The 72,089-nt window shown below is 44.9% G+C and overlaps 2 protein-coding genes across 2 annotated transcripts; one reads left to right on the plus strand and one right to left on the minus strand.

Moving 5' to 3' along the window:
• The first annotated feature begins 2,520 nt into the window (after nt 1–2,520).
• LOC137332786 (amine oxidase [flavin-containing]-like) lies at nt 2,521–50,364 on the plus strand. Its single transcript, XM_067996723.1, has 15 exons — nt 2,521–2,569; nt 11,957–12,051; nt 13,948–14,085; nt 22,763–22,867; nt 24,409–24,500; nt 25,199–25,340; nt 26,612–26,761; nt 27,378–27,537; nt 29,758–29,854; nt 32,416–32,469; nt 34,753–34,810; nt 36,529–36,626; nt 40,011–40,122; nt 43,211–43,273; nt 44,924–50,364. Exons 1-15 carry the CDS (start codon nt 2,521–2,523, stop codon nt 45,068–45,070), a joined length of 1,560 nt encoding a protein of 519 aa, XP_067852824.1. The 3' UTR covers nt 45,071–50,364.
• An 8,356-nt stretch (nt 50,365–58,720) lies between these two features.
• Nucleotides 58,721–62,967, minus strand: LOC137332707 (probable G-protein coupled receptor 34). The gene is made up of 2 exons (XM_067996650.1): nt 62,833–62,967; nt 58,721–60,995 (listed from the first exon to the last, which is right to left on the minus strand). The coding sequence occupies exon 2, from the start codon at nt 60,984–60,986 to the stop codon at nt 59,943–59,945; it is 1,044 nt and encodes a 347-aa protein (XP_067852751.1). The 5' UTR covers nt 60,987–60,995; nt 62,833–62,967; the 3' UTR covers nt 58,721–59,942.
• Between the last annotated feature and the right edge of the window lie 9,122 nt (nt 62,968–72,089).

The raw sequence follows: 72,089 nt of genomic DNA on the forward strand, positions 1-72,089 counted from the left end.
TGGGGCATCCTTTCCTGCAACGTATGAGGTAGACAACGTTGGCCGAGTCACAGGAGTATGAACCATGCACCTGGTGGGTGGTGTCCTCTCGTGTGATGGTGGTATCTGTGTTGATGATCTGGCATGTCTTGCAGAGGTTACCGTGGCAGGGTTGTGTGGTGTCATGGACACTGTTCTCCTGAAAGCTGGGTAATTTGCTGCGAACGATAGTCTGAGGTTGGGTGGCTGTTTAAAGGCGAGTAGTGGAGGTGTGGGGATGGCCCTAGTGAGGTGTTCTTAAATAATGCCAAGGGATCTTTAATAGCCAGCTGAGAGAGGCCTCGATTTAATGTCTCATCTGAAAGACAGCACCTCTGACAATGCAACATTCCCTCACTGCTGCACTGAAGTGTCTGCCTAGATTATGTACTCATGTCTCTGAAATGGGGCATGAACCTACAACCTTCTGACTCAGAGGCGAAAATGCTACTAACTGAGCCAAGGCTAACATTTAGCTCTAGGTATGAGGAAAACACAATGGGGTTGAATTTCCATCAGAGTTCTACTGATCATCTGCCATAACTTTTGCGGAAAATCTGCAGAAACACTGGAAAAACGACGTAAATACTATGTTATGCCGTTCCTCCAGGGTTTCTATGGATCTTCTGCTGAAATTATGGTGGACGATTCTGAGAATCCCGGCAGAAATTCAAGTCCTATATATTTGATTTTTTTTTTACTTTTTATTCATGACCAATAAAATGGGAGATCCCTACATATAAAATCTTCTATCTAGTGTGTGTTTGTCACACAAAAAATCCTGATTGGCACAAATTTCCCTGGAGCAAATAAAGAAAAGCAACTTACTTCACTGCTGCTGACCAAATCTTTCTCACATTTAGTTTCAAATCTTTTCAGCGGCCATGTGCTCACTCCCCCACACTAGAACCACCCTCTTACAACAGGATGACCTATAGTTCATCATCAACAACACCCTGGTAGATCTGCTCATGTATAAAATTTTGAGTCCATCACACTTCAAAGTGTGAAAAGTATTGGAGAAAAAAGAGAAGTAGTCATTTCATGCTTCTTCTGACCTTGAGCTGGACATTTACAAGCATCTGCCAATCTGCCGACTTGGCTCATAAACAGCAATTTACCTCTAATTGATCGCAGATCTACTACTTACAAGAATTAGACTGGGGATGAAATTGGTCTGTGGTGGTACCGCAAAACGAACAATAATGAATTGGCAGCCCGCTTTCCACCCTGACTCTTTTATTTTCCTCAGGCTATATAAATGTAACTTTTTTTATTATTTGAAGAAAAGCAGGAAGTTCCCTGAGTGTCCTGGCAACATTCCTCCCAACCAAAAACAGATTGTCTGGTCGTTTATCTCATTTGCTATTAGTAGGTTCTTATTTTGTCCAAATTGGCTGCTATGTTTGCCTACAGCACAACAGTGACTGCACTTAAAAAAAAAAAGTAGTTAGTTGGTTGTGAAGTACTTTGGGATGACTTGAGGGCATGAATATAAATTAATTAATTCATTTTCTTTGCTTTGCTTTTCTTTCCCTCTCAAAGTGCTCATCTCAAGGGTATTTTTGATTCCCAGTTGGACACAGCAATTAATAAAAAATGCAGGTCATTAATTTTTACTTCAGTGTCTGTGAATGCTCTTCATTGCACCTGAGTCACATACTGCTAACTCACAACCTCTGAAGTTCTACCTATGTATAATCAACTGTCTCAAATCATAATATGAACTGGTAAAACTGCAACCTAACACTTTGATGTTTGTTGGATCTACATGGAGGTTCACTCTAGCCAGGAAAATGAAATGTTTTACAACTGCTAATTCCTTATCCCCAGAAAAATAGAATCATCCTGAGGGAACTCGTCAAGCTCCTTGAGAAGTTAAAATGGTACCATTACTATGCCTTGTCCAAGCAATGCTCCCAGAATACAGCTATTATAAGCTATCGACAATATAACTTTTGAGGCATTGGCTGATTCTTACCAGCAAATTTTAAATCTGTCTTGTTCCTGTCTCTTGTCCCTATAAGACGACAATTAGCTTAGACAGTAATAATAAAACATTGATTTGCTCAAAACTGTGACCTGAAATGCAGCCCTTTTTAGAAGCCTAAAGATATGGCTTAATTAACAGATCTGAGCAAGGTAATTTAATATTTGTGTTTAGTGTCTGGTTTTAGCCTTTCTCCTTTTTTAAATGTAATGCTATTATTTGTATATATCCAAATTAGATTCCCAGCTTTGGTTTGTCACTTGAAGCATCAAATGTATAGCCTATAACAATCTTGTCAATTGTCCCTCCTCTTGAACAGGAAGCTATTCATAAAGCAATCATACACGCTCCCTGGCTGGCAGTCAAAGGGATACACAGGTGCAGCCCAGAGCACACTAGTGATCATTGGTTGATTTAGTTGCAGCCTGGAACCAAACGGCAATAAATTGTCCAAAAACCATCACATTCAAGACAGCCCACAGAGAAGGCAAGTATAAACGGACACGGTGAAAATGTCCAGTGGAAAACAAGATGTGATAATCATTGGAGGGGGCTTGTCGGGTGAGTTTCTTTGCTCTTCTTCCTTTTCAGTTTTATGCACTTCTTCCACTACATCGTCCAGCACGAAGGGCTAAGAGCTCGATTCATTCAAATGAAGACAGTTCTGGGAGCAATTTATGCTTTATGAATGAAAGGGTATTTTGAATCAATAATTATGCTTTAGGACAATAAATCAGGAAACAATAGTCTGAATTGCTGTCACCCCATATTTGTAAGTGAAGGGGATTAATACTTTTATGGATATGATAGAATTTATGCATAATTTCTGAACGATGTAATTTTTTCCCAATTTATCCGAAGAATATTAAAGCAGCAAAATGTTTTGGATTTCAATTAACTTTAATTTAGTTTATTTAAAATGCAGACTCCATGTCTGTGGGCGCTGCACAAAACATATTGTAGTGAGCTATCTGTTACACAGAAAGCATTTAAATGCTGTCCTCTGTTAAAAGCCGAGCTGCAAACAACGCGTGTGATTTCAGAGCTGTTATAAATGTGGGACGCATTTTAAAGATGGCATTCTATATGGTTGCATTATTAGTCATGAAGCCAGTAACAATGTGTATTATCACTGAGAGTACAGACCTTCAGGTTAATCCTTCCTCTGAGCCAATTCCCCTTCTACCGCCCCAGCAATGTAATCAGCTCTCACTGTTCAAACAGGAAGATTTTTTTTTAGTTCAACAGGTAACTGAAAATAAACAAAAGGATGTAAAATATAATATGTTTTAATAATGCTTTTATTTTTTTAATGTATTATGTTGCTGTTTAAAAAGGATCCTTGTAGAGTAGAGATTAGAGGACTAATTTTGTGATCCCCTGAGCAAGGCTACCTGTCCAAGCTGCTTGCCTGGCCTAACTGGGCGGGGAGGGGCCACAAATGCCTTTGTGGAGACTGGTGCACCCCCACTCACTCGGCACCCCAGACATCACATAAAGCCCCAATTGAGACTTGCGGAGTCCTCACCCCTGGTTCCGCCCCAGCACATCATCTGCCTTGTAAGGGGCAGATGGAGCTGCTGCCTCTTACAAAGCAGCCATGAAACACCTGCAAATGGTAGAGTTCCGGTGTAATTGACTCTCTGCTGTTCTCCTGGGGGTTTCACAGGTCTCCCACTGGAATTACAATGGGCGGTCGGCAGATTCCCCACAGAATTTCAGGGCTCGGTGTCTATTGTTGAGGCTCCAGCTACTTAACTGCCATTATGATGGTGGGATAATAAAAACTGTTAGAGATTATGCTTAGGGGACGTGTTATGATCTTCCTTTTAGTAAACAAAGTCTTAGTGGGGGGTAATTCTAACCTATCCTATCTGACGGGAAACTGACAGGATTGGGATGGGCGCCCATTTTACACATGTCCATTGAAGTCAATGGAAAGTAATATCTGGTGGCTGTGTAAAATGGGCACCCAATCCAATCCTGTCAGTTCCACGTCCGGCAAGTTAGTTTAAATTACCCCTGGTGTGTGACTTGAGTAAGCCTTTGATTGATGACCTCAGTCTTCAGGGGACTATCGGTGCGCTAATTGTGTCAGTGCACTACTGCCCTTACTCCATACCCAACTCGCAATGAAAGATTGACGTTTGTGCAATGTAAAGAATGTAGTCCTCACAGCAATACTTCAAGGAGATCCAAATCCAGGTCTCCTTCAAAAAAAAATACAGATTGCAGAGACTTTGGGGTAGATTTTCAATTTAAGCCTGAGCATAAAACTGGCATTATGGATTGACTGCCGATTATAGAAACCGCCTGATTTTCATTTCCCTTGTACGGTTTCTATTATTAGTGGCCAATCCACAATGCCAGTTTTATGCCCTGGCGGTAAGTTCAAAATCTATTGTCGTGTTTCTTTTCCTGTTGAAAATTGAGTCCAATGATGCGTGCACATTGCATCCATAATGTCAGCAACACGGCATGCAACGTGCATTCTGACATCACAGATACAATGTACACTAATGCTCGGTCCTGATTTTTGGTAAGAAAACAATGGGAAATTTTGTGGGGGTTTCATTCACATTTGAGAGGAAACCATATTTTACCAATTTACTACAGAAAAAAATCTGGAAATTTATTGGTGGAAATCGGTAAAAACTGATTTTAATGATCCCTACATATATAAGAATTTGAATTTACATAGTGCCCTTTGTGATCTCAGGATATCCCAAACAGCTTCACAGCCAATGAATTACTTTTTGAGATGTAGTCACTGTTGTCATGCATAGAGTCACAGTAGTCAAATTGCACACAGCAAGATCCCACAAAAAACGATGAGAAAATGATCAGATAATCAGTTGGTTGAGGGATAAATTGTGGTCCTGACATCCCCCCTGCTCTTCTGTGAATAGAGCCATGGGATCTTTTAGACCTCCTGAGATAGTAGAGAGGGCCTCTGTTTAATGTCTCATCTGAAAGACTGTTCCTCTGACAGTGCAGCACCCTATCAGTATTGTACTGAAGTGTCAGCCTAGATTATAGGCTCAAGTCTCTGGAGCGGGGTTTGAATCCACAGCCTTCTGAGCACTAAGCCAAGGCTGACACCATATATTATCTTTCCTTTTGATTGGTCTGCCATGATATCATTGTATAAGAAACCACAGGAAATAATTTTCAGACGTCCTTCGACTTGAATGGGAAATGTGCCAGTAAAGTCAAAATTGTAGTAATGAATTTTTTTTTTTATTATTCATTCATGGGATGGGGGCGTCGCTGGCAAGGCCAGCACTTATTGCCCATCCCTAATTGCCCTTGAGAAGATGGTGGTGGTGAGCCACCTTCTTGAACCACTGCAGTCCTTGTTAGGTAGGGAGTTCCAGGATTTTGACCCAGTGACAATGAAGGAACAACGATATATTTCCAAGTCGGGATGGTGTGTGACTTGGAGAGGAACATTCAGGTGGTGTTGTTCCCATGCACCTGTTGCCCTTGTCCTTCTAGGTGGTAGAGGTTGCAGGTTTGGGAGATGCTGTCGAAGAAGCCTTGGCAAGTTGCTGCAGTGCATCTTGTAGATGGTACACACCGCAGCCACGGTGTGCCGGTGGTGGAGGGAGTGAATGTTTAAGGTGGCAATAAAGCTGCTTTGTCCCGGATGGTGTTGAGCTTCTTCAGTGTTGTTGAAGCTGCACTCATCCAGGGCAAGTGGAGAGTATTCTATCACACTCCTGACTTGCGCCTTGTGGACGGTGGAAAGGCTTTGGGGAGTCAGGAGGTGAGTCATTCGGCACAGTGTACCCAACCTCTGATCTGCCGTTGTAGCCACAGTATTTATATGGCTGGTCCAGTTAAGTTTCTGATCAGTGGTGACTCCCAGGATGTTGATGGTGGGGGATTCGGCGATGGTAATGCCGTTGAATGTCAAGTGGTTAGACTCTCTTGTTGGAGATGGTCATTGCCTGGCACTTTTTTGGTGCGAATGTTACTTGGCACTTATCAGCCCAAGTCTGGATGTTGTCCAGGTCTCGCTGCATGCGGGCATGAACTATTTTGTTATCTGAGGGGTTGCAAATGAAACTGAACACTGCAATCATCAGCGAGCATCCCCATTTCTGACCTTATGACTGAGGGAAGGTCATTGATGAAGCAGCTGAAGATGGTTGGGCCTAGGACACTGCCCTGAGGAACTCCTGCAGTGATGTCCTGTGGCTGAGATGATTGGCCTCCAACAACCACTACCATCTTCCTTTATGCCAGGTATGACTCCAGCCACTGGCGATTTTTCCCTCCAATTCCCATTGACTTTAATTTTACTAGGGCTCCTTGATGCCACACTTCGTCAAATGCTGCATTGATGTCAAGGGCAGTCAGCTCTTTTGTCCATGTTTGGACCAAGGCTGTACTGAGGTCTGGAGCCGAGTGGTCCTGGCGGATCCCACCTGAGCATGGATGAGCAGGTTATTGGTGAGTAAGTGCCACTTGATAGCACTGTCGATGACACCTTCCATCACTTTGCTGATAATTGTTAGTAGACTGATGGGGCGGTAATTGGCTGGATTGGGTTTGTCCTGCTTTTTGTGGACAGGACATACCAGGGCAATTTTTGACTTTGTCGGGTAGCTGCCAGTGTTGTAGCTGTACTGAAACAGCATGGTTACAGGTGTGGCTAGTTCTGGAGCACAAGTCTTCAGCACTACAGCTGGGATGTTGACGGGGGCCATAGCCTTTGCTGTATCCAGTGCACTCAGCCGTTTCCTGATGTCACGTGGAGTGAATCGAATTGGCTGAAGATTGGCTTCTGTGATGGTGGGGATCTCGCGAGGAGGCTGAGATGGATCATCTGCTTGGCACTTCTGGCTGTAGATGGTTGCAAACGCTTCAGCCTTGATTTTTGCACTCATGTGCTGGGCTCCACCATCATTGAGGATGGGGATGTTCATGGGAGCCTCCTCCTCCCGTTAGTTGTTTAATTGTCTACTACCATTCACTGTGGTCACCCTTTAAGTCACCTTTTAAAGTCCTAACTGTGCATTATATTTATTATTCGTGGGGTTTTGTTAGGTTGGTTATATTGGCTTTGCCTTGGAATTTGAAGATTTTTGGCTTCAGATTGTAGATTCTTGTGTAAAAATAAATGCCATGAGTGTACTGGAACAGCACACATTCCAGGAGGGCTGATAGTGGAGAGCTGCCACTGTTATCGCCCTAGCCAGGATCATGTGAGTATACAGAAATGTACATGGCATGTAGAAAATACCATCGCTTGTACTGGGCCACAATGGGTAGACTGATTTACAATTCATAACTTTATTGTATATGTGTCAAAGTTTAAAGAGTTTGTCATGTATCTGTCAGTACCTTTCTACCTTTTGCTTCTTTAATTGATGACTTAGAACAAAATGTTATCTTGACGTGGAGAAGAGGGAGATCCAATGTTATGGCTTTCAGGTGTTTAGGGTATAGCCCAGATTACCTCTAAAAGGAACCAACTTGTTTTACTGTACAGTGCTAGAGAATACATCTGGAGTATCCCAATTGATGTTGAGATCAAGATGTTTTTTGGTATAGAGTTATCCAAGGTTACTCTGGTTTCTGATGAGCTGTGATGTGCCACATTTTTCCTTAATGTTTGGTTTTAAACAATTCCACAAACCTGTGTGAAGATCTCAGATGAGATTTTTAAGAGCATTGTCCCAATGAAGTATTTCAAAGACGATGAAGGCATTTCCAGGGCAAGAGATTGGTCATTGTAACAATGCCCTTTTTAAGCTAGAAACTAAGGAGTGCACAAGAGTGACACTAAATGATTTGCTTGCCAGTCTTCCTTCAACCTTTTGAATGAGCACTTTGCCCGATGACCAGCCCAACACTGAGAACTCGCATGTGGGAAAACATATGGGTAAAGACACATATCCTGTAATCTGTAGCATAGCCAACCATCTTCAGCTGCTTCATCAATGACCTTCCCTCCATCATAAGGTCAGAAATGGGGATGTTCGCTGATGATTGCACAGTGTTCAGTTCCATTCGCAACCCCTCAAATAATGAAGCAGTCCGAGCCCGCATGCAGCAAGACCTGGATAACATCCAGGCTTGGGCTGATAAGTGGCAAGTAACATTCGTGCCAGACAAGTGCCAGGCAATGACCATCTCCAACAAGAGAGAGTCTAACCACCTCCCCTTGACATTCAACAGCATTACCATCGCCGAATCCCCCACCATCAACATCCTGGGGGTCACCATTGACCAGAAACTTAACTGGACCAGCCAAATAAATACTGTGGCTACAAGAGCAGGTCAGAGGCTGGGTATTCTGTGGCGAGTGACTCACCTCCTGACTCCCCAAAGCCTTTCCACCATCTACAAGGCACAAGTCAGGAGTGTGATGGAATACTCTCCACTTGCCTGGATGAGTGCAGCTCCAACAACACTCAAGAAGCTCAACATCATCCAGGACAAAGCAGCCCGCTTGACCGGTACCCCATCCACCACCCTAAACATTCACTCCCTTCACCACCGGCGCACAGTGGCTGCAGTGTGTACCATACACAGGATGCACTGCGGCAACTCGCCAAGGCTTCTTCGACAGCACCTCCCAAACCCGCGACCTCTACCACCTAGAAGGACAAGAGCAGCAGGTACATTGGAACAACACGACCTGCACATTCCCCTCCAAGTCACACACCATCCCGACTTGGAAATACATCGCCGTTCCTTCATCGTTGCTGGGTCAAAATCCTGGAACTCCCTTCCTAACAGCACTGTGGGAGAACCTTCACCACACGGACTGCAGCAGTTCAAGAAGGCGGCTCACCACCACCTTCTCAAGGGCAATTAGGGATGGGCAATAAATGCCGGCCTCGCCAGCGACGCCCACATCCCATGAACGAATAAAAAAAAATTACATCACCCTGTACATAGAGGAGACTGAGGAAATCCTGGAGGCAATTTTTTGTTTGAGCGTATATCGGGCGGGCGGTGGGCAGGGCATGCGATGTGCCTGCCTAAAGGCGTCAGCATAGGGTCCATATCATTATCATGGCCAGGCGTCATTTACATTCAGTTGGATAACCGCCAGTGCAAAATGCATTCCCTAATGTGGCTCGCGATCTGGAGGTGAGAAATCCAGCAGGGCGGCAAATTTTGAAGGGTCTACAACAACACCTTAAAGGGGAGGGGTGGAAGCATTGGAAGTAAAAGGAAGCACCAGTTTTGAAGAGCAAGCAACATTTTTGCAGCACGTACACCAGCAAGGAGGTTAAATGTGGAAGCCTTTAAACCTCAAAACCCACAAGTGACTGGCGTAAAAAAGTGTGCCAAATCTGCGTCTAGCTTTCCCTGACTACAGCTGAGGATCCCTTTAATGGACGCTGAAAATGGCGCTACCTGACTTCTATAGCTCCTATTTGGTGGACAAGAGCAGGGAACTGGTGGTAATCTGGCAGGTGAAGACAAAAATGGCATTGGGGGTCGTAACTGTATAATCTGACCCTGATTAACATATATAGTCATGAGTCTCTGCCTGTTTCTGGTGAGAGCACTGGCCGCCTAGATCACGGTCTGCTTGAAAAGCGGAACTGGTGGAAACCAAGCAGTAAGTCAGCGCTTCAACCAACTGGGTTATTTTGGTCCCACTACAGTTTTGAAACACAAACAGGGCTCTCTATCTCTGGTTTTCCCTCATTCTCTGAGAGAAGTACCTGCACAGTGATAATGCTGAGATTATAAGATGAGTGTGTGGCACAGTTCAGGGCCACTAACCAATATCTCACCACCCAGTGGCCAGTGTGTCTATGCTTCATCACCACACTTGCCCCATATAGAGAACTTTCTATGTAAAGGTTATAGTCCAGCAATTTTATTTGAAATTCACAAGCTTTCGGAGGCTTCCTCCTTCCTCAGGTGAATGTGGAAGGAGGAAGCCTGAGGAAGGAGGAAGCCTCCGAAAGCTTGTGAATTTCAAATAAAATTGCTGGACTATAACTTGGTGTTGTAAAATTGTTTACAATTGTCAACTCCAGTCCATCACCGGCATTTCCACATTATGTAAAGGTTGTGTGTGATCAAAGGGTTTAAATAACAATGGTAAAATAGCACTTCACTGAAACTATGTACAGAGGATGCATCATGTCCTGTTCACCTATCACCTTTGTGCTCGCTGATCTACATTGGTTCCCAGACTACCAACACCTCAATTTTAAAATTCTTATCCTCTATGGTGTCGCCCCTCCCTATCTTTGTAACCTCCTTCGTCTCTGCAACCCTCCAAGAACTGTGCATTCCACCATCTCTGGCCTTTTGTGCAACCCCCACTTCCTTCACCCCACGATTGGCAACTGTGCCTTCAGCCGTCTAGACTCTAAGCTCTGAAATTCCTTCCTCAAACTTCGTCTCCTCTCCGCCTCTCCCCTTCAAGAGGCTGCTTAAAACCTACCTCTTTAACCAAGTGTTTGATCACCTGTTCTAATGTCTCCTTCTTTGGCTAATTTTTGTCAATTTTTGTCTGATTACGCTCCTGTGAAGCACCTTGGAACATCTTACAACGTAAAAGGCGCTTTCTAAATGCAAGTTGTTGTTGTTGACTGTAGTGACACATTAAGAGTGCTTGTCTCTGGAGCTAAAAAAAATTGTAGTTTCATCAGAAATGCAAAAAAAAAGATTGCCAAAGATCAGTCTCATGCCATGATCATCCTTCTGTAGATATAGCTACTACAGTGGGAATGTTTCCTTGCAATAAACGTGGCAGTATGGACCTGTGGAGGAGCATGTTTCGGTATCTGAGCATGGTTCACAACTCTACAACAGAGCAGCATTTCCTTTAAATAAATTGGCCACTGAAATTGCTTACAAGGGTAGAATTTATGTACAAAATATATTTGATCATATTTTACATTTTTGTTAGCTTCATCGCTTACATTTTACCAGATGGCAACTCTACAACAGTCACTTTTGACAAAGCAAAATAGTGGAGACTTACTTTTTGACATTTTTAAATTATAGTTGAGCTACTGTGACAGGATATTGTGTCCTTAAAATGAATCAAATTAAGCAAGTTGTATGGTGTATGTGCCCAGTAACAACAGCTGGTGTTTGAGATCATTCTCATTTAGTTGTTTACAGCCCCCTTGCCGAGGCGTGTAATTTCCTGCTCTGATGCCGTACTCTGACGTGTATTGATTTACACCTCGATTGCTTGAAGAAATCGTCTCGGAAACCTTTATTGTACTGTCAGAGCTTCGGAAATGAGTGGGAGGCAAGCACTGTACTGAATGCAGATGGATGACTTCGAATTGATTTATATCAGCGAAAGATCATTATACTTTAAGCTTTACTGGTAGTGGAAGTAAAAGGTTCCTGCAGTGCAGACAGATTTATTTTGTCATTTTTGGAACTGAATTTGGTTGAGTTTTGAAAGAGAAACGTTTTAACATGCAGCTTTTCAAAAGGAGGGATGGTTAGCAGGACCAACAGGTGAAACCAAAGAATGGGGGACATACACACTCATTTCTTCATCTCAACTATACATCTAAGCTGTCCCATTTTAATCAGAATGTCACGACATTACTGATTCAAGGCTACTGCAGACCAACTTCCACCAGCTAGCCTCAACAGTATATGCTTCCGAGATGACATCTATTGACCAGAATTTCCCAGTCAGTTTTCACACAAAATGCTTCTTCAGTGGTCCTAGGCTTGCTACAAAGAATCACAAATGCCCTGACCCTGATTTTAAGTGTGCCCATCTTCAATTGATCAGTAGCATTTTATTTTGTTGCGATTATATCAACATCATGCAGAACTGTTAATGGAATCTGATGAATTAACATGGAATAGCTTTTTAATACAAAATTGTTTGCATTTGATGCAGCTTGGTTTTCCGGACTAGGTCTAGATTTGTCCTTGGCATAAAGACCCCACTAGTTCCTATATAATCCTATTGTCTTTATTCTCTAGGTCTGTCAGCTGCCAAGCTGCTGACAGAGGTGGGCCTGAAGGTAATAGTTTTGGAGGCTAGAGATCGTGTTGGAGGAAGAACATACACTGTTCAAGTAAGTAATGAAAATGACTCTGACTTCTACATTGCAGGAGTTGCATAGGTTCCAGAAATGCCAATTTGGGAGTTAGGTTATCATCAGGATTTAAAAGGATTTGGGCCATGTTCTGTGGAGGAGCAGTTCAGGGTCTGGGCCATGTTCTGTGGAGGAGCAGTTCAGGGTCCGGGCCATGTTCTGTGGAGGAGCAGTTCAGGGTCCGGGCCATGTTCTGTGGAGGAGCAGTTCAGGGTCTGGGCCATGTTCTGTGGAGGAGCAGTTCAGGGTCTGGGCCATGTTCTGTGGAGGAGCAGTTCAGGGTCCGGGCCATGTTCTGTGGAGGAGCAATTCGGGGTCTGGGCCATGTTCTGTGGAGGAGCAGTTTGGGGTCTGGGCCATGTTCTGTGGAGGAGCAGTTTGGGGTCTGGGCCATGTTCTGTGGAGGAGCAGTTTGGGGTCCGGGCCATGTTCTGTGGAGGAGCAGTTCAGGGTCAGGGCCATGTTCTGTGGAGGAGCAGTTCAGGGTCTGGGACATGTTCAGTGGAGGAGCAGTTCAGGGTCTGGGCCATGTTCAGTGGAGGAGCAGTTCGGGGTCTGGGACATGTTCTGTGGAGGAGCAGTTCAGGGTCTGGGACATGTTCAGTGGAGGAGTAGGTTATACCCTGGCATGAGTGAAGGATGTTTGGTCAGCAACATGTGACCCATGAGGAGTACTCATGACACATGCTCCACAAGGAGTGCTGCAAACTCTGACATGGTTATACAAAGTTTGAGCTGGAGGGAAGTGAGTATTCCAACACCTATGAGTGCAATCATTTTCATGTATGAAGTATAGTGCAGCTTATTTGCCCAGGTTGTCAGCATACAGGCAGTAACTAAGCTTTTTTTTAAACCATATTCCAAAGTTATATGTGAGTCCCCTAGTGACTCAATGGGACTGATAATGTGATCAGTGACTCCTGAAGTAGTGTTGTGCTTTGTATGCCAGAGCCTCACATTATAGGGCATTGGGCCTTATTCAGCACCCAATGCGCTTGGTGCCCCACGATGTGTACTGACCATGAGCCTGTGCATGAAAGGCTCATGAATGCACCGTTTGCATTGCAAGTGAGGCCTGATCCCCATAATGCAGCAGAAACCACCTGTTGCAAACAAGTGCTGGAGGAAGGGGCCACTGAGTAAATTGGAATTCTTTTCCTGGGTGGTCCAGTCCTTCCACTAGGGCTACTCAGCTTACTATGCCCTGAAGATTTTGGCCTCAAAGGGCCAACGTACTGCTGGTGCCTAAAAAGGTGCATTCAATTGCTGGAAATCTCTCCCCCATGACCTCAGAGCTCTCCCAGCATGTTATGCTCAATGTGCTTGGACCACCACAATGTTCCTGTACTCTGGAGCTCCCTCCCTTGATTTATTTTTTGTCATCTCCCTCTCTGCTTTCAAAAACCCTTCCGAGCACGCCTTTTCACCTAAACTCTCTCTATTTTGCCTTTCTCCCTCCTGCTGAGGCCCACTATTTTTTTCCCTCCTCAATGTAAAGAGATTTTTCTGTACACGAGGAGAGCAATAGTAATGTAAATTATTGTTGTTGCATTAGCAGTTTTCTACTGAGATGCAGGTGGCAGAATTAACCTCAGTGTCATTGAGCTGGAGAAGATTCCTGTTCCCAATCTCTATCAGTTGATCCCTCCTGGAAAGCGTGCACACGAATTTGTCTTGCCTGTGGTGCCCACACTGTTGAATAGCTTGTCAACAACCATTGTCAAGACTCACACATGAAGAATAGCAATTCGGTATAGCAGAAGGATGCTGGCACCCAGAGAAATGTAAACCAGCAGGAGTCATTGCCATCAGGAGAGCAGGCAAGAAATTAAGAAAAAAAATTATACAGTCTATTGATATAATTATTTCTCATAGGGTCCAGAGTTCCAGTATGTTGACTTAGGAGGAGCATACGTTGGACCCACTCAAAATCGAATTTTGCGATTAGCAAAGGAGCTGGGGATAAATACATACCAAGTAAATGAGAAAGAACAACTGATTCACTATGTGAAGGTAAAATATTCTATTTCATACTTAATTTATAGACATGATGATGTTTAAGGGAAATGTAATCCTGGAGAATGAAATTGTTTTACACCTTTTTTAACACTGATGCTATTACGTATGGACGTTAAGTTTGACAGATTGTGGACATTAGGTATGGCAGATTGTGAGCATTGGCTATGGCAAATTGTGGGCATTGGCTATGGCAAATTGTGGGCATTGCTAGGCTCTCCTTGCAATATCCTAAAAATGCACCTTCAGCCTGCCTCAGAGGAATAACTTCCATTGAACTAAGATGACATTTCTTAGTTGTGTGCTGCATGGCAACAGTCTTCAAGTACAGCAAGCAATTAGGAAGGCTATTGGTATGTTGGCTTTTATTGCAAGGGGGTTGAAGTACAAGAAAAAGGAAGTCTTGCTTCAATTGTACAGGGCTTTGGTGAGACCACATCTGGCATACTGTGTGCAGTTTTGGTCTCCTTACCTAAGGAAGGATATATTTGCCTTAGAGGTGACGCAACAAAGGTTCACTAGATTGATTCCTGGGATGAGAGGGTTGTCCAATAAGGAAAGATTGAGTAGAATGGGCCTATACTCGCTGGAGTTTAGAAGAATGAGAGGTGATCTCATTGAAACATATAAGATTCAAAGAGGGCTTGACAGGATGGAAGCTGGAGAGTCTAGAACTAGGAGACATAGGGCCCGATGTTACCAGGGCTGCGGGTTCTCAGCGGGGGGGCTATCGGGCGCGTGGGTAACGCGCCCGGTGAAATTAGTCAGCTCCCTGCGTGATTGTAGCATACAATCCACTAATTCGATCCACTTACCTGCTCCTCCGGGTTTCCCACTGCTGATCTGCGCGTCGGGCGGGCTGCGCATGCACAGTAAGATCTGCCAGCTGGAGGAGCTCTATTTAAAGGGGCAGTCCTCCACTGACAGATACTGCAACAAACAGAAAAAATCACAGCATGGAGCAGCCCAGGGGAAAGGCTGCTCCCAGTTTAATGATGCCTCACTCCAGGTATCAATACATGGGGTGAGGAGGAGGGGGAGGACAGAGATCTTCCCCCCGGCGGGCGGGAGGAAGTGGCCTGCCTCTGCCACCAGGAAGGCCTGGCTCGAGGTGGCAGAGGAGGTCACCTGCACCACCGACATATCGCCCACCTGCATACAGTGCAGGAGGCGCTCCAATGACCTCAGTAGGTCAGCCAAAGTGAGTACACTTCCTCTTTCCCCGTCTGCCACATCACCGCCCCCAACCCACATCTCCTTCTGCACTGCCAACACTACTCTGTCACATCACCCCTCATACCCACTCAAACCTCATCCTCATCGTACCTGCACCTACTCACCTCGCCAGTACTCATCCCGCCACTACCACTCAACCCAATCCTCATACAATCTCATGGCTCTATCTCGTACTCACCCTCTCATGCATCTCTTTCACGGCCCGCCTCACTCAACCTGCCACTACCTGTGCTGCAGCCACAGGGCATGCATCACATATGTGCAGTAGGCAGCGTAAGGCAAACGTGTCGTGAGCATGAAGGGGATGCACAAGGGTGTTTGAGGGTTTGTCATGGTTGTTACTTATATTGAATTTCTGACCAACTCACATTACATATTATATTGGCACCACTACTGCCATGTCTTCGTGAATCTTGTCTGGTCTGTGCAATAATGCCCTTTCCTGAGGATCACTATGAAGACCCACCCATTGTGTCACTGCATGTGGCATGAAGGAGGCTGCAGATGTCCACGACTACATGTCGAGTGATTCTGAGCCTCCGTGTGCACTGCTGCTCAGAGAGGTCCAGGAAGCTGAGCCTCAGTCTGTGGACCCTGTGGTGAGGGTAGTGCTCTCTGCGACGCATCTCTCTCTGCGGTAGCCCTCCCTCCTGCTGTGCAGGTGGATGTGTCACAGTACTCTGTTGTGGAGCTCCACGTGTCAGAGGTGGACGGCGTGGATGGCGAGGCTGGTGATGCTGTTCGCCCTCCGAGGAGGTCATGACTGCAGCTACGGCGGCCCCCATCCGGAAGATGTACATCTGAGGGGGTCCGCAAGGTAGGTACATGTCTCTGGACACCGGGGTAAGTGTGCAAGTTGGTGACTTTGATTGTCAGGAGGAGGGTGGTGGAGGCCAAACTTTGTCCCAAGTGACAGAGTGGCCTCCTGCAATGAGTGAGGGTCTCTCCCCCACCCACCTGTCAAATGGACCTTTGCAGCTGCCACAGGCTGATAGCTGCAACAGGTCCATTTGAACTGGGAGTGTTTCCTCCAGTGTGGGAAACAGTCCCAGGTTGCTCTAAAATCCCACCCCTCCTCACATAATCCCTTAATCAGGTCAGCTAATGACCTGAACAAGCAAAATAAATACTTTCAAGTGGCATCCTGCTGGCTTTAATTGCCCGCGGGATTCCCACCAGCGGGGGCTGCGCGCGCACGCCGGCGCGTCAGCGGGGAACCCGGAAGTGCGCGGGTTCGAGGCGGGCTCCGGTCCTGCTCCGGGATTTCACATATTTCGGGGCCCCCCCGCCAGGTGCTAAAATGCTGCCCATAGTCTCAGGATAAGGGGTCGGACATTTAGGACTGAGATAAGGAGGAATTTCTTCACTCAGAGGATCATGTATATTTGGAATTCTTTACCCCAGAGGGCTGTGGATGCTCAGTCGTTGAGTATATTCAAGGCTGAGATCGATAGATTTTTGGACTCTATGGGAATCAAGGGAAATGGGAATCAGGCGGGAAAGTGGAGTTGAGGTTGAAGATCTGCCATGATCTTACTGAATGGCGGAGCAGGCTCGAGGGGCCGTTTGGTCTACTCCTGCTTCTATTTCTTATATATCCTTGTGTTCTTCAGCCTCTCAACAAAATTCAAAACTACACTTAAGACAGTTCCCCCTATTAGACTGAATTGTTTTTGTTAATCTAATAACTAGTATTACACTGCTGGAACACAAATCACTGGTGGTCTTTAACACCCTTCACTAAATTAAACCCTTTGGGGTAGAATTTCCAGTGGCATATCTTCCGATGTCCCGCTGTAACTTCAGGGGAAGATCGTCTGTAAAACCCAGAGAAATGGCATAAATGGCCACTTACACCGTTTCTCTGGGGTTTCCACTAAAGTTACGATGGGAGAATGGGTAAATCCCTGCAGAAAGTCTATCCTTTGTCTCCATTTTTGGAGTAGGGGTTAAAGTGGACTGGCTTGCGCTTCTGTAGTGTAGCCAACAGAAGTTCCTTATATCAAGAGTAACAGAAATGCTTTTGAGTCCCAGGGCTACCTGTCACTCAAATCTGCCTGCTACTACAGGGAAAGAGTTTCTGCAGTTTTTGGGTGAATTGAGGCACTCTTGGGAATGGAGGAAGATGGGCACTGAATTTCAGATTGAGCAATCCTCAAGTGCCATTATCGATGGCTGTATAAATATTGGCAGCCTAGAATGTCTTTGTTCAACAGCACATGAATCCAGGGAGGCAGAAGAAATGAAAAGGCAGCATGGATTAAGAAGCAGTAAAAAAAATTGAGAGAATTCCTTGAGACTTCGAGAATATTTTGCTACATTTGCTACTCCTCCCTATCACTGCTAAAGTATTTTTGTCAGTCTTGTTTTTAAGTGGACTATCCAGAAATTTCTAAAATGTAAATCAGACAGCAAAAGTCTAACTTTAAAAAAGAGTAAATTTTTCCACTTACTTCTGTGTCTTATGATGTTGCGACATTTATATAAAGGTTATTTATGAATTCTCAAAGGTAAACAAAGCATTAGCATTCAAACATGATCCCACTCCCAGCCCTGCCACATCTTGCCCCTTTCAGTGCTGGACTTGGCAAAAGTATTATTTTAAATACTAAAACTTTGCAGAAAAGATTAAATTTTAACCTTTATGTTAAACAGTGCCAATGAGCCATTGTTAAAGAGGCAGCAGTTATCAGACTGTTAAACCCATATGAAAAATTTTCTTGCATTGTACTTTGTGTCTGTTAGTTTTTTTCATTTTAACTATAGATAAAATGTCTAGTTTTTTCTCCCTCTGTTGATGTAAATGTCAGTGTGTTTTTATCATTGTTTTGCAGAGACAAATTGCCCTTTCTGGCTTGTATTTTGCTTTTGTTGCTATGGATACACCATAAAAGTAAAGGCCATGAAGCTAGGCTGTCATCTTTAATACATCTGTTTGGATGTACTGATCTGCAGCAATAATCTTTAGGAGTTGCTCGCTGGAGGAGTCAGGGGTAATTCTGTAATTGTACTGTCTCTTACAGGATATGTCCTTGAGTAAAACCTGCCTCAAATACATCTAGGCCTGAGGTTATATCAGGATACAAGAGATGATCATAAAGCACCAGCTGATGTCACATAAGGAGCTTGTCAACGCTAAGGATCCCTCAGTGCTGAAGCACTAGAATTCTCTCAGTATTGATGGGTGTCATTGACTTCTGCAGATATCGTCTCCAATACTACTTTCTTATGTGTGATGCATGTCATCATGTGTGCCCCTTATAACAGAAAGGTGTTTAATTGATTCGTTATTCTGCCTTCAAATGAACACCCATTGCTTTATTTTGAAAGCATGGATTTTAGGTTTTTTTACAGCACAGCTCTGTTGCTGCATGACTGACCAACTCCTCATGATAACACAACCCTGATGTGGTACGATTGATTGAACTTTACATTACTTGAACTTGTTGCCATATGAATGACTGAACCCTATCATGGTGTAGCCTGTTGTGTGAGTGATTCACTGCACACCATGATAGTACACTCCTGTTGCATACATGCCAACTGTCAATGTTTTGTGCAGCATTTTGGGGGATTGTTTGGTGCATCCGTACTTGCTGACAAAAATCAATGCAGTTATCCCCCCACCCCAGCCCCGCTCCTCAACAAATTCAGTGACTAACACACCAGAATGAGTTCCTGTTTTCTTTCTGTGCTGTGCCCAACGCTAATGGCCAGGATTGTGACCTCTATATACTGAAAAAAGAAACTCTTGCAGGAATAGGAATTCCCACCTACAGTATACAGAGACCATAAACTTGGCCATTAGCATTGGCAGCAGAACGAGGAGATAACGGGGACCTGTTCCAGTGCGTTGGCCACGGCCTGTGTGATCTGTTGAAATCCAAATGACACTTTTTTATAAGTAAAATCTATTAATTGTGAAGTATAAAAGTGCTTAAAATGAACCAGAAGGTGTTATTTAATTTAAAAAAACAATCAAAATTTTCTGGGGATTATGCCCTCAAACACCCCTAGAAATGCAGCACCAATTTTGTGCCATCAACATTTGCAATTCCCCTTCAACCTTTCATGTACCTATATTTATTTCCCGCTACCTACCATTTATGTTTCGAAGCCTGTCTTGTTTTCAAAACTCAAGAACAGCCTGACATGTCAGCTTTTTTGATGCTGTAGGTTAGCTCTTGCTAGTTTTCTAGTTCACTAGGCTGTCACAGTTAGACTAACTGGTCCACAATAGTCTGTGACTGACTATCTGAACCCCACAAAGGGTGCGTCACTGTGTGACTGACTGACTAAACCCCACTGTAGTGAGGTCCTGTCACTGTGTGACTAACTGAAGCCTATGATAATGTGGCATCAGCTAAGTCTTGTTTATACATTTCCTGTGTAAGAACAGGATTGAGAAACATAGAATAGAGAAGTAAAATTAGTGTAAGTGACACGAAGGCCTCTCCATGATGAATGGTTATGATGTAAACCACGGACTTAGAAACTGAGATGCGGAGTTATATTACAGCTGTACTCACTTGAACTGCTGTTTCCCTGCTGTGTACTCATTGAGTACCACGTTTCCAGGCAAGCACACGGATCACAAGGTGCTGGAAAAGGAGCCGGAGACTTCCTGCTCACTGTATCCACTGATAAGATGCTGCAGATAATGCCACGTCATGTACGATGACATTTCTGATGATAACATTGTTGAAATTTCTGATTGATTAGCGTCTGTATCCTGTTGCCTTTGGAATTGGCTGTTATTCCGTTTGAGAGAGCACATACATAGGCCTGTTTGACTAGTGTTCCAATGACATCAAGGATTGATATCACACACGAACAATAAATGTCATCCTTGCATTTCCATACCTTTTTTTTTATTTTGTAGAATAATTTATAAGTAAAAACCATAAGACTATAAGACCATAAGAGATAGGAGCAGGAGTAGGCCATTTGGCCCCTCGAGCCTGCTCCACCATTTAATGCGATCATGGCTGATCTGATTTTTACCTCAACTCCACTTTCCCGCCCTTTCCCCATATCCTTTGACTCCCTTGCTGATCAAAAATTTGTCTAACTCAGCCTTGAATGTATTCAATGACTCAGCCTCCACAGCTTTTTGGGGTGAAGAATTCCAAAGATTCATGACCCTCTGGGAGAAGAGATTCCTTCTCATTTCCGTCTTAAACAGATGACCCCTTATTCTGAGACTATGACCCCTAGTTTTAGATTCCCCCATGAGGGGTAACATCCTCTCAGCATCTACCCTATCGAGTCCCCTCAGAATCTTGTATGTTTCAATAAGATCTCCTCTCATTCTTCTAAACTCCAATGAGCATAGACCCAACCTGTTCAATCTTTCCTCATAAGACAACGCTTCCATACCCGGAATCAACCTAGTGAACCTTTTCTGAACTGCCTCCAATGCAAGTATGTCCTTCCTTAAATAATGGCACCAGAACTGTACGCAGTACTCCACTGGTGTGGTCTAACCAGCATCCTGTACAGTTGTGGCATGACTTCCCTGTTTTTATACTCCATCCCCCCAGAAATAAAGGCCATGATTACCTGCTGCACCTGTATGTTGACTTTTTGTGTTTCATGTACGAGGACACCCAGGCAAAAAATATTTATGTTTCCACATTTGAGATGTGGGGGGAAATTCTAACTCCCCCCACCCAGCGGAAACCAGGCCAAACCTGTCGGAAAGCGGATCCTGGGCCAGAAGAGGCTAAAAAAGGTAAGTTATGCAAAAAAATTGCTGTTGCCTTATCGGTCAGGAGGAGCAGGAATGGTCTTCCGGGTCTCACAAGGAAACCTCAGGCCTCTCTTGTCCCAGGCTTCCCTCCCCCTCTGAACGCCATTTCAAACATTTACCTTAGTGCCAGGGACCGTTCGATCGGGCCCTTGTCGATGGCTTTTTGTCGTCTAAAATCTCGTTCCCACCCACCAGCCACAGAACTCTTCCTGCCAGGTTTGTGCGGAAGACTTCCTCCGATTATGTAGATGAGGTCTGGGAGTTAAAATTTCCAAGGCCTCATGCTGCAGAGGGCTGGATAGCTTCCCGTCCGCCTCAGGCCTTGACTGCACCGATCCTGCTTATCTCGAAAATCACCCCCGTAATGTTTGCCAGACCAGGCCATCATTTTGGGAAGTCAGGAGGAAGATGTTTTCAAATTATATCTAGTTACTGAAATGTTAAAAGAGTTGCTTAGCTCACATGGAGCTCCATTTTAAAAATATCTGTTGCCCCTCCCCATCAGTTCTCCCCCTCTTCTCCTGAAGGTGTAGACTCTTGCTATAGTATGAGAGGAAACTCTGGCTAATTCAAACCGCCCCTCCCTTAATCTAGTGGCACCAAAGTGAATTGCAGTTCACCACCGCTGTCCTAGAGATCAGCTAACTCAATACAGACTGGGAATTAAACCTGGGACATTCTGGTCTGTCTGGCTTCGGAATATACCATGTGTTCAATTTACTGACTAAACCTTTGGAGGAGCTCAAGTTCCATTTTATGATTATCCATTAGAATAGATCTGAGACCATTTGAAGTTGATATGAATAGGATATTGCAAAATACTCTATATCTGAGTAACAGGTGCATATTCGATGCTGTATCCCTGAGTAACAGGTACATATCTAGTGCTGTATCCCTGAGTAACAGGTACATATCTAGTGCTGTATCCCTGAGTAACAGGTACATATCTAGTGCTGTATCCCTGAGTAACAGGTACATATCTAGTGCTGTATCCCTGAGTAACAGGTGCATATCTAGTGCTGTATCCCTGAGTAACAGGTGCATATCTAGTGCTGTATCCCTGAGTAACAGGTGCATATCTAGTGCTGTATCCCTGAGTAACAGGTACATATCTAGTGCTGTATCCCTGAGTATCAGGTACATATCTAGTGCTGTGGTGGGAATCTCAGAGTAATGGATACATATTTAGCACATTACTGTGTATCCCTTAGTAAGAAATACATATCTAGCAGAGTACTGGGTATCTCTCGCGTAATGGAGACATTAGCAGCGCAGTACTGGGTATATCCGAGTGTTGGGTACATAATCAGTGCTGTACTGAGTATCCCTGAGTAACAGGTGCATATCTAACACAGTAATGGGTAACCTTGAGTAACATGGTGTATAACCAGCACAGTACTGTGTATCCCTGAGTAATAGATACATATCCAAAGCAGGACTGTGTATCTCTGGGTAACGGGCATATATCCAACACAGTACAGGTTATCCTAGCAGGTACATGTTTGAGTAATGGGTGTGTAATCACTCATATTAGGAATCTCTGAGTGGTAGGCACATATCAGTCATCTCTGAGTAGTGGATATATGCTCAGTGCTCTACTAGATATCTTTGAGTACCAGACACACATATATTGAATTGTTCAGCATGAGCAGTTTCCATTTCATTTATTGTCGCCTTCTATTGCAGGGAAGGGCTTACCCATTTTATGGGCCATTTCCTCCTGTGTGGAACCCCATTGCTTACATGGATTACAACAACCTCTGGAGAACTTTGGATGAAATGGGAAAGGAGGTGACAAGCTTGCTTCTTTCTAGAAACAGAGTATTCTGTTTTGGAAAGGTCATATATGTTTATTTTACTGTCTGCCAGTGCCTACATCTCCCCTTCTTGAGCGCCCTGTGGATATGTAGTCAGCGAAGCGAGAGGGTGTGCTCTTCTAACCTGTGTTGGTCATTAACCAGGTACTGGGCTGACTGAGTGACCTGGTGGCTGATCGAAATCTTTCTGGATATAAATATGAGGGTTTACATCTGGGGAACACAATACCAAAGGTGCAATCAATAGCTCCGACAACCCTGGGGAATCTGGCAATTCTGAAACATTTGATGGCCCACTCAATCATCTGTGTGGGCACACTGTCAAATTGTATAAATTGAGATACTCTAGCAAAGAGGGCATTGGTGACTTCTGTTATAGAGGAATTCACAGCAAATTGGCTAATCTGATGAAAGTTAGATTGAAAATCCTCCTGAGGCTCCCTGGAATGAGCCTGTGGCGTAAAAGTTGACAGCTGAGATCACATTCTGTGCCATGGTGAGAGCCGTCTGTGCTGTGGATCTGCTTGCAGCAACAGAGCTCCTCCAAAGCTGCATGATTAAAGTGCAACCTTCTGAGGCAGTGTTCCTGGGAAGGTTCTTGGAAAGTTCAGCTGGATTATATAGTTCCTGCTAGATGGGTAGTGTTAAGATGGTCTGACTTTCCTCTGGAGCTGACTGATTAATCTGTTTTCCCTTACACCCTTCTCCTCCTCCTCCTCCTCCACCAGCATATAGATTAGATGGGGGACGAAGGAATAGTAGGATATGCAGATAGGGTTAGATGAAGTAGGGGTGGGGGGAGGCTCGCGAGGAGCATAAACACCAGCATAGACCAGTTGGGCGGAGTGGCCTGTTTCTGTGCTGTAAATTCTATGTAATCCTGTAAAGTGGGATTTCTAGTGGGAAGCTCATTTTGAAGTTCTCAGATCCTAGCTTAGTGTTGAAATAGAATGCTTTTCAAGAGTAACAAGATATGGCCAAAAGTCTCCATAAGCAATCTCATTTGAACAGTATCCCTTTAATCAAGTCCTATTGGCTGATGATTGTTCCTGACAAATGGTGCCTTTTAATCAGTGGATCACATTCTCAGAGGGGGAGATGGGTATGCGGAGGTTACAGAATCTTGTCCTTACTCCGTCATTTGCATGTGGCTGCCATTGTGAGGGCAGGCACTTCTTCAGCCTGTCTGAAACTGAGTGGAGTTTTGGCCGGTGCATTTCTCCAGCAGGACCTCAGCCACATCAGAAATTCCTGGTCCTGCAAAGGTGTAATTCCCAACTTATACCCTCCCCCAACCCAGGAATTTTGGAATTAAATAGTTTCCCTCTGGGCAGGATTTTTATCCCTGACAGTAAAGAAGAGTGTTACAACTTAGATAATATACCAGAGAAAGGAGGCCTTTGTTCCTCTCTCTGGGCTGAATCTCTAAGCAAATCTTAGAAGTGAAGAGACAGTATCCTAACTCAGTCCCATATTGTCTGTATATTTTAATGATCATTAATTTAATATTTTTAGATTCCTACGGATGCACCTTGGAGTGCTCAACGTGCAGAGGAGTGGGATAACATGACTATGAAAGAGTTAATTGACAAACTTTGCTGGACAAGGTAGGTAGCTCCTGACGCCTATCAGTTTGTGACAATAACCTTTGACTCCTCAACAGAAGGAGCACCAGTCATTTCGGTAACATTTACTGCCCAAGAAAAGCTTTGTCTAAGAGTTGTTCAAGCTGAGTGCAGAGCAATGTCTTGCCCTCCTGAAAGTTGGGTTCCCTTTTGTCAATAGGTCAGCCAGATTTAGCAAACTTCTTCCAACAGCCTGAGTTTTTTTGATGAACTTTGTACCCATAAAGATAAAAGATCTCAGTATGCCAATCAGGATCAAGGCCTCACGTTATCAGGAATAGCATAGGTTACATGCAGAGTAGAGCTCGCTCAAAACTATTTTATTGAATTATTCCCGGATTAGGTATCCCGATCAGTCTCCAGCAGGGAAAAAGATACCAATCCATATTTTTTTTAAATAGCTCCTTGCTAACACAAGCTGAGCTGGAATTGAGACCTCCCATTCGAGATGAAATGCCAGGGCTCCAGCTGTGTGGAGTTACAATAATGGATGTAGGAGATTTTATAAGAGAAACTGTTGGTAAAAATAAAAGAGAGTTAATTCCTTTGCTTTGAATTCCCTCTTTTATTTTTACCAACCATTCGGTCCCTTTTAAAATTGGACAAAGAAGGTGGTAGAGTGCAGTGGAGGGTTGTTGTATGCTTTGACCAGTAGCCTTACTCTGTATGTTTACCTGCAGTGTGGCGAGAGAATTTGCAAAACTCTTTGTCAACGTGAATGTCACTTCAGAGCCTCATGAAGTCTCTGCTCTTTGGTTTCTGTGGTACGTGAGACAGTGCGGAGGGACAAGGCGGATATTTTCTACCACCAATGGAGGCCAGGTTTGAGAGCCCGATATTTACCTCTTACAGTTTGGACTGTCACTTAAGACAATTAATAAGGCCCAGAGAATTCAATCAGATTGATTTGATTAATTTTTTGTTGCACTGATACCTTCAATCCAATAAGGGTGTTTGATGAGCACTTTTAAAACTGAACAATGAAAATTCCTTATCTTAGAATTGTAAATTCTTTTCCAAGATCGAATAAAAATGGAATAACTTTATAACTCCGCTTCACTTTAGAGTTCATTCAGGTCTTCACACCCGATTTACCCTCCACTTTTAGCGTCACTGCAAAGTGGTTTTGGCTTTGTACTGACACTAAACCTGTGGAATGTGAAAACATCTGAAGTTACAAATTCAAACATTAATCTAGTAATTACTATTGGTGATAGTATCATACAAATAATTAACACATAACGTTCTGGTTTAAGATAAATGAGTTAATTCCTATTTTAAAAAAGCAGTCAGAGGAATGTTATATAAACACATTAAACATTTGACTACTAATATCACCAGCAGTAATTTCTAGATTATTGACATTTACTGGAGTTAGAGAGTAATGATATTTACATTATATCATTAGAAGAACCATCTGATTTGATATCCTTGTTTTTTTAGTCTTGAAGGTCAGGAAATATTGTTTATGATGCTGAGATGTTGACTGTTACATGACTCACTTACACAGTGTAAAACGTATAACTGCGAGCCAACAGCCCATTTTACATCTCTCCTGATATTAATTTCCATTCATGAAAATAAAAATCAGGAGAGATGTAAAACAGGCTGCCAATTTGCTATCATCTGTTTTACATTATCGCACAAAGTCGAGATCTACCCCAATGTGTTATGCAGACACACACTTCTTTGGGTGTGACTGTATTGCTGTGTCCTGGCCTCCTTTTACATAGAATTACAAAGGATTACAACATGGTAACAGGTCTTTTGGCCCAATCAGTTGCTATTTAACCTCCAAATGAGGAGTCCTAATCCCATCTACCCACCCTGTTCCCATATCCTCTTATCCTTCTTTCCTCAACCATGTCTAACCTATTGTTAAATGTTGACATTGTCTCTGTTTCAATCACTAACTCCAGTAATGCATTCCACAGCCTCACAACCCTCTGTGTAAAATAAGTTTCTCCTGTTCTCTGTCCCAGACTCTGAGCATTCCACACCTTATCTTTATTGTTTGTATTTAATGCTACTCCTTTAACCTTGATTTTTCTGTGAAGGTGTAGCACATTGAGATTGACCTTTCATTTCATCAGGAAAGAAAATTTATTGGTGGCTCGGGACAAATCAGTGAGCGTTTAGCGGAGCGAATGAAGGATGGTGTGAAGCTGAACCGGCCAGTGGTGAGAGTGGAACAAACTGAGGGGGCCATCTGTGTGGAGACACTGCATGGAGAGGAATTTGAGGTGTGTGAGCATGTGGTTACATGTGCATTCTATACTACACGGTGTCAGCTGTATCTATCAAGCCCATAATCCTTTGTTTGTGTTGTAAAAATTACTAACGTCACACTCAATTTGCCAGCTATAGTTGTTGTATTAAAGTCAGGATCTGTCCATTAATAATCTTTAAAGCCAATTGCATTTACTTTAATTTTTTTAATGCAAAAACCTCCTCAAAACTCAGCTTTTTGACTAAGCTTTTGGTTACCCCTCATAAACTCTTCTTTTCCACCTCAGTGTCCATTTTCCATATGCCTATCTGTAAAGCACCTTGGGACATTTTTTACATGAAAGGTGCTCTAAGCTGTTGTTATTGTTGAAAGCAATAGGTGCTGCACAATCAATACACTATCAAGGCCTGTTAGGGAAATGTCACTTTACAAGAGAGAGTGTTCAAATACAATGACATTACTAGTATTACAGCAAGCATACCATTTTGGACACCCTGGCTTGGCCATATAGTTTTTTGGTCTAGCGAGGTGCTTTTGTAGGATGGTACAATTATTCTACAGTGTTCTCTCCAGTCTTCCTCTGTTGGTTGCTAATATGTTCTGATTAATTTCTTCTGTGTGGTTTCTAGGCAGATTATGTCATCAGTGCTATCCCACCGGCCCTCACTCAGCAGATTCACTACAGTCCTCCAGTGCCTCCATTGCGAAACCAATTGATCCAGCGTGTGCCAATGGGATCCATCATTAAGTGCATGGTTTACTACAACCGGCCTTTCTGGAGGGAGAAAGGTCAGTATCTGTTGAGAGATGCACCCGATCAGAGACAGACACAGTCCATAACCAAAGCACATGCTGAGATAAAAAGAACTTGTATTTATTTAGTGCTTTCATGTCCACAAAATATCCTAAAGTTTTGCAGCTAATGGACTACTTTTGAAGTGTAGCCACTGTTATTACATAGTCAAATGTGTCTGCCAAATCATGCACAGCAAGGTTCCACAAATAGCAAATGAGTAGTTAACCAGATAATCTGTTTTTGGTACTGTTGGTTGAGGGTGGAATGTTGGCCAGGACACTGGGAAAAGTCTCTACTCTTCCTTGAATAGTGCTATGGGGCTTTTTACATTCACCTGAGCAGGCAGATGGGGCTTCAATTTAATATACAAAAGATACAGAGCGGATAGAAAGTAGTCATCATTTGCACATTAACTATTCTCTGTTTCTAGTCTTAAAAATCTACATGAATATTTTAATTTCTTAGTGATAGTACTCCACCATTTTAACATCTGACGTGAAGAGCACTGCTAGAGGACAAGAGGAGGACAGGCAACAACAGTGATGTAACTCCACAGGTGCTTTTACTACATGGGAATTCCACTCACACCATCTGCCATGACCTCAAATGACTGGAATTTCATCCTGCTGAGGAAATTACTTCAGTTTTTAAGAAGTTTTTTTTTGTCGAACAAATGTACTGAACAATGTGCTATTATTGGCTTTATTTTAGCACTAATCATTGCAACAATTTTTTGCAATCAGAAATGAGTGGCAATAGCCCCTGTTGCATCCCTGGTTATCATAAAGCATCCACCCATGGGCAAGCTATTACTGCTCATGTGGGGTCCTGGCAGAAAAATGGCATACTGGACAGAGAATGGGTAACACCATAGGAAAATTGTGCAGAGGCAATACTGGCTGTCTGAAAGTTCCAATGTCACTTCGATTCTTGAAGAGTAATAAGATTCTGGTGTAACCATCCTGAGGTTTTCATTTCACCAGCCAGCAGACTAACTCCCACTTCATGTGGGATTGGTTGACTTAAAGCGCCACCCACTGGACAATAAGTAAAAGAGCTCACAAACATGGTATGATTGTTGGGTTTATACTAGTCTAAAAGGCATGACATTTTTCTGCCTTTCCCAGTATTGCGGCCAGTGGTGGTTTAGTTGTGGGCATATGGAATGGACAGGAAGTTAGGGGCAGCATTCTTGTAAGTGTGTATATTTTGAGTATTTTTATATTTGTGGTGGACTTGTTGATTTGGGTTTTCTTAGTCACTATGAAGCACTGGGTCCATGGAAGCTGGAACATCACACCTTCTTCATTTCAATTTTTTCTCCCTTTCTTTCCTGAGCCATTTGACACACGCTGGGGTACTGCTCAATGAGTGTAGGCCACACCCTTTCCCCTTACCTCACCAGGGGCTATTTTTCTTGTAGGAGCCCAGATAGTGTAAGCATATTATTCAACTACAGGAGGAATCAGAATTAGACCTGATCCTCTTCTCATTGACATCCAGATGTGTTCCAGTTTCCAGCAGGAATCATTCAACAACAATCAGAAACGAGATCCTATTTGATTGTTTTTCTCCTCCTTAGCCCAGGGGCACTGCGGGCAATTGTAGCTTCCCTATTGACACTCTGGCTAGAATCCAGTAACTCAGCTCAGATCAGTGATTGAACATGGGGCCTTCCCAGTCTTTATGGCTCAACTCCAGGTTAGGCAGTATTGATTTTAGATCTCAACATATACCATGGTGCCATCTTCAAAGAGCAGCAGAGCATGGGTCTGCTCTGAGGAATCTTGCATGACAAAAATGAGATTACTGGGCGACAGGAGGAGTACTGAACAGCGTGTTGTCATGGTAGATAACTCTTACATCAATCTCTCTATGGTCAATGACTCTACTGTATTGGTAGACACTTAGGAGAAGACTGCCCGTTTACCCCTTTGGCCAAGGGACAGAGAATAGTTCAAGGGAGAAAGGGTCTCAATTTGGGGACAGTCATTGCTGCTCCACTAGTCATTTAAATATTATCAACAGTATAACTTTAGTCTTCTTGTTTAGTTAATTTTTTTTCAGTATGGCTCTCTGCAGTGATACATTCTACATCAAGGCAACAATTGCACTGAACTATTTGTTAGGTGTGTGTTTTATCATATAAACTTTTCCCTGTCCACAAAACATTTCCGGCCCCGCGTTGCAATAAACTATCTTTCTGCTGACAGGTTATTGTGGTACCATGATGATTGAAGACGAGGAGTCGCCTATTTCCATGACACTGGATGACACCAAGCCCGATGGTTCCCACCCTGCAATTATGGGGTACAGTTCACAGAGCTGAAGAAATGCACACCATGAATATCTTATATTATGTTAAAATGATCAAAATTAGCACAGGGAGGCTTTGAAAGGTACCTTGGAGTAACAGTAGACTTATCACTTTCAATGTCAAGACAATGCGGAGAAGTAATTAAAGAGCAGATAAAATGCAGGAATATGTAGCCAGAGCAGTGGAGTTTAAGTCTACAGAGATTATGCTGAAGTTTTATAATGAACAGGTCAGGTCTTACTTGGAATATGGTGTTCAATTCTAGCCGCCACACTTCAAAAGGAAAATACGTTCATTGGAGAGGTTGCAGAGGAGAGCAACAAGAGTGAACCGAAGTGTAATGGGAATGAGCTATGAAGAAAGATTAGAGATGCTTAAGGTCTACTGTTTAGAGAGAATATACATGAGATCCAAATTATGAAATCAAGCTCCTGGCATAGCCTTGTCTGTTGGCCGTACATATCAGGGAACCTATTCAAAATTTCCCAATATTTTCTCTTGGCAGGTGCAGTTCCACGACAGCAGCAAAGATTCTTAAATCATTCATATAAAGTATTAAATGGGATAAATAAGATGTAAACAACAATAACTTGCATTTATAAAGCGCCTTTAATATAGTAAAATGTCCCAAGGCACTTTACAGGAGTGTTATCATACAAAATTTGACAATGGGCCACATAAGGAGATATTAGGACAGGTGACCAAAAGTTTGGTCAAAGAGGTAGGTTTTAAGAAGTGCCTTAAAGGAAGAGAGAAACGTGAAGAGGTTTAGGGAGGGAATTCCAGAGCTTAGGGCCGAGGCAGCTAAAGAACAATAAAATGTAAGGATGTAAATGTAAATTGGTGAAAATTTAATTTAAAACAGATCTGAGAAAAAATTCTGCACTCAAAGTCTTTCATGGTTGAAAGGGTCTACCATGTAAGGTACCATGTAAGTGCCTTGGGATGTTTTACTACATTAAAGGCGCTATATAAATGCAAGTTGTTGTTGTTGTTCTAGTTGAATCAAAGGCATTAGGGCATTCAAAGTGCAATAACATGCTAGGCAGGGTGAGCTGACATACTAGAGGGATGAGCTTGATGGGCCAAGAGGTCTTTTCTCATCAGTAGCTTTTTCTCTTGCTCTTTTTCTTAAAATATTTTCATTTCAGTATTCTCTCGTGTGAGCTGTACTCTTGGATCAAACCATGTTGACTGTGGACTGTGACTTAGTTAATCCCAGAGTCAGTTTGAGTCCAATAGACTCTGAGCTGTGACTTGGCTCAGTCCCAAAGTCAGTGAGAATCCTGCTGCGAATCCTGCACCCTACCCCATCATTAAGACTTGGAATGCAATTAAGAACCATAGAGTGGAAATTTAAAATAATCTTTCATTCTGCCTGGAGTGCTAAACTATATGCTACAAAAAATATAGCCAGATAGATTTATTGTCTGGAATGCCAGGCTATCCTGTGGCAGAGTGTATGGCTAATCAGATTTATTGCCAGACTGCCAGGCTGTCACATTACCTTCTGCAGATGAAGATTTCCCACCAGACTTACTACAGGAAAGGAGTTGGTTACTAAGAGTGCAAGCAGTTGTGCTAGTGATGAAGTGTTTGAGATCTTGGCCATGTTTCATATGAAGGTAATGGTTATTTAGCTGTGTCCCTGTTACAAATTCAGTTTTTCCTGTAAGTGGATCCCATACCCCTTATGTGCCAGAGTTGGCTCACACTGCCCAATATCTACTTTTACAATAGCATAACCCAAGGGAAGTAATAAGACATTTCTCTTAACATACAAACTGAATATTATGTGTTTTGCATGTGCCCTCACACATGCTTCTTCAACCTCTTCAAAGGTGGACTAAGAAAATACATCATAAGTTGAGGCCAGATACGTATTATTAAGCTATTTTATTTCACAAGCAGCAAGTGAACAAATAAAGCAACAGTTATGCTTGGACTTGCTTAATTCTTTCAGTACAATTTGTCTTTGCGTAATAATAGACAATAGTGAAGTCGCTACACTATCCCACATTACTAGGTTGCCTTGCTTCGCTTAAACAATTTAATTTCTAACTACCATCCTGCACCCTAACCTTCTGAGCTTGGTGAGAGCTTGCCTTTGTAGCATTCCGTTTAAAAACCTCATTGATGTCGTGTGTCTCTGTCTCTGTTTTTTATCTTTGTGTTCACAACCCGACGAAAGGGTCTATGCTAGAGAACCCCTGCCAAGCGTTGTGGGACCAAGGCCTCCCAATACAACAGGTGTGGGATGTTTATCGACTACTGAGACAGGCTAATGAATTGCTTATTGTTTACGGTCTTCGATGAAACAACTTAAAAACCTTGCTCATTAGCATTTTAACCACCTTTTGTCTTAATGTTTTTAAAAAAAACTTGTGAATACACTTTGTTTTAAAACGTAACTTTTTCCCAAATCTTTTCTGTGGAAAATGGTCAAAAAAATCCTGAAATGTGACAGTCCTAGATAGCATACGTCTCTTACAGATCAGTAACTGGATTATTAGGTTACTGGTAATTACATTACCTGACCTGTTATTTTTTCTAGGTTTATACTGGCTAGGAAGGCTCGACTCTTGCTCAGTCTCACCAAAGCAGAGAGGTGGGTGTTGTGCTGCTTGGTCTGATACTGTGTAACCTTATCTAAGATAGCTTTTAAAACTACCTGACATGTAAAAGTGTGAGTGTGTTTGCAATTTTCCTGCAGCATTTCTGTGCTTAACATGGAGAATCTCAACAGCTCTCAGCTGTTTTGGTAGGAATTCCGTATTTAAATAGAACTCCTATTCAGAGCCAGATACGAGAAACAGTAAACATCACTGATACGCCATGCTGTGCTTCCATCCTTTGTTCAAAATAGCTGCTGGTTATGTTTTCACATTGGTGCAGAGCTAATTCTGTGAATGAAAGAGAAGTGAATTGATTTGGCCCTCCAGATAATGGTGCAAATAGAGCTTCACCCACTGGGGGTGCAAAGTTTAAAAGTTACCTCTAATATCTGGACCTGTACTGTTAATATAAGGCTGGTTTTCCTTTGCTTTGTACCATTGGAAAGCTTATTCCTTGGGTGTAAATCATAGAAAAAAAGATGTGGAGACCTGTGACACGGGGGATTCCTCCCCCTTTTAATTGTGCAGGGAATTCCCTGAGGAGGGGGGAGCAGAACCTTTTGCACCTTCAACAGGGACAAGCATTCTAATTGTAGGTGGGAGTGACATGACAATACCTCCCACCTCATTTTCCTGGGTCTCCACCTGCCAGATGTCCCAGTGAAGGTTCACCAGCATTCGTTCATGGGATGTGGCAAGCCCAGCATTTATTGCCCGTCCCTAATTGCCCTTGAGAAGGTGGTGGTGAGCCATCTTCTTGAACCACTGCAGTCCATGTGGTGAAGGTTCTCCCACAGTGCTGTTAGGTAGGGAGTTCCAGGATTTTGACCCAGCAACGATGAAGAAACAGCAATATGTTTCCAAGTCGGGGTGGTGTGTGACTTGGCGGGGAATGTGCAGGTGGTGTTGTTCCCATGTGCCTGCTGCCCTTGTTCTCCTAGGTGGTAGAGGTCGCGGGTTTGGGAGGTGCTGTCGAAGACAGCTTGCTGCTATTACCCAGTGCCCTCATATCAGGGGTTGTTGTCAGCAGCCTGAAAGCCCTCAAGCTGTTGGCTATTTCCCCTGCTGCAGGTCTGTCTGGCCTTCAGTAGCAGCTGACTTTCCTTCCCCACTTCCAGGTGCAAGGCCCTGTCAAAGGAAACACTGGACCTATTAAAATGGCCTGAATCCAGAAATACAATGAGTGCAGATCAGGTCAGGTTTAAATCACGTTCGGTGTGTTCTGCCTGGTGAAAGGCAAGTGGACGGAGGAAAATCAGCGATGATATTTTTACGGGAAAGTAGTCAGAGGGGGACAGGGTGGTACAGTGGGTAAACACATTGGGGTAGATCTTGACTTGTGCGATAATGTAAAAGGGGTGATCGCGAGTCGGCAGCACATCTTATATTTCTCTTGATTTTTATTTCCAATGAAGTCAGTGGAAATATAATTTGGGAGAGATGTAAAGCAGGCTGCTGACGCGCTATCACCCGTTTTACACTATCGCACAAAGTCAAGGTCTACCCCATCTTTTCATCCCTGTAACCTGAGTTTAAAACCAGTCTGGACTGAGGGGGTGAAAGTCTCCTTTCTTTATTGGCCGAAAGGGCCCTATATTTCTATGAATTTAGGGCAGTCTTAATTCAGTTCATGTTGGCATACGTTCATATCTCAGAACTGCCCAGTGTAAATTGACACTAAATTGTCAGTCTTGTCCAAAGGGACCTTTCGAATGGCTAATGTGGGAAATGGAAATGTTGCACGAGTGCAGCATGGCATGTTCTTTTGAAGTTTTTATTAAAAGATTGGAGAAAACTATAGTGTTAATGTAACCTACGCTTCACCTGCATCGAATCACATAGAATCTATAGCACAGAAACAAGCCTTTCGGCACAACTGGTCAATGCTGATGTTTAAACTCCACAAGAGCCTCCTCCCACTCTAATTAGCCCTTCCAACCCTGCTCCCCATCCCTCTATTCCCTTCTCCCTCGTGAATGCATCAATCCTCCCCTTAAATGCATCAATGCTATCTGCTCCAACCACTCCTTGTGGCAGCGAATTACATACTCCCACCACCCTCTGTGTAAAGAGAATAGTTGATGGAGCAGTATGAACAGAGCTTAATCTATATCTAATCCATAATACTTCTGTGTGATATACAGCATGTGACACTTCAGTAGTAATATGCCACATAAGTTCTGTTGCCATGCGGTAGATTGTGATTACATGCCATGAGCCTCACTGTTAACCCAGCCACATTTCTGTTGAGATGAAAACAAATCTTGTTCTTGCAGGAAGAAACGAATCTGCCAGGTTTTTGCACGAGTCCTGGAGACAGAAGAAGCCCTGTATGTAAGCATCTCGTACTATGAGACACCACGGCAACCAATCATCTTGTGTTTGTAGTGAAGACATGAGTTAATGGGGTAAAAATACGTTGCATTTCAATAATTTGGACCAGCTGCAAGCGCCTTTCGCGCCTCCACAGGCAGCTCGCCCATCTCCGAAAACGGATTTCGGGCGGCTTGCCTCATCGGCAGTGGCCCTCAGGTAAGTATTAGGAATGGTGGGGTGGGGGGGTGGGAGAGGAGAACAGGGAGAGGGTGCCACTCACGGGCGGCAGCCTGCAGGAGTGTGGTGGAGCTGAGAGGTGCACTTCTGCTTCTCCCGGCTACACGTGAATTTAAAAAAAATATACTTACCTTTTTGGTGGCGGCCGCAAGCTAGGCCGCATCCACGCCTGGAATACCTGAGCGGAGCAGGTACAATGCCTGCTCCACTCAGGACAGCCCAATTTGGCAGAGTGGTGCTAAAACAGGCATTAAGCCTCTCATTAGCATAATGGGGAGGGAGAAGGAAAGTTGTCAGTCTGCTACATGTCAATGTGCAAATATGGGGGAAGGATTTGTTGAGTTGCCTCTCCTTTTCTCCTGAAAACACTGATTCTTGCTGGAGTACACCTCATCTAAGTTGCCATTCTTCTTGAGTAAGTCTAGGCAGTAAGCGTTGACAAGTTATTAGATACAGGGATATTACAGCAGAGCTTCACTCTGTCCTCACCCAATATCTACAAACGCCTTTCCTAGCAGAGATCATCAGGAAAATAAGCCCTGGCTGCTTTTTATTCCAACCTTCTCTCAGCCAATTGTAGCACCCTTGCTGACTCAGCATAGATCAGAGAAAACATCTTCTATTTAATGTATTTCTTGGTTTCCACTTAACGTACACACCGAGGCTGATAGGACAGGAGGTGATCTGCTCCCAGCAGCCTGGAGCTAACTCTTCCAACTCCATCCCCTCCTATCTCATAAGGAAACTCGTGGCTTCACTTCGCATTTCTCTACAATTGACCCTGTGAACTCCAATCTTTGGATGAGATGCTAACCCGGGTCCCAGTGTGTTTTTTCAGGTAGATTTTAAAGAGCTTCATGTCACTATTTGAAGAAGAGCAGGGAGTACTCTTCCCTCCATCATCAATTAACACCACAAAGCAGATTAACTGGTCATTCATCTCAATGCTGCTTGTGGGTTGTTGGCAATGCAGAATCACATTTATTTATAATACTTCAAGAGTGATTGACTGTGTGAAGTGTACTGAGACTGTAGGGGGCTGATATTGCACCATGAAATGTCACAGCACTTCCAGCGTGGAAGCCCCCTATTGTCAAACATACTTCACACCCAATGCAATGAGCCCTTGGATGTACAAGTAGGAAGCACCTAACATACTAAGAGCCTGTACTCTGTGCACAAAGCTCATCGATGCCTCACATTTTATATAAATTATGGGTGCTCCAGACACTGTTACTAATGGTTATTTAATGACAGTCCAATTTTTAAAATGATAAATTTTACTCCTAGTTGGCCCTCTCATTGTAATAGGGTCACCCTTCGTTTCTGCTCCAGCTGAGCCTTGGCCCCCAACAGACAATTCTTCAAATGAGACTGTGTCCCACATCCTCAGAAAAGAAATTGATAAGGCTTGAAGGTATATCCATACATAACGAGTGATAAATTCTATTATTATTATAATAATACATCATTAAAAGACAAACCTTTATTGTTGCCAGGCTGTTCACTATGAAGAGAAAGACTGGTGTGAGGAGCAGTACTCGGGTGGCTGTTACACTGCATACTTCCCACCAGGGACGTTTATTCAGTTTGGCAGGTATGGACCTGTGAATATTTACTCCAAATATAATAGCTGCAACAAAGCGCACAGTGTTTCTTAAGTTGGCTGAGCGAAAGGCAACAGAGAGTAGGGATAATGGGTAGGTACTCACATTGGCAGGATGTGAATGGTGGAGTCCCACAGGGATCTGTCTTGGGGCCTCAATTATTCACAATATTTATTAACGACTTAGATGAAGGCATAGAAAGGCATATATCTAAGTTTGCCGATGACACAAAGATTGGTGGCATTGTAAGCAGTGTAGATGAAAACATAAAATTACAAAGGGATATTGATAGATTAGGTGAATGGGCAAAACTGTGGCAAATGGAATTCAATGTAAGCAAATGTGAGGTCATTCATTTTGAATCAAAAAAAGATAGAACAGGGTACTTTCTAAATGGTAAAAAGTTAAAAACAGGGGATGTCCAAAGGGACTTAGGGGTTCAGGTACATAGATCATTGAAGTGTCATGAACAGGTGCAGAAAATAATCAATAAGGCTAATGGAATGCTGGCCTTTACATCTAGAGGACTAGAGAACAAGGGGGCAGAAGTTAAGCTGCAGCTATACAAAACCCTGGTTAGACCGCACCTGGAGTACTGTGAGCCGTTCTGGGCACCGCACCTTCGGAAGGACGTATTGGCCTTGGAGGGAGTGCAGCATAGGTTTACTAGAATGATACCCGGACTTCAAGGGTTAAGTTACGAGGAGAGATTACACAAATTGGGGTTGTATTCTCTAGAGTTTAGAAGGTTGAGGGGTGATCTAATCGAAGTTTATAAGATATTAAGGGGAACAGATAGGGTGGATAGAGAGAAACTATTTCCACTGGTTGGGGATTCTAGGAGTAGGGGACGCAGTCTAAAAATTAGAGCCAGACCTTTCAGGAGCGAGATTAGAAAACATTTCTACACACAAAGGGTGGTAGAAGTTTGGAACTCTCTTCCGCAAACGGCAATTGATACTAGCTCAGTTGCTAAATTTAAATGTGAGATGGATAGCTTTTTGGCAACCAAAGGTATTAAGGGATATGGGCCAAAGGCAGGTATATGGAGTTAGATCACAGATCAGCCATGATCTTATCAAATGGCGGAGCAGGCACGAGGGCTGAATGGCCTACTCCTGTTCCTATGTTCCTATGTTCTTGCTGAAGGATGAGAGCTGTGCTTTGTCTTGACTTTCTTGTTCACTGTTTACACAATACCAGCTAATTGGGGTCAACACCATGCTCACAGCCTCACTGGACTTCAACATATGGCTTCTGATTTTATTAAAGCAATTCATTTATCCTAGTTATCCTAGTTCTATGGCATCCCCTGGAGCTGTGTTTCAGAGAAATGGATGCATGGGGTAATGTAAGAGCTGGGAATGCCCATGACTTATGACCCAGTGTATTGGTGCCTCTGGACTGGTCTATTTAGACATGGATCATATATTTTTTTTGTCAGTCCTCACTAAGTTTTTTTAAAATTGGATTATATGGCACTTTTTCCACTTATAGGAAGTCCACACTATATGCAAAACTCTTAATATATTTAATATGTTATGAAGGTGGAGGCCTCTTTAGTACCTCCTATGATGCTCTCAGTGGTGCCATGTGGTGCCATGCTGAACCATGCAGAAAAATGTGAAGTAATACATTTTGGTATGAAGAGTGAGGAGAGGCAATATAAACTAGAGGGCACAACTCTAAAAGGGGTGCAGGAACAGAGAGATCTGGGAGTATATGTGCACAAATCATTGAAGGTGGCAGGGCAGGTTGAGAAAGCGGTTAAAAAAGCATACGGGATCCTGGGCTTTATAAATAGAGGCATAGAGTACAAAAGTATGGAAGTCATGATGAACCTTTATAAAACACTGGTTCAGCCACAACTCGAATATTGTGTCCAGTTCTGGGCACCGCACTTTAGGAAAGATGTGAAGGCCTTAGAGAGGGTGCAGAAGTGATTTACTAGAATGATTCCAGGGATGAGGGACTTCAGTTACGTGGATAGACTGGGGAAGCTGGGGTTGTTCTCCTTGGAAGAGAGACGGTTGCGAGGAGATTTGATAGAGGTGTTCAAAATCATGAAGGGTCTAGACAGAGTAGTTAGAGAGAAGCTGTTCCCATTGGCGGAAGGGTCAAGAACTAGAGAACATAGATTTAAGGTGATTGGCAAAAGAACCAAAGGTGACATGAGGAAAAACGTTTTTACACAGTGAGTGGTTAGGATCTGGAATGCACTGCCCGAGAGGGTGGTGGAGGCAGATTCAATCATGGCCTTCAAAAGGGAACTGGATAAATACTTTAAATGAGAAAATTTGCAGGGCTACAGGAATAGGGTAGGGAAATGGGACTAGCTGTATCGCTCTTGCATTGAGCCGGCGCAGACTCGATGGGCCAAATGGCCTCCTTCCGTGCCATAAAAAAGATTTTTTAAAAAGACAGGTTGACCTCGTTAGCCCGGTGCCAGAAGGGAGAAAATGAACTTCTGCTCCTGATAACTGATGTCTGCTAAACAGTACATGTTTGGTAAGAACAGCATTGTGCTGGGCTGTCACAACCATCCCACAGTCCAATACCCTGACTGTCACTGTTTCAGCAAAGAAATAGCAAACTAAATTGAAATCCCAGTGGGCAAAGATGATGGAGAATGTGCTGTGAAGTTGGATAATTCAAAACCTGATGATGTTGTGATGTCACACTTCCAGCAGCGAGCCGCACTCAGGGGGATTATGGGTTGGAGAATTGGGGATAAAATGTTGTAATCCTATCTCCAACTTGCACTCCCTGCAAGCATGACCTTACCACTGAGAGTGTGGCATCATGGAATAACCCTTATATTCTCAAACTTCTGGAAATTGCCAATGCATGACTTTTGGAAAATACATCATATGCTGCTCATTTTATAAAGCAGGGATATCCAATCTGCAGTCCTTGGGCCACACACAGCCTCCAATCCCTGACAGTCTCGCCCCTAAAGTCCAGGCAAGTCAGTTCTAATTGCACATATATTTTTTATTTGTCGTTTTGTCCTGTTTGTATTATGTGGGTGTGGATGTTTGGAAAGGATTTTTCTTAGCATTGTTGCTTCGTTGGTGGATAATTCCTAAATCAGTTGACCAAAATCTGTTAGTATCGGCAACTTGTGATATATGCAAATTAATGGGAACGAGGATTTAAACTTTATGTCTGGGACCCGAGGTTCCATGGTACACATTTATGAGGCCTGTGAAGACAAAAGCTTGGATATCCCTGCTTTACAGAATCTAACGTGTGAGACTACATTCAGATTGTGATACTTCTAAGCAGGAGATGAATACTAAATGCAAACATTAAATAAAGTGATTTTGTTCGATGGGATTCGCTCACACAAATTGCTTTCAATGTTTGTTCAGAGTTCTGCGAGAACCGTTTGGGAGACTGTACTTTGCTGGGACCGAGACGGCCACCAAGTGGAGCGGGTACATGGATGGAGCAGTACAGGCTGGGGAACGTGCTGCTAGAGAGGTACCGTTAGGAGCGAGACTAATCTGAACCCTCCCTCTCCCCGCACCCATCCCCCATTGGTTTGCTGCAATCTAGCTTCTGTGCATTTCTCTGTTAGTGTTAAGTGCCTGCTAAAGTTCTATAGAATAACCAGCCCACACTGATTGCCTGAGTGGATGGAGAAAGTGGGCTATAAATTGGGCCATGTACATGGCTTCCTAAGGCCCCAAAATGGTGTCTGGAATGCACGTGCACCCTTCTAGCGTGACGTGTGCCAGACGCCATCTTGGTAAAGGCGCAGATAATGAACGCCAATATCAGGTAAAGTAAGGAGAATATGTGTTAGATCAGTGTGCAAAGCTGATTTAAAGGGATAGATAACATTTTGGCACTCAACACTCCAGCCAAACCACTGTCTTAACCATGAACAGCTGAGCATGTCGTAGACGGCCTGGAGGATCCCCCACCAGCACTATTTAAAGGGACCAAACATAATTTACAAGTTAGTTGCTGGATTATTGCTTCTGGCTGCTGATGCATTTGTACCTGTTTTTAGAGGTCTCCTATACTTGAATACTAGGACTAGGGGACATAGCCTAAAAATTAGAGTTAGGAATTTCAGGAGTGAAGTTGGGAAATGCTTCTACATGCAAAGGGTGGTAGAAGTTTGGAACGCTTTTCTGCAAACGGCAGTTGATGTTAGTTCAATTGTCAATTTTAAATCTGAGATTGATAGATTTTTGTTAACCTAGGGTATTAAGGGATATGGGGCTAGGGCGAGTAAATGGAGTTAGGTCACAGATCAGCCATGATCTCATTGAATGGCGGAGCAGGCTCGAGGGGCTAAATGCCACTGCCACTTGCTGCCACCTGTTATAGGCTACCTTCTCCTGCAAGAAAGCAGGACATGTGTCAGTGAGTATCCTGCAGGATGTTTGGGTGATGTGCCTGTCATGGTTAAATAGCTGCCGGTGTGTGTGTTTTTTGAGTTGTGGGTGTGCGGCTTGTAACAGTGGTGATGTGTGATGGTGAGAGGAAGCATCTGATTGGAAGAGTTGAGTACTGATTGAAAGAGTTTATTGGTATGTGGGTGATAGGGTGTGTAGTGCGTGGAGCAGTGGATGCAGTTAGTGGTGCAGGTGGTAGGAGGCGCCACTTGACAGTTGACCTCACTCATCTTGACCACTCGTGTCAAAGCATTGAACTTGTTCCTGCACTGCATCCAGGTTCGAGGTGCTATCTACCTGGCACTGACTTCGTCCCCTACTGCCTCCCACTACGTCTTGAGTATATGTCTGGAGGGCCTCTTTGCCCCCTGTGGATATAGGATGCCCCTCTTTCTGGCCATCTCTTGCCCAAGGCCTCTAGTGCATCAGCAGAGAACCTTGGTGCATGCTCTCTCTCAGACCTGGTACAAACTCAAATTGACAGATTGGTGAGGTCTGGTGTGCAGATTGGAGGATGTGGGATTTAGTAGTGCGCAACATAATTCAATGTTTTAACATAACTCAACAGTTTGTAAACATAGGGACAGGTCCTGCACCTGTGTTTTACATGTGCGATGTCTGACCTCCGTTCAGAATCCATGCGGAACCGTATCTTATATTTTGCACATAAGAGGTGCAGGCTGCCTTTAAGAGGTGCGAGGCACTCATGCGATATCGGGCCTCCTTGCTGGTGAGAAGTCACAGAACAACCCAGTTAGGCCTGGCAGCTCGCACTGGAATCAGGTAAATGAGCAGGCAGCACAAATCTCCCGTGCTGCCTGCATCAGAATGACCGGGCGCGGGTTAATCGCATACTGCAACCCCCGCACCCGGATTCAGGGGTTATCGAATTTAACCCCCAGTGTGTCTAGCGTTTTTGAAGTGAAGTAATAGATGATTGTATTGGAGAGGAGAGGCTGATTTGTTGTTGACAATGGAGAGTTTTGTGTGGGGGCAGTATGTGTCTTGTGGGCATTAGTTTTGAACTGTTATAAAATCACCAATGTTCTGTTTATTAAAATATACAGCTGGTACGGGGCTGTGCCATTGGAGTTACAGCATCAAGTTTCAAGCTTTAAAAGATTTGCTTTTTAAGTGATGTGATGCACTGACTACTATGAGTAACACCTGTTGTCTGCTCCCCAACTAGCAAATGTGCACAATTCTAATTGTACACACGTGGGGGTAAATTTTAACTTCCAGCCAGGAAGGGAGCGGGTGGAAAATTTCTGGGTGCAAAACCTGGAAGGTACTTGGGCGATCGCGGCCCATCAATGGCACTTCCGGGTTTCAGGCCCGGCAGCCAGCCTGATTGACAGGCTGGCTGGCTGTCAGGAGTGAAAGGAACTGCACATCAGAGAGGAGGGCGGGAGGGAGAGAGAGAGATCATCGGGCTTGGAAAAAATCGGAGTGGGGGGGTAGGTGGACGATTTCGGGTGGTGAGCAAGCATCGTGGATTGGGGGGTCAACAAGCATTGTGGATCGGGGGGGGGCTGTCAGCAGGGATCAGGAGGGTCTGCAAGCATCAGGGATTGGGGTGAGGTGGGTGTCCACCATCGGTGGGGGCGTTGGCGGCCGATCGTGGGGGGCCCTGTCGGCCGGGTGAGCTTGTTGGGCCTGGATGAAGCACTCCTGCTCCTCCGGGCCCACAAGCAGTGCAATAAAGGGGCTCACCTCATGGATCCGGCCCTTCACGCCTGCTTTCACCTGACGTGATTCGGAGGCGATGGGAAACCCGAACAGGTAAGTTAAATTTATTTTAATTGTATAATAACAAACTATTAAGTATCTCAAGTATCTCAATGAGGTACATTGCCCTTTTAAGTATCGGCCCGCCGGCTTTAAGTGGGGGTGGGACTTCCTAATGTCTGCTCTCCATAGGACTACAAATCTGCCTGGGTTAAACCCAGAAGTGGGCGAGTTGGAGCCGGGATGCGGTCCCGCTCTGAAAACTTAGCATTTCCACTGCTCATCTGCCCTCAACCCACCTATTCTTGGTGGTTAAAATCTACCTCGTGGAGTCAGAACTCTCTTCATTTGTGTTTCGGTTCTGTTTGAAATGAGTATGTGTGTGTGAGTATTTGCCTGACACTGCCCTTATTTAGTCTGTGTTCTGTCTCCAGGTTATGTGTGCCAAAGGAATGATTCCAGAGACAGGAATTTGGTCCCAAGAGCCCGAGGTTCAGGTAAATGGTGAACAGACAAAATGAAAATCTTATAGCTCCCCACTTCCATGTCAACTTGTTGATGGAATAATAAAATGGGTTTGATGATTAATGGTTAAATCCTGAGAGACGCATTAGTAAATCTGATGTGATACAGGAGAATATGTTCACCAAAGAAAATGTACATTGTAACCAGGAGTGTTGATAAATTGAATGAAGATCAGTCTGTTTTATTGATATCTCAGCCTGGTTAATCACTCCCACAGGACTGAATTGAAATTGATGCTGTATTAAAACAGGAAGCATGCAATGTCTGAGTGACTAACCTCTCCTGGACTGAGATTTATATCTTCAACATACTAGAGTTCAGTATTACATGTTTACATATTGTGCAGATCAGGAATTCTGTACAATGAAAAACAAACTAATCCATTGCAATTCCATATAATGGGAATGATGTGGAGTAAATCAGTGTCTGGGAAATCTGTGCTCAAATCATGCATTGTTCACTTTGATTTGGAGTTGTCTCCTTTTGCTTCTCCAGGATGGACTGATACTGCAAAGCTGGATTGAAAATGGATTAAAATCACTACAACTATACCGTTGGAATGTGAATGATAAGCAGTCCTTAGACTTGAAGAACATTTAGTGAGGCTGTGCTCCTAGAGTGGAGCCTCACTTGATGGGAGCGTGGGTCGAAGAATCGTGGCTATAGTGTTATAGCCCTATCTCCATCTCATATTCCTGTCTAATGAAACTCCACTCCAGTGGAGCCTCACTGAATTTGCCCCTTAATACTGATCATGTGGCTGCACAAGTGAGCAAATTGACACAATGGGGGTGAGGCACGTAACAGAGAATGTTGCACCTGAGAACTTTTTAATGAGGGTCGGGTGTGTATCCCCGTCTCTCAGTTGGTAGCATTCTTGCCTCTGTCAGAAGGTTGTGGGTTCAAGCCCAACTATGGACTTCAGTATTCCATCCACACTAACACTTCAATGCAGTACTCAGGAAATTCCGCATTGTCAATGGTGCAGGCTTTTGGATGAGAGGTTAAACTTAGTGCCTTTCTGCCTACTCCGTTATAAAAGATCTCATGGCACTATTCAAAGAGTAGGAAGAACCCCCTCAGGATCCTGGCCAACATTCCCTCCACAGCCAACACTCCCAAAAAAACAGATTATCTGGTCATTCATTGCTGCTATACCTGTGGGATCTGAGTGATCAGAAGCACTCAGACTTGAGGCAAACTCAGGAAGTCTGTGCTCGCAGAGTGGATCCTGACTAGATGGAAGTACAAGGTGGAGAATGATGGCCCTAGGATTATAGTTTGTGAGACCTTGCTGTCACATTTGGCCATAAAAGAACAGTGACTGCACTTCAAAAATAATCCACTGGTTGTAATGTGCTTTGGGAGGTCCTATAAATGTAAAAGGACTGTATAAATTCAAGTTATTTCTATTATACTTGAGTGCTTTATAATGTTATTAGGTGTCATTATTTTTATTGAAAGAAATACATATCCACCCTTGTTGTACCAGCTTTCGGCTATAACTGTTACAACAAGGGTGGAGATGTATTTCTTGCAATAAAACAGTCAATGACATCTAAGAACATGACACTGCGTTGCTGAACTGGACGTACTAAAGCTCATTCTTTCCTTTTATTCAGGAAGTTCCAGGTCGACCAATCACCACAACATTCTGGGAGCGACACCTGCCCTCTGTGCCAGTATTCTTGCTGGTGTTCGGCTTTACTTCTTGTCTGGCAGTTGCTGGGGTGGTCATGTCCAGGAACGTCTGTCTGTACAGGGGTTGAGATGTAACTTTGTTGCTTTGCAGTGGATGGAAACCTGCTGCTGCAAAGATCATCTGTTAAAATTCATCGTTGGTGCCATTTGGGAACCATTCAGGGCACTCGAGGGCAGGGTCATTTGTGAATATATTAGACAGGCCTGTGGAGCCAGCAGATCTTTTATTGATGGGGGATTTATTACATTAGATGAATTTGTCATGCACTGAATTAGTACTGGTTAGTATTCAAGAACATTGATGCTCAGAGAGTCGACAGAGTCCATTTTCTTCTTAACACACTGTCTCAATGATCCCACCTGTGTTGACCCTCTGTAAAGATTTAAAAAAAACATCAGACAGTGAGATTCAGGAGATACTTCATTGAGCTTGAGCAGTTTATAATCCATCTCCCTGCAATGACATCCACCAGTAGCAGGAAGAAAAGGACAAAGACACAATAACTCCTCCAATCGCCTCCCCCCCAACCCCCATAGTCACTATCAGTGATCTGCCTAAGGCAGGTTCTGGCTTAATTCTCCATTATCCAAACCACTGTCCATATATAAGATAGTAAAAAGGGATTGTTTTAAAGGCTGGTTATAAACCACTGAAATGCCACTCTCATGGTAAATGACATAATATAAGCTGCCCAATTTGAAGTTAGCTTGTAACTCACTGGGTATCAGTTAATCTGTATATTGGACAGTTTGGGCCTCAGCATCCCTGGACTAGAGAGGGGGAAAGCAGTCAGGAAACACATTATTCAGCAGCCCCTGCCCTACTGGAAGCTCCAGGGGCAAGATTTTAGCCCCCAAGTTTGGGTGGGTTGGGGGCGAGGGGGAGGACAATGAAAATCGCTGAATTTATGACCGGGAGCGAATCCCGGCTTCAAGCCGCTGACTCTGCTTTCGACCCAGATGCATGTGGGTGCGCGCGGTTCAGGAAGCCAGAAGTCCCTCCGGCAATTAAAGCCAGCGGGCCGATGTTTAACCCATCAATTAGGATACTTTAACTAGTTAAAGTGTTCAATTTTTTTGTGTATTGAGCAGGGTAAGGATTTTAACTATTCCTCAATGTGTTTCCTGTGGCCTCTGAAAGACGCCATGGAAACGGAGGCGAGTTGCAGCCTGCAGCCATTTGGACCTTTAAATCAGCAATTGACAAACCTTTGGGAGTTCTTTGTGTTTAGTCTGAGATTTCTTTATTCACACTCAGAATTCTTGTGTTCACACATATTTAGCTACATTTTGGACCCCCTCAAACTGACAACATCAGGATGGGAGGCGCAGTGGCTTTATTCAGCGGTACATCTGAGGAAGAAGCACATCACCATTCGCGGCAGGCACGGCATGGAGTTCTGGGACTTGCAACTCCACAAGATAGAGGTGCACCACAAGGACCTGCAGAAGAGCAGAGAGGGGACCAACGGAGGGGCCGACGTCACATGAGGCACTACCCACTTGAGAGATTCTATAGGCAGAGATTGAGCTTCCTGGACCTCTGCAAGGAACAGTGCCTACGAAAGCTCAGAGTGAGTCCCCAGGTGGTCGCAGACATCTGCACGCTCCTTCATGCAGAGCTGCTCCCGGCTGGAGCTGGTTCCACGCATTGCCCGTGGCAGTTAAGGTCACCACTGCCCTCAATTTCTTCACCTCCGGATCCTTCCAGGGCGCCACCGGTGACATCTCCAGGTTCTCTCAGTCGTCTGCCCATAAGTGTATACGACAGGTCATGGATGGTTTGTTTTGCAGGGCATCAGACTACGTCAACTTCCCCATCGATGACATCAGCCAGATTGAGAGGGCAGTGGGTTTCGACTCTCTGGCTGGCTTCCCACGGATACAGGGCGCAACTGATTGCACACACGTAGCAATCCGAGCACCTCCACATGAGCCAGGTCTGTTCATCAACAGAAAGGGATATCACCCGATCAATGCGCAGTTGGTTTGTGACCACCGGAAGATGTTTCTACAAGTGTGTGACAGATTCCCTGGCAGCTGCCATGATCCCTTCATTCTGCGTGAATCCAACGTCCCAGCAATGAGGCACAGCGTCGATACAACGACAGTCACATCACCACCAGGCCTATCATTGTCACATGCCATAGGACTGCTCAAGATGCGCTTCAGATGCCTCGATCGATCTAGGGGAGCCTTTCAGCACTCACCGGCGAGAGTGTGTAGAATAATAGTCGTCTGTTGCGTCTTGCGTAATATCGCTCAACAGAGAGGGTTACTGCTGGATGAGGTCCCGTGCGCTCATGAAGCATCCACATCTGCCATCAACATTGAGGAGGAGGAGATGATGGGCAATCCAACAGCAGAGCAGCGGCTCACCTGGCTGCTGGTGATGCCAGGGAGTCACTCATATTTGATAGATTCTCATAAGGAGACCTGCAAAGTGAAGATAGTCAAGTTCTCAGACCACCTGGAATGAGCACCACCAACACCAGCACCCCCCACCTCGCACAAATCACTCCTACAACCACACATACACCCACTGTAAACGCACCCACTGGGTGTCATCAAGATTTGACGTTCATGATGAAGCACATGAAAGGGCGTTTTCACCAAAGGCACTCAAGAATGGGCAAGACGTGGCAGTTGTGGTGAGAATTATAACATTTAATATGCATTTAACAAAAAACAAATCTAAATGAAAAACATGACAGTCTGTCAGACACCCATGTGCCTTCCCCAGTTATTACAAAACCTTAGCCTTTCTCTTCCTACCGTTTCTACGTGGTGCATCCCCTGTGGCTGCAGCAGAGGTAATGGCAGGTTGCTCTCATGTTTATGCCCTGACTGCTTAGATGCTTTCAGCCTACCCCCTCTGGGGTTTGGAGCCTGTGAGGGCCCCACCAAAGACTGCTCCACCTACACCTTTGCAGGGGCAGACTTGGCCATCAGGAGAGGGGGCAGCATTACAGGTACTAGTTGACAGAGGGGGCAAAGGGTGAGACGTGGGAGCACTTTGAGTGGCATCCCCACTTCCATGTCCCCTTTCGCCATCATCCCTCTCCTGGGTCAGGGCCAGATCACTCCTACCACTCTACTGGACAACAGCTTGGAGGACATGTGTGATGCCTTGTAAGGCCAGTGCTAATTTACCTGTTTGCCTGTTTAAGGTGGCTGAATGTACACTCTGAGTTCGCACAGCTGTTGTCAGGGCCTGAATGGACTCATTTGTGAGCTGTACTTGAAGCTCAACGGAGACTGCCATTCTCTCCATCACAGACATTCCCTCACTTACCTGCGTCCCCATTCCACTAATGCTGGAGGTGCACTCCTCTATCCTCTCCGCTATTGTGGAGAGTGTGCATGGCATGTTTTGCAGTACCTCGCAAAGGTGCTGCTGAACCTCGATCATTCTCCTTTTCAAGGATAGCACCTGGGGTTCACCATCTGTGTCCAGCATAATAGAGCTTGGAGAGGAGTGCGCCCCCTGACGTGGACTCTCCACAGCTGCCCCTGCCACTAGCGTCTGCTCATGCTCACTTGTGTGTGGTGACTCACCAGGTGACAACCCAACTAACTCTCTAGTAGGACCCACTGATGTGTGAGTATTTGCGCTGGTGCATAGCTCATTAAGCACTGTGCCTTCAGAGGCAGGGAGCTCCTCTGAGGAATTGCCCTCATCCACGTCTTCATTCCTTGAAGGGCCTGGAAGAGAACATACAGCAATATTAAGAATCATCGCAGAAGTAATGTTGCGATGAGCATACTGAGGTGTGCAACAGGTCAATCATTAATAACATCAATCCACTTTGTGCGTGATGGATGTTAAAGTTCTGTCAGACGTTTGCGGGGTGCCGGTCTCTGCATCTTCGGCGGCCAGACACTCCACCGTCCGATTAAGTAGCAAGGCCTCCTCCTCTGCCTCTGTGAGGGCCACGATTTGTGCTCTCTCTCGTACATTCTGCTCTCTCTTCTACAAAGTGAGAAGGTACAGATGTGTGAGTGAGTGAGAGCGATGGGGTCGCCTAATGGATGAATTGCTTTGGGTGAGGCTGACATTGAAAGAGATGCATCAGAGGGTGACTACACGATAGATTGATCACATTGCATCAGGATTGGGGTGAGTGGGAGTGCTGGGTGCACAAATAGGGAGGTGAGGAAGTGCACAGAAAGAGAAGGTAAGTTGACAGTGAGCCTTAGGTGGGTGTGAGGAGTGATGTGATGGAGTAGGCTTCGCAGGGCAGAGATTGGGGTGGGGGGTGGTGATGTGCACCATAGAATCCAGGTGAATCAGTAATTGTATTCACTTTTGCTGACCTAGTTGGGTCATTGAAATGCTTCCTACACTGGACCCAAGTGCGGGAGATGTTGCTGCTCCTGGTCACCTCCTCTGCCACCTCGAGCCAGGCCTTCTTGGTGGCAGAGGCAGGGCGCGTCCTCCTGTCTGCTCGATACAGCGTCTCCCTCCTCCTCCATACCCCAGCCAGTAGCACCTCAAGTAAGGAGTCACTGAACCTGGGTGCTGGTTTGCTCCTCTGCTGCTCCATCTCCTTCAATATCTTCTTTCTTCCACAAAAGCCATTCTTGCAATGGCCCTTTAAATACTCCAGCTGACAGCATGTCATTCTGGTGCGCAGTGCACCCACTGGGCAGTTTGGAGACGCCAAACCCGGGAGCTACATTAATGGCCTTCAATTACATTACGATCGCTCGAGAAAAGGTAGGACCCTCCCCCCCCCTGCTGACATCCCTCCGCCATGCCCCATGTGTCTGGGCAGCAGGTGAGAGCAGAATCTGAATTGTCACTATCCAGGTTCACACATGAAGAACACTTCTGTGGCTTTGTATCCCAGAATCTACAGGAACAGAGAGGAGAAAACTAGTAAGAAAAAAAATCTGTAAAATAGGTAAAAAAACTGAAAATTGCACAGAAAAATAGGTCGTTGAAATTCTTTGCTTTGAGCTGACTGCAATCAGGCGACTCTGTACCTTGGTGTCTTCACAAGCGGCCAATCCCCTGAGTCTGTGGAATCTAGCATGTCCAGTTGATGGGCGAAGCTGAAAAAACTAAAGATGCTGATGCAACCTGCAAACCAGCTCTCAGCATAGGACTAAGTGGTGCCTGTGTGAGTGAAGATGTCCATCCATATTACTCAAATCTGTCTACCCACCTCAACCCTCTGTAGATGTTTGCTGTTTTGGAAAAGAAATACTTTTAGGGGTGTCTTACACTTTCCTGGAGTGATATTAATTTCCTAGCTGAAAGCTGTAAAATCCTTGTTCGTATTTTAAAAGAAATCAGTGAGGTACTGACTGTATTGTATCATTCTTGTGTTTTTAAAATTAAAGTCTCAGTGCAATCCATTCTGTGATTTATTACAGCGACTCAACATAAAACTACTGTAATCTGTTCTTTGTAGCTTTCAGCCAGAAGGGGAGTAGGTCTGTATCTGCTATATTTTTTTAACAAAGGCATTTGATAATTTAAAGGGATTTAAGACTAACAGATAATCTTGGCCAGAAAACATGTATCTGAATGAGGCAGAGTGGAAATTTCCAGGGTATTGTCTTGTCATCAGTGGTCACTAGTGAGGTTCCGCAGGACTGGAAACAAATATTAGTACTAATATTTAAAAATGGTAACTAATCTCAGCTGGGTAACTACAGCCCCATTAGCTTAACATCAATAAAAGGTCAAATAATGGAAATTATTCAATGGGGCAGGCTAAAGGAGTACCTGCATGGCAATAACTTAATAAAAAAAAAACTCTGCATGGTTTCAGAAAGGGAAGAACCTCCTTGACAAAGCTCCTTGGCCTCTTTGAACACATTACATATAGGGGGCAATAATCAGGCACTGATTGGACCGGTGCCTAAATGAGTGGTCCCCTCACCATAAGCTCATTTAAATATTTTTTGGACATTCCTGATGTGCTGAGATCACCACAGGAGTCGAGGCCAGAATGTTTGCTGTCAGCGGCCAGTGAAAGGCTATTGGCTGGCTGCGAAACAATGCCATTTTTTGGGGGGGCCCATTGCAGGTATTTGCCTGTTAAAAGCCAATGAAAAGTGGCAAATAAAGAGTGGCCCTATAAGGAGAGGGCACAGGACCAAAATAGATACACCCACCCAATGTCCACCCGAATAACCCTCAAAATGAAAATTGCCTATTCAACGTCTAGACAATGTAACAATGTAATTTATAAAATAGAATATAAAGCCAGAAGACAGGGGTACGAGTTTCCAAAGGTTATTCTGCAGTTTTTACAATGCCCTGATCAGATTCAACATGGAGTAACTGTGTTCATTTTTGGTCAAGATGTCACAAAAAAATATTCATGATTGGAGAGGGTGCAGAGAAAAGCAACAACACCGATCCCAAGTTTAAAGGGGATGAGATATGATGAAAGATTGTAGTAGGATGCTATATCGGGAGAGTTAAGGTTCAGAAGGGATGAGGTTCAATGGACTGAATGGTCTTTTCATGTCCTTGATTTTTCTATGTTTATGTGCTATTGGACGAGCGTTGACATTTGAATATAGCAAAACATGGACAGAATTGGTTTAGGAAACAAATTATTGCTCGCAATCGAAGGTTGAAATCTGTGGTGATTCTGATCAGCCTGCTGAATACCCATCGGAACCAGTGAGCATTCCGATGCTCAGTGGAAAATGTAGCTGTTAAAGATAATCTCCATTGCATTCCTATGTGGTGTCGTGCAAAATGGAAACCTGCAGTTGTAATAACATTTGGAGCCAGTGGAGGGAGGTGAATGATAGTTCAATTGATTATCCTGTAAAATGAAACTCTGGCAGGAGAATCTAGCCTGAGAGTACAAGAGGGGTGGTTCTTGAAGTATTGATGTAAGTATTATTAGCCTGGTCATAAAACAATATAGAACCAGTTCTTAGGGTCCCATTATCACAAATTTGTACGTTTTCTGTAATGTTGTAACTATCCTTGCTGCTACCATTGGATGTCAGTAGAGTCAGTGGCTTTCAAACTTTCTGTATAGGGAACTTCCTGTAAATAATGATACACTCCCAGTGACTCTTGTCCTAACTTCTGTTACCCAAAGGAAAAGGTGCTATCATTGTAGAAAGTATTTTTATTTATGCAGCAAAAGAAATAATGATTGTAACTCAATAAATGCAGGAAAATACAGAAATCCAATATCCCCTTGAATCCCTTAAGGTCCAAGGATCCCAGTCTGAGGAGGTGGTACCGACTCTGTCAAGAATACTTGGAATATCCTACCCACTTTTGGTCACTGTACTTATAAAATGGCATAGAGGTGTTGGAAAAGATTCAAAGGATGGTTCTGGGCCTAAATCACTGTGCTACAAAGATAGTGATTGGAACAGTAAGGGAAGATATGCTTCAGGTTTTAAGATAATGAAAGGAACTGATGAGGTGGATGGAGAGAGGCATGTTGTGCAGAAGTGGGAGAAGAGAAACTAGTGACCAGGCTATTAGTTATGCCTCCAGCTTCTTTATCTATCAACTGTCTCATTCTAATAAGAGCATCAATGATGCACAAGGCTCCCAGTTAGAAAAATGAGATAGTTTGCCAATATTACAAAAAAAGAGGTATTTTTGTCTAGTTTTAATTTAGTGGCTGTTCATTTAAATTGAATAAAGCACATAAGCCATTCAGTTTCTATATAACTGATAGCTTTTTAAGATTTGAATGGTCAGATAATCAAAATACAGGAAGTCCCAGTAGCTCTTTTCTGGGGTATTCTGTTTAAATTGAAAGTTAAACTGACGCTTCATTGAAAGAAGGAACCAGTTCAGCATTCCCATACTTACCTGCACCACCAATCCACTAATGCTGGAGGTGGACTCGTCCATCCTCTGCACTATTGTGGAGACTGTGCGTGGCACATCTTCCAGTACCTTGCAAAGGTGCATCTGTACCTCTATCATTCTCAATCTCAATGATGGCCCCTGGGTTCATCATCTGTGTCCAACTGAGCAGAGCTTGGAGAGGAGTGCGGACTCTCCACAGCTGCCCCTGCCACCAGTGTCTGCTCGTGCTCGCTTGTGAGTGGTGAATCACCAGGTAAATTTAAAACAGAAATCGACAGTTTCCTAGAAATAAAGGGAATTAGGGGTTACGGGTAGCGGGCAGGAAATTGGACATGAATTTAGATTTGAGATTAGGATCAGATCAGCCATGATCTTATTGAATGGCAGAGCAGGCTCGAGGGGCCGATTGGCCTACTCCTGCTCCTATTTCTTATGTTCTTATGTGATAGCCCGACTAACTGTCTAACTGGACTCACCTGCGCTGGTGCATGGCTGGATATGATGCAAAGGTGCATCCTCAGAGGAATGGAGCTCCTCTGAGGAATTGCCCTCGTCCATGTCATATGCCACTTCAGCAATCCTTGAATGCCCTGGAAGAGAACATACAGCAATATTAAGAATCATCGCTGAAGTTATTTTGCGATGAGCATACGGAGGTGTGCAACAGGTTAATTATTGATAACATCAATCCATGTTTTGTGTGAAGGATGTTAAAGTTCTGTCACCAGACGTTTGCTGGGTGCCAGTCTCGGCATCTCCAATAGCTAGGCATTCGACTGTGAGGCTCAGCTCCAAGGCTTCCTCCTCCGCCTCTGTCAGGGCCATTATTTGTGGTGGTCCTCCTCCAGTCCTACTCCTCTCCCATGCATTTTGCGCTCTTGTCTCCTGCAAGGGGAGAAAGAGCAGACATGTGTGTGAGTGAGGGTGACGGGATCACCCGATGGATGCTTTGCTTTGGGTGAGGCTGCCAATGAAAGAGATGCATCAGAGGGTGAGTATCAGACAGATTCATCACACTGCATCAGGATTGGGGTGAGTGGGAGAGGTGAGGAAGTGCTCAGGAAGGAAAGGATAAGTTAATAATGAGCCTTAAGAGGGTGTGAGGAGTGATGTGATGGAATAGGCTTGGCGGGACAGAGTGAGAGGGGGTTAATGTACACCACAGGATGTAGGTGAATCAGTTACGGTACTCGCGTTTCCTGACCTAGTTAGGTAATTAAAGCGCATCCTGCCCTGCACCCACGACCTTGCCACAGTGCTCCTGCTGCTCAGCTCCTCCGCCACCTCAGGCCTTCTTGATGGTGGAGGTGCTTCCTCTGATCAGCCGGGGACAGTATGTCCTTCCTGCTCCTCACATCAGCCAGTAGCAACTCAAGAGAAGGGTCACTGAACTGGGGTGATGGCCTCATCCTTTTTTGCTCCATTTCATTAAATTCCTCCTTTCTCCCTCAAAATCCATGGTTGCGATGGCCCTTTAAATACTCCAGCTCAAAGTACGTCATTCGGGTGTGCAGTTCGCCCGCTGTGCAGCTTGGAGATGCTAAACCTGGAAGTTACGTTAAGCACCTTCAATTGAGTTGCGATCGCTTGAGACACCGCATGCAAAATGTGATTCTGTCTCCCAGCTGTGTCTGGAGAGGTGAGATTCTGTCTCCCAGCTGTGTCTGGAGAGATGTGATTCTGTCTCCCAGCTGTGTCTGGAGAGGTGAGATTCTGTCTCCCAGCTGTGTCTGGAGAGGTGAGATTCTGTCTCCCAGCTGTGTCTGGAGAGGTGAGATTCTGTCTCCCAGCTGTGTCTGGAGAGGTGAGATTCTGTCTCCCAGCTGTGTCTGGAGAGGTGAGATTCTGTCTCTCCCAGTTGCGTCTGGAGAGGTGAGATTCTGTCTCTCCCAGTTGCGTCTGGAGAGGTGAGATTCTGTCTCTCCCAGTTGCGTCTGGAGAGGTGAGATTCTGTCTCTCCCAGTTGCGTCTGGAGAGGTGAGATTCTGTCTCTCCCAGTTGCGTCTGGAGAGGTGAGATTCTGTCTCTCCAGTTGCGTCTGGAGAGGTGAAATGCTGTTCCCTGAGGTTTTAGATTTGTCACAATGTGAAGCCTAGGTCATTCTTTCCATAGTTTTGCACTGAGTTATCATAACCTACAGCCCTTGTTTGTCTTTGGAACACATCCATAAGAGCTAACCACTGAGGAGATGGCAATGCTAACTCAATATCATAATTGTTGTAACATCTCAATGCCATTTATTAAATGATTGTGGTGTTGGGAGAACATGTGATTTGTTTTTTTGGTGACGAGGGGGTGGGGGGGTGTAAAGTGTGGTTTTTATACAAAAAGACACCTTGCTGACCTTGCTGTGTCTAGTAAGATATTAATGTGGGGCTGTAGCAGCTTGTGGTAAACTGAGATTTGCTGATAGGATTAACTGCCACTGGAATGACCAGCTGTTTTGTTTCCTCTCATCTATTGCCTTTGGATAAACTGGTGCAATCTGTTTTCCCACATTTATTCATCACTTTGGCACCTAATCGTCTCAGCTCACAGCTTCCTCTGATAATCAGAGTCTGAGCTTTCAGTTGAAAATGATGCCCTGCGGCTTCCTTGATAACTTTAGCCTTTCTCTTTAACTCCTTGCTGGGGTGTGGGGTGGGAAGATGTAGTAGGGGGAGGTGTGGGGTGGGATGGTGTGGGGTGGGATGGTGTGGGGTGGGATGGTGTGGGGTGGGAAGGCGTGGGGTGGGAAGGCGTGGGGTGGGATGGTGTGGAGTGGGAAGGCGTGGGGTGGGAAGGCGTGGGGTGGAAAGACGTGGGGTGGGAAGGCGCGGGGTGGAAAGGCGCGGGGGTGGAATGGCGTGGGATGGGATGTCATGGGGTGGGATGGCGTGGGATGGGATGTCATGGGGTGGGATGGCGTGGGATGGGATGTCGTGGGGTGGGAAGGCGTGGGGTGGGAAGGCGTGGGGTGGAAAGATGCGGGGTGGGAAGTCGCGGGGGTGGGGAGGCGTGGGGTGGGAAAGTGTGCAGTGGGGAGGCGTGGGGTGGGGAGGCGTGCGGTGGGATGTCGCGGGGGTGGGGAGGCGTGGGGTGGGATGTCGCGGGGGTGGGGAGGCGTGGGGTGGGAAAGTGTGCGGTGGGGAGGCGTGGGGTGGGGAGGCGTGGGGTGGGGAGGCGTGGGGTGGGGAGGCGTGGGGTGGGGAGGCGTGCGGTGGGGAGGCGTGGGGTGGGGAGGCGTGCGGTGGGGAGGCGTGGGGTGGGATGTCGCGGGGGTGGGGAGGCGTGGGGTGGGAAAGTGTGCGGTGGGGAGGCGTGGGGTGGGGAGGCGTGGGGTGGGGAGGCGTGGGGTGGGGAGGCGTGGGGTGGGGAGGCGTGGGGTGGGGAGGCGTGGGGTGGGGAGGCGTGGGGTGGGGAGGCGTGCGGTGGGGAGGCGTGGGGTGGGGAGGCGTGCGGTGGGGAGGCGTGCGGTGGGATGTCGCGGGGGTGGGGAGGCGTGGGGTGGGAAAGTGTGCGGTGGACAACTACCTATGCCTCTGTTACCTTGACCAAGTGGACATTCTTCATCTGTCAGCTCAGACAATGAGTGTGGTCGGGCTGTTCAATCGCAGGACATTCCAGCTGAACCTCATCCTGTCCAACGCCCACACACACCGCCCAGATCACGAAGGTCCCAGTTCAAAGCCTATTCTATGGCGTCAACTAAGTTAATGATGAGGATGTAATAATTGTGTCAGCCCTGGCAATATATGATTGTAGTGCAGAGATTAAATTAAATCATCACATCAGTAGGTACTTTTGCCCAGTGTGTTAGCGGGTCTACTGACATTAAAGGAAGATAACTGCATCCTCCTTTTCTACTGCCTGGTCCACTTCGTCTGAGGTGCCTGATCTCAGCAATGAAGAAAACCTGTGCTCTGTGATGAGGGGCATGACATGCTCCTACTGTTCCCGACATCAAGGTATTACAATCACTCAAGTCAGGGCTCTTAGCTTTTATTCTGAGAGCCTCTAAACCTCTTGGCCAGAATTCTAAATATAAGTGAGTGTGGCTACTGTCCCGTATCAAGCTTCATACTCTTGGATCCAGGGATACACACGTGTGACAGAGGGCACTGAGTAGTGTGCTGGGAAGTCCACAGAGGGCACTGTGTAGTTTTTTTTTATTCGTTCATGGGATGTGGGCCAGCGAGGCCAGCATTTATTGCCCATCCCTAATTGCCCTTGAGAAGGTGGTGGTGAGCCGCCTTCTTCAACCGCTGCAGTCCGTGAGGTGAGGGTTCTTCCACAGTGCTGTTAGGGAGTTCCAGGATTTTGACCCAATGACGACGAAGAAACGGCGATATATTTCCAAGTCGGGATGGTGTGTGACTTAGAGGGGAACGTGCAGGTGGTGTTGTCCCCATGTGCCTGCTGCCCTTGTCCTTCTAGGTGGTAGAGTTCGCGGGTTTGGAAGGTGCTGTCGAAGAAGCCATGGTGAGTTACTATAGTGCATCCTGTGGATGGTACACACTGCAGCCACTGTGCGTCAGTGGTGAAGGGAGTGAATGTTTAGGGTGGTGGATGGGGTGCCAATCAAGCGGGCTGCTTTGTCCTGGATGGTGTCGAGCTTCTTAAGTGTTGTTGGAGCTGCACTTATCCAGGAAAGTGGAGAGTATTCCATCACACTCCTGACTTGTGCCTTGTAGATGGTGGAAAGGCTTTGGGGAGTCAGGAGGTGAGTCACTCGCTGCAGAATACCCAGCCTCTGACCTGCTCTTGTAGCCACAGTATTTATGTGGCTGGTCCAGTTAAGTTTCTGGTCAATGGTGACTCACAGGATGTTGATTGTGGGGGATTCGGCGATGGTAATGCTGTTGAATGTCAAGGGGAGGTGGTTAGACTCTCTCTTGTTGGAGAAGGTCATTGCCTGGCACTTATCTGGCGCGTATGTTACTTGCCACTTATGAGCCCAAGCCTGGATGTTGTCCAGGTCTTGCTGCATGCGGGCTCGGACTGCTTCATTTTCTGAGGGGTTGCGAATGGAACTGAACACTGTGCAATCATCAGTGAACATCCCCATTTCTGTCCTTATGATAGAGGGAAGGTCATTGATGAAGCAGCTGAAGATGGTTGGGCCTCGGACACTGCCCTGAGGAACTCCTGCAGCAATGTCCTGGGGCTGAGATGATTGGCCTCCAACAACCACTACCATCTTCCTTTGTGCTAGGTATGACTCCAGCCACTGGAGAGTTTTCCCCCTGATTCCCATTGACTTCAATTTTATGAGGGCTCCTTGGTGCCACACTCGGTCAAATGCTGCCTTGATGTCAAGGGCAGTCACTCTCACCTCACCTCTGGAATTCAGCTCTTTTGTCCACATTTGGACCAAGACTGTAATGAGGTCTGGAGCCGAGTGGTCCTGGTGGAACCCAAACTGAGCATACGTGAGCAAGTTATTGGTAAGTGCCACTTGATAGCACTGTCGACCACACCTTCCATCACTTTGCTGATGATTGAGAGTAGACTGATGGGGCGATAATTGGCCGGATTGGAATGGTCCTGCTTTTTGTGGACAGGACATACCTGGGCAAATTCCCACATTGTCGGGTAGATGCCAGTGTTGTAGCTGTACTGGAACAGTTTGTCTTCAGCACTACAGCCAGGATGTTGTCGGGAGTGTGCTGGGAATTCCACAGGCAGTACTGTGTAGTGTGCTGGAACTCTGTCTGGAGCACTATGTAGTGCGGTGATGGATGCCGTAATGAACCATTGGATCATTATTAAAGGAACTCATTTCTTTGTGGAAAATTATTAGTGTGAGGGTGCTGCGAAAGCTTTCTAATAAAATCAGGAGAGAACAGTAATGGCACACAGTTTCTGAGAGCAGAGCTTTTTTTTAAGTCAAAACCAGAATGAGTTGTACAAATAATATATTTAATTACAATAAAGCTAATTTATACAAAAAGGTCTTTTTGACTAAATGCTAAAGCGCTGGTATAAGGCAGTTCACATAATTTATGCTCTGTTATTTACAGTTTCTATTTACATGTTACATTTACTTACAGTTTATTAATCTTAATGTTTCAAATTTGACAGGCCCCATTTAAGGGATAGTTATTTATAAAACACGACTTAATTTACATCCTATATGAAGAGATTCTTTAATCCACAACAAGATATTGGACCCAATTCATACTTTGTTCAGCACGATCTGTTGTATCTTTATTCTGGCTTAAGCACTGGAAAATGAATCTGCAATAAGTGCAAGAGTCAGTGTGTGCCCCCTTCTGTTCATCCCCACAGGCAGATGTGACAGACAAGACTAAAGGTGGTCTGTTCTTTTAAAATTTCCTGTACAGGAGATTGATTGTTTATAAAACAACAATTTAGTTTCTTTAGAAAGTGTCCCTGTGCGTTTTGCTCTTCCACAAAACTCTTGCGCACCAGGAGAAGAGGATCGCGAGGCTTTGGAAAGCTGATCTGCCTCTCCCCAGAGGGTCAACACTTCCTTGTGTCCACACTGGTTGGGGAAGGAGAGATATCCACAGGCACTATTACTGGTTTTGAGCTTGTGCCAGAACAAAATGTGTCTTGCATTTTAAAATGCTGCTGCATGGTAAACGCCCGTAATGAACCCATGGAGCATTCCCAGTGCTGTGTTATTGGAGTTGTTAAGTTTAATTAGATTTTACATTTTCTTTGCAAAATGTCTATAAGTTCATGTTGGAAAAAAACCACACTGGAACGAATTGGAAATAGCTCCAATGGCGTCAGAGGTTCTTCCTGTGTTGATATGATATTGCCGTTCCCGAGAGTTCCAACACTGCAGTAAGCTGCATCAGGTTCAACAAAACTGTAGCTCCACTCACTATATTGTTACTGAGTTTTCCATGTCATAACCAGATGCCATATATTTGAAATGAGGCATGTCTTGAGTATTTGCCACCCTGGGGGGTTACTAGATGTATACATGAGTGTCTATCTCTGCTCTCTCTAGGAAGGCTGCTTCTATCCATAGGAACATAATGATGCCATGCCTTGCCCGAAATACCACAACTTCATGTATCACCTTAGGCCGGGATGGCTACTGTGATAGTCCTACCCCGATGGCCATGCATGCTGCTTCTAATATTTCCCATTAATATTTGCAGCTTTGAACTTCAGATCTCTGTGATGGATTTGAAACTGTTCATGACCCCATTGGTTCTGGGGAAGGTTTTGTTGAATCTCCCTTGAGTAGTGTAAACTATAGTCCTGCGAAAAGAGTTGGAGAGGAAGAAATAGATGACAGGATCAAGACAGCTGTTCAGAGTAGACAGGCACAGAACCAGTTCATTGGTTGTGTGCAGAAACTGCTTTGATTGGCAGCTGGAGATTACCTCCATCTGAGAGAGGACATAAGGGACTCGAACAATGTGATACGGCATGAAGCACACAATGTAGATGGCGAGGACGATGAAAGTCTTTATGATGGCTCTGGTGCTCACTTTCCTGATCTGTTGCTTTTTTTTCCCTTGGGAGATGTTGTAAAGTTTGATTGCAATCTTAGCATAGGACACCAGGAATAGCAAGGAGAGGATAAAAATAAATATGACGGCTGCCATGTTCATTACACCCGCTGTCACACTCTGATTCTTGTAGTGGAAGCATTTAGTCTCCTTTGACTTTAAGCTGCTCACCACAACAAAGGGTAACATGAACAGGAAAATGATCAGCCACACAGCCATAGATATGCCTGAACTCCATTTCACGCTGTGGATCCTGAACTTGCGGAGAGGCTTTGTGATCTTTAAATAGCGGTCCAGGCTGATCAGCCCTAGGAATACAATACTGGCATACATGTTGATGTAGAAAAATGCCCCAATGAACTTACAGAAGTAGCACTTAACCAGCCACTCGTACTGTCTGACATGGTAGGCGATCCTGAATGGAAGGCAGAGTAACAACATGAGGTCGGCGACAGCCAGGTGCTTCATGTAAACTGAAATAGATGTCGAGTTCCTCTGGTTGAAGAAAAACACCCACAAGGCCAATGAGTTACTCAGCAGCCCAATCACACAAATAATGGAGTAGAAAATAGGCAGAGCCGTGGAGAGGAAACCATCTTCAATGGTACAGTTAGTGTCCTTAGGTGTTGCACTGGAGTTCGTTGCTGGCTGGGAAACATTGGCATAGGGGAATGTCGAAGACGACAAATCAGCCATAGTTACAACCTAAATCATGAAAAGAAAGGAAATGTTAAGTTCTGACTTAGAAATTAAAACGTTCTATTACAATAACACCTAACTCCTTTGAGGTAGGCCTATTTCCGACACTCCAAGAGTGGGACGCTTATGAGGCAGGCTTTCCTGCGTAATTCTAGGTATGGTATCTAACCTTTATAGGACAGGATTATCTGTCACTCTGGGTAACAAGTTCCTAACCCTTGTAGGAATGGTCTATCTGTTTTCCAGCTATTAAACTGTCCTTTAAAAAGACTTTTTAAAGGGCTTCACTGTCAAGTCAAGGCTTTTTCAGGTAAAAGTGAACACAAGTAATAGCCACTAAGGAGTCTAAAATGGTAAAAAGGGGTTCACTCAAACAATTAAGAAACTCAATGTTTTAACTCAGCGGGGGGGTTATGTTTGTGCACTTTCAATTTAAGTGGAATATATTTAAAATCATGTAGGATGTCACATGGATAATAACCCCTCATCCCCATCAATAAAAACCCTAAAATGCCCTAACACAGTCTACTACCTGTACCAGATCTTGGAAATAATGATGGGATCAGTTGTTTTCATACAGAAAGTTCATGAATTCCACTCTCAGTTCCTGTTTCCCCCATTGTCTGCCACAGGACTTCCTGCTCAGGTGAACAATTGATGTTAACAAGCCTGTGACGGCCAGTAAACACTTCAAAGTCACTGTTCAAGCCTGTAAACTCTGTGTCAGTCAGGTACTTACACTATTACATTAGTTAGTTAGGCTGTGCAAAACACCAATAAAACCAGTGGTTTGGTGCAAAAAAATAGCTAAAATAAATACTAAAATTAGGAAAAACAAAAATAAAACCTAGAAAATGTACACCTAACCTCTGTGTGTAATTTCAACTGAATCCAATTATTATTTAGTATGTTAAAATCAATTGGACAAATTATGTTTATTAGCACTTCTCAAAGAAAGGAAACAAACATGTCTTCAAAGGGAAAGTTCCTGCCTGACCAAACTACTCAACGGTCTTTGAGTAAGTGAGAACCAAATTGCCTGTGGAAAGCCCTGTGGAGAGAAGTAAGATAAATCAGAAACCATACCCCCACACCATGTACTGCCTATACCCACTACACCGATGACACACTGTCGCTGCCTGTACCCACCACACTGATTAGACTTTTGCTGCACCATCACACATTACACAATATTGCTGCCTATACTGAACACAGTGATTACACTCTCATTGCTTGTACACACACTAATTTCACACTCTCTCAGTGTTTGTACACACACTAATTGCACACTCTCTCAGTGCTTGTTCACACACTAATTTCAGATTCATACTGCTCGTACACACTCTAATTTCACACTCATTGCTCGTACATACACTAATTTCACACTCACTGCGTGTACCACCATACTGATCACACGGCTGCTGCCTCTACCTACCACACAAAGTACACTTTTGCTGCCTGTACCTGCCACACCTTTTACACCCTTTCACCACCTGCACCACCACCTCAGCTTTGTACATTTGTGTGAGATCAGTTTCCACTAGCTTCAATGTTTTTCATAAACATTCAAAATACAACAAATAACCCTCACACCTACACACAAACATGATATGGGACTACCAAACTCTTCATATTCACCAAAATTCACAGAGCTTAATCTACAAAAGTTAAACACCACAAACGCCAGTGAAGGGGTATGTACATCAGTTGCTGTGTACACATCACTCCAAAGTTCCCAGTTGAGCAGAAACCCAATAATATTTTATCAAGTGTTGAGAAGCAAATGGTTTGTGTTCTGCCCTGAAATTGAAGAAATGAGTTATATTGTTTCAAAGCCTCTTACCTGCTCAGTACTGTTTCTTGATTCTGCCTCAGTGAAAGTGCTGCTAGGTCGCTGCTAGGTCGCTTTTATTTCTCTGTCAGTGGAAATTCCATTGAGAGAAGTACGTAGACTTTGTTCTGTATATCGGTGCATGGGTTTGCACTTTCTGACGTAGCCTATGCAGCTTGTCTTTCTGTCTTGGTGGTTTTAAGCATACGCCTACTTCCCTGACTCATTACATCAAAGAGAAAACTACAAGGAAAGCTTGTCAGAATCATACCAAACAAGAGCAGGCTGTCACTCGGGAGCCAGACAAGATCTGTGTTTTTGATACGAGCAATTTCAAATCTTTAACGTCCACACAAAATTTTGACAGAACAGTCTTGTTCAGATTATTTATGTGAGCAAGGTAGTTTACTGTAATTTAAATCTCAAAAATTGAGTGGAAGTTACCATGGGTCACCATGAGGTGACTTCTTCTTTCCCCTTTTAGTAACACATTTACTAAGTAACGTTTGGCCTGCCTTATGACGGCGGGCGAGATTAGTAACCACATTTGTGATGTTTCATTGTGACATTGTATATTCACTATAAAAAATGTTCCTAAATACGGACAAGCCTTTTTCCTGTGACATGTGATTATCATCAGTAATTAGAAAGTACCTTGGAAAGAGTTTTGTGCATTTTGCACCAAATAGAACTTACAAGGGGCCCTTTATTTTTTGAGACTTTCTGCATGTGTGTCTGTTCTTGGTTTAGTGCCAAGGAAAAGGAACATGTTTTTCTTCACGGATTAACTCTGTGTAACAGCTGTAAGCAGCGGGAACCATTCTTTTCACAATAAAAGCTCCAGAAGAAACCACCCCAGCGAGACTTAAGATTCCTGATTTTAAAATGTTTCCAATTATACTGATAGTTTAGGATTTCATTTTCAACAGCCATTACTTTACAATAGAATGAGGCTCCTTCCATCCCATCTGTATGCTATAATTGTATTGTGCTGTATATACCAGGATGCTATAATTGTATTGTGCTGTGTATACCAGGATGCTATAATTGTATTGTGCTGTGTATACCTAGCTGCAATAAGAACATAAGAAATAGGAGCAGGAGCAGGCCATACGGCCCCTCGAGCCTGCTCTGCCATTCAATCAGATCATGGCTGATCTTCGACCTCAACTCCACTTTCCTGCTCGATCCCCATATCCCTGGATTCCCCTCGAGTCCAAAAATCTATCTACCTCAGCCTTGAATTCAACAACTCAGTATCCACAGCCCCCTGGGGTAGAGATTCACGACCCTCTGAGTGAAGAAATTCCTCCACATCTCAGTCCTAAATGGCCGACCCCTTATCCTGAGACTGTGCCCTCTACTTCTAGACTCACCAGGCAGGGGAAACAAACTCTCAGCATCTACCCTGTCAAGCCCTCTCATTATGTTTCAGTGAGATCACCTCTCATTCTTCTAAACTCCAGAGAATATAGGCCCATTTTACTCAACCTCTCCTCACAAGACAACCCTCTCATCCCAGGAATTAATCTAGTGAACCTTCATGGCACTGCCTCCAAGGAAGACCAAGGTCCAAGGAGACCAAAACTGTATGCGGTACTCCAGGTGAGATCTCACTAAAGCCTTGTACAATTGTAGTAAGACTTCCTTACTCTTATATTCTAACCCCCTTGTAATAAAGGCCAACATGCCATTTGCTTTATTAATTGCTTGCTGCACCTGCATGCTAACTTTTTGTGTTTCTTGAACGAGGACACCCAAATCCCTCTGAACACTAACATTTAATAGTTTCTCACCATTTAAAAAATATTCTGTTTTTCTGTTATTCTTACCAAAGTGAATAACCTCACATTTCCCCACATTATACTCCATCTGCCATCTATTGCCCACTCACTTAACCTGTTTATATCCCTTTGCTGACTCTTTGTATCCTCTTCACAGCTTACTTTCCCACCTAGCTTTGTATCGTCAGCAAACTTGGATACATTACACTCGGTCCCTTCATCTAAGTCATTAATATAGATTATAAATAGCTGAGGCCCAAGCACCGATCCTTGCGGCACCCCACTAGTTACAGTCTGCCAACCTGAAAATGACCCTTTTATCCCTACTCTCTGTTTTCTGTCCATTAACCAATCCTCTATCCATGCTAATACGATACTCCCAACCCCATGAGCCTAGATTTACTGATGTCTCCCTCGATGTACTACTGGCTGCAGTGAGAACCAGGACGGAGGTAATTTATCCCAGTGATGGGAGGAAAAAGCTTGGTTCTGTCACCAAGAAGGTGTGGCTGGAGGTGGCAGAAGAGTTGAGCAGCAGCAGCACCAGGTCAGGAAAAGTGAGTACAGTTGCTGATTCACCCACATCTAGTGAAATGCACTCTCCCCCACCTCTCTCACTCTGTGTTGGAATGCCTACTCCATCACATCATTCCTCACACCCACTTAAGTTTCAGCATCAACTAACCTTCACTTTCTATGCATTTCCTCACCTCCCCATTTGTGCACCCACCGCTGCCACTCACCCCAATCCTGATGCAATGTGAGGTATCTGTCCGATAGTCACCCTCTGATGCATCTGTTTCATTGTCAGCCTCACTCAAGCAATGCATCGAACAGGTGAATACGTCACCTTCACTCACTCACAGATCTGCTTTTTCTCCCCTTGTAGGAGAAGAGAGTGCAAAACATTAGGGAGAGGAGCAGAACTGGAGGTGGCCCACCACATAGTGGAGGTAACAGATGTGGTGGAAGAGGCCATGGAAATAAGTCAGGCCGTCGCATGCCTATCCATCGGAAATGGAAAGATTGGCAACACACAGACAGCTGGTGACAGAACTTTAACATCTTTCACACGCATGATGAATTGATTTTTTCAATGATTGAACATAAAGATTGTCACTTTTCCAATGAATAATTAATATTGGTTTCTGTTGTCTTCCAGGGCCTTCATGCCTTCAACAACAATCAGCCAAAATGGAAGAAAGCGATTCCTCAGAGGAGCTCAATCCTTCTGAAGGTGCACCGTCACATGACATACAGCCATGCACCAGCGCAGCTACTGGCACTTCGGTGGGCCCTGTTAGCCAGATAGTTGGGTTATCATGTGGTGATTCACCACCATAAGTGAGCACGAGCAGACATTGGTGGCAGGGGCAGCTGTGGAGAGTCCATGTCGGGGGGCATGCTCCTCTCCAACCTCTGCTCAGCAGGACACAGATGGTGAACTCCGGGGGCCATCGTCAAGGATGAGAATGATAGAGGTAGAATGGCAACTTTGCGAGGTACTGGAAAACGTGCCATGCACACTCTCCACAATAGCGGAGAGGATGGAGGAGTCCAACTCCATCACTAGTGGATTGGTGGCGCAGGTAAGTGCAGGAATGTCTGCGACGGAGAGAATGCTATCCTCCATTGAGCTTCAAGCACGGCTCTCTAATAAGTCCATGCAGGCCATGACGATGGTCGTGCAGACTCTGGATGCCAACACGTCTGCCACCTTAAAAATGCGGCACATCTGTTCACCAGCCTGCTGGCCAGCAGAGTGGTGGGAGTGATGTTGCGTTGGCCCAGGAGAGGGATGATGGCGAAAGGGGACATAGAAGTGGAGACTCCACTCAAACTGCTCCCACGTCTCACCCATTGACCCCTCCTTAGCCAGTACCCGCAATGCTGCCTCCTCTCCCGATGGCTGAGTCTGCCCCTGCACAGGTGCAGGTGGAGCAGTCTTTGGCGGTCTCCAAAACCCAGAAGTCGTAGGCTGAGAACATCTCAGCAGCCAGGGCAGGGATCTGAGCAATCTCCCAATACTTCTACTGCAGCCACAGGGGATACACCACATAGAAGCGGTAGGAAGAGAAAAGCTAATCAATTATAATTCACCAAGGGTATGCACATGAGTGCTTGTCGAAATGTCATGTTAATTTATATTTTCTTTTTGGTTATGTCACATTAAATTTAATAATTATCACCACCACTGCCACGCCTTGGCCATTATTGAGTCCCTTTTGTGAATTCACTCTTCCATGTGCTTCATCACGAATGCCAGGACATTATGCCACCCATTGAGCGTGTGTGGTTGAAGGACTGTTTTGTGCAAATGGAAGGGGTTGGTGGTGCTGGTGGTGGTTGTTCCAGGCAGCCTGAGTATTTCAAAGTCTTCAATTTGCATATCTCATTATGAGAACCTGTTAGAGATGAGGGAATTCCCGACATCATGGGCACAATGTGCACCGCTGCTCTGGTGATGGGTTCTCCTCGTCCTCCTCCTCCTCCTCATCCTCTTCTTCAATGTTTCCGGCAGGCGAGGATGTTTCATGAGTGTATTCATGAAACATCTGTAACCCTCTTTTTTTTCATTCGTTCACGGGATGTGGGCGTCACTGACGAGGCCAGCATTTATTGCCCATCTCTAATTGCCCTTGAGAAGGTGGTGGTGAGCTGCCTTCTTGAACCGCTGCAGTCCGTGTGGTGAAGGTTCTCCCACAGTGCTAATAGGAAGGTAGTTCCAAGATTTTGACACAGTGACGATGAAGGAACGGTGATATATTTCCAAGTTGGGATGGTGTGTGACTTGGAGGGGAACGTGCAGGTGGTGTTGTTCCCATGTGCCTACTGCCCTTGTCCTTCTAGGTGGTAGAAGTTGTGGGTTTGGGAGGTGCTGTCGAAGAAGCCTTGGCGAGTTGCTGCAGTGCATCCTGTGGATGGTACACACTGCAGCCACGGTGCACCGGTGGTGAAGGGAGTGAATGTTGTGGGTAGTGGGTGGTGGGTGGGGTGCCAATCAAGCAGTCTGCTTTGTCCTGGATGGTGTTGAGCTTCTTGAGTGTTGTTGGAGCTGCACTCATCCAAGCAAGTGGAGAGTATTCCATCACACTCCTGACCTGTGCCTTGTAGATGATGGAAAGGCTTTGGGGAGTCAGGAGGGAGTCACTCACTGCAGAATACCCAGCCTCTGACCTGCTCTTCTAGCCACAGTATTTATGTGGCTGGTCCAATAAAGTTTCTGGTCAATGGTGACCCCCCAGGATGTTGATGGTGGGGGATTCGGCGATGGTAATACTGTTGAATGTTAAGGGGAGGTGGTTAGACTCTCTCTTGTTGGAGATGGTCATTGCCTGGCACTTGTGTGGCGCGAATGTTACTTGCCACTTATCAGCCCAATCCTGGATGTTGTCCAGGTCTTTCTGCATGCGGGCACGGACTGCGTCATTATCTGAGGGGTTGCAAATGGAACTGAACACTGTGCAATCATCAGCGAACATCCCCATTTCTGACCTTATGACAGAGAGAAGGTCATTGATGAAGCAGCTGAGGGACTCCTGCAGCAATGTCCTGGGGCTGAGATGATTGGCCTCCAACAACCACTACCATCTTCCTTTGTGCTAGGTATGACTCCAGCCACTGGAGAGATTTCTCCCTGATTCCCATTGACTTCAATTTTACGAGGGCCCCTTGGTGCCACACTCGGTCAAATGCTGTCTTGATGTCAAGGGCAGTCACTCTCACCTCACCTCTGGAATTCAGCTCTTTTGTCCATGTTTGGACCAAGGCTGTAATGAGGTCTGGAGCTGAGTGGTCCTGACGGAACCCAAACTGAGCATCGGTGAGCAGGTTATTGGTGAGTAAGTGCCGCTTGATAGCATTGTTGACAACACCTTCCATCACTTTGCTGATGATTGAGTGTAGACTGATGGGGCGGTAATTGGCCGGATTGGATTTGTCCTGCTTTTTGTGGACAGGACATACCTGGGCAATTTTCCACATTGTCGGGTAGATGCCAGTGTTGTAGCTGTACTGGAACAGCTTGGCTAGAGGCGCGGCTAGTTCTGGAGCACAAGTCTTCAGCACTACAGCCGGGATGTTGTCAGGGCCCATAGCCTTTGCTGCATCCAGTGCACTCAGCCGTTTCTTGATATCACGTGGAGTGAATCGAATTGGCTGAAGACTGGCTTCTGTGATGGTGGGGATATCGGGAGGAGGCCGAGATGGATCATCCACTCGGCACTTCTGGCTGAAGATGGTTGCAAACGCTTCAGCCTTGTCTTTTGCACTCACTTGCTGGACTCCGCCATCATTGAGGATGGGGTTGTTTACAGAGCCTCCTCCTCCCGTTAGTTGTTTAATTGTCCACCGCCATTCACGACTGGATGTGACAGGACTGCAGAGCTTTGATCTGATCCGTTGGTTGTGGAATCACTTAGCTCTGTCCATAGCATGTTGTTTCCGCTGTTTAGCATGTATGTAGTCCTGTGTTGTAGCTTCACCAGGTTGGCACCTCATTTTTAGGTATGCTTAGTGCTGCACTGGCATGCTCTTCTTCACTCCTCATTGAACCAGGATTGATCCCCTGGCTTGTTGGTAATGGTAGAGTGAGGACTATGCTGGGCCATGAGGTTTGTTGTGCAGGATGCAACACATGACAATTATTCTGCACACACTTGTTGGTAAGTACTGAAGAGTTCCCCCAGATCTATCCAGGCACCTGAAGTGCATCTTCAACACTACAATGGCTTGATGAATGACAGACCTGGTGGAGATGTGACTCTCGTTGTACCACAGCTGTACCTCGTTGGTGGGGATTCTTGCAGTTGTCATGAGCCATGTCTGCAGGGGGTATCCCTTGTCTCCAAGCAGCCAGCCCTTAAGTCTGTCTTCTATGTGGAAGAAGTCCAGGATGTTGGACTCACGCAAAATGAATGAATCATGGCAGCTGCCAGGGAATCTGGCTCACACCTGCAGAAATCTCTTCCGGTGGTCGCAAACCAGCTGTGCATTGGTGGGGTGATAGTCCTTTCGGTTGATGAACAGTTCTGGCTCATGTGGAGGTCCTCTGATTGTTACGTGTGTGCAATCAATTGCACCCTGCACCCACAGGAAGCTAGCCAGAGAGTTGAAACCTACTGCCCTCTCAGCCTGGCTGATGTCATTGCGGGGGAAGTTGACGTAGTCGGATGCCCTGGCAAACAAGTTGTATGCACTTATGTGGAGACAACTGAGACCCTGGTGATGTCACCGGTGGTGCCCTGGAAGGATCTGGAGGAGAAGAAATTGAGGGCAGTGGTGACTTTAACCGCGATGGGCAATGTGTGGCCACCAGGCCCAGCCGGGAGCAACTCTTTAAGAGGGAACGTGCAGATATCTGTGACCACCTGCCGACTCAATCTCAGTCTGCATAGGCACTGCTCCTCAGAGAGGTCCAGGAAGCTCAGACTCTGCCTGTACCCCTGTCACGTGGGTAGTGCCTCCTGTGTCTTCGGCCCCTCTGTTGGTCCCCTCTCTGCTCTTCTCCAGGTTCTTGTTGCACACCTCTGTCTTGTGGAGCTGCAAGTCCCAGAACTGCACGTGTGCCTGCCGTGGATGGTGATGCGCCTCCTCCTCAGATGTACTGTAGAATAATTCCATTGCGACCCCCGGCCTGATCTTGTCAGTTTGAGGGGCTCCAAAATGTAGGTAAATTTGTCTGAACACAAGAATTCTCAGACTCAGCAAAGAAATCTCAGTCTAAACACAAAGAACTCCCAGCCAAACGTTTGTCTGAGAGAACACAGTGCCCAACTGCAATACCTCACCTTTTATTGAGATGTGTCAATCACTGGTTTAAAGGGCCAAATGAACTTCAACTGCAAATCGTCTCCGCTTGGCTGGTGTGTTTCAGAAGCCACAGGAGATACGTTCAGGAGAAGTTAAATTTGTTTCTGTTGCTCAAGTGTTTCAAGTACCTGAATTGGCCCTTTAAATATCAGCCCGATGGCTTTAAGTGAAGACGGGACTTCCGTGTTTCTGGTGCTCGCGCGCATCCAAACACCGTGGGTTAAACCCGGAAGTGGGCACGTTGGAGCCGGGATGCGGTCCTGCTCCAAACACTAACTATTTTTACTGCCCACCCACCCCCAACCCACCTGCTCTTGGGGGTTAAAATTACCCCCCCCACCCCTGCAGTTTTGACAAAGGGTGCACACCCAAAACATTGACTTGTCTGTTCTCTCCACAGGTGCTGAGTGTTTCCAGCATTTACAATATATTGATTTTTAGAAAACCAGCTCCTTAGGTGGTGCTCGAGTCTCCTGCAGGCAGTCGTGGCACCTCTTTTATGTTATAGTGTTGATTCTGCAGTCCAGTTGCCAGTTGCAGCATTTTAATAGAAAAGCAGCATCAGATTATCAAAAATATCCTACACATTAATATTTTACAATTATTTGTTCAGTCTTACGAAGGTAAACTCTACTTTTGAATGCCAGCAAATACCCATTGAGAATGAGTCCAGATTGAAAGGAACTTGATGAAATTAAGATGGCTTCTGATTTTTTTATACAGAAACAGATGTGATGCTTCCTCAAGAGCAATGAGAAATTTTGACTGTCAGCCTTAGGGGTACAAAACATTTTCTGTTACTGTGTGTTGTGGCTGGTGTTTTAATGCCCCAGATAGTATTATAAAATTTAGGACAACAACTTAATACTTTGTGCAGTCTGAATTAATATTCTTTTTCTCAAACATCTAACAGTCCTTGGTATTTCATTGATGTCTGTGGGAGATTTGTGCTGCTACCAGCATCGATTAATCATGCGCACACAATGTATTATGTCTGGACTGTGCAATATTGGATGGCTACATTTGTGTGAATAATCTGATGACTGCCCTGATGTGTGAACTGTTGAAGGTTTGTTTTTAAGACTCATTTGATTTGTTTCAGCTGTGCTTCTCTCTTTGTTCTGTATCTCACGCTCTTCACCCCTGCATGATTTTACATGTTTGCTGAAGGATTTTCTGAGAAATACCTGTTTTACAAATCCTCAACCAGCATCGGTTTCTTTGAACTATCACAGGCTGAACCACATCAAGATATTCTCAGCCCTGCACAGGTTTTGTCCTGTGATATCATCCCAGGGAATTGAAACAAGTCACTATGAAACCACAGACATATTTTAACTGCTACTAATAACAGTCTCACACTTACTCCAATATTTCTCTTAAATGGTTCCCATTCCATGCAGCAACATATTTGCAACAGTCTATGTTTTTCGACTGGTTCAAACTCTGTGGGTTAAAGTATGTAACACATTAAGGGTCTCGCCATCTGCGCTGGCTCCTATTTTGTAGAAAGGGTTATATTCAGAGACTGTCTGCATCTCAACAGCCTCACATTGAGTGGACTGTCACATTGGGCGACTCTGCTCCTGGAATGGTCTGGGGGGGTGGGGGGGGGTGGGGGTATGTGTGTGGGGGGGGGTTGTGTGTGGGGGGGAGGGGGTTGTGTGTGTGTGG

This window comes from Heptranchias perlo, chromosome 15 (assembly GCF_035084215.1).
Source record: "Heptranchias perlo isolate sHepPer1 chromosome 15, sHepPer1.hap1, whole genome shotgun sequence".
In the NCBI taxonomy this organism is placed as follows: Eukaryota; Metazoa; Chordata; class Chondrichthyes; order Hexanchiformes; family Hexanchidae; genus Heptranchias; species Heptranchias perlo.

Coding starts and splice junctions, on each gene's coding strand:
- LOC137332786 (XM_067996723.1), top strand. CDS start 2,521: ATGTCCAGTGGAAAACAAGATGTGATAATCATTGGAGGGGGCTTGTCG. Junction 2,570..11,956: donor CATTGGAGGGGGCTTGTCGG/GTGAGTTTCTTT, acceptor TTTATTCTCTAG/GTCTGTCAGCTGCCAAGCTG. Junction 26,762..27,377: donor TGCATGGAGAGGAATTTGAG/GTGTGTGAGCAT, acceptor TGTGGTTTCTAG/GCAGATTATGTCATCAGTGC.
- LOC137332707 (XM_067996650.1), bottom strand. CDS start 60,986: ATGGCTGATTTGTCGTCTTCGACATTCCCCTATGCCAATGTTTCCCAG.